Source organism: Miscanthus floridulus, chromosome 2, assembly GCF_019320115.1.
Source record: "Miscanthus floridulus cultivar M001 chromosome 2, ASM1932011v1, whole genome shotgun sequence".
NCBI classification, from domain to species: Eukaryota; Viridiplantae; Streptophyta; class Magnoliopsida; order Poales; family Poaceae; genus Miscanthus; species Miscanthus floridulus.
In genome coordinates this window covers 6283126-6355214 of record NC_089581.1, presented here as the reverse complement: position 1 = coordinate 6355214, position 72089 = coordinate 6283126, and the positions used below count along the sequence as shown (strand labels likewise).

The window sequence follows — 72089 nt, the reverse complement described above, 5'->3', positions numbered from 1 at the left end:
CGCCAAACGTTCATCGTCCTGCAGTTAGGGGGAAACATAAGTACAAGATATTGCTGTTCTTAAATACAATTGTTTGAGATAACATGGGGAAACCTTTTACCTTGTCTACTGGTCGGGCAAAGATTCTTTTGGTATCATTCACCCTTCCATCCAGGACTTTCGTTAATAGTTCGATAAATTCGCTGGCATCCTAACCTCCCTGGAGGCACTCTTCTAACCGACCACCAGTCATTGAGATATTACCAAACTTCAATATAACCTGTTTCTTACTTTTCAAATTAAAAACATACACATATCAGTATAGCAAGTTTTATTTTACAAGAATATAATCATGTTTCCAGAAACATACCAATCAATAACAAGCTGCTTGTAAAGATCTTCAAGTACTTCAAACTTAACAAACTTGCGATCTCTTTTATAAAAAATCTTATTCATCTCAGGAGGTCTTCGTTGCCTCTCGCAACCTGATTTCATCACTTTTGAGGAATCTTCCAGCTGTGACTTCTGCTGCTTCCTACCATTGTTGCCTTCAGCCTCCACATTGTTGCTAGTCTTCTCCCCCTCCACATTGCTGCCTTCAACCTTGGGAGTGTCTCCAGAGACAGCCTTGATCTGTTTTTTAGGTTGGCCTTTTTTGGTTTGCTTGGGAGCCCTTTGATTTTTTGTGCCTTTTTTGTTTTGCTTGGGAGCCCCATGATTTTTGGTGCTTTCCAGCCTCGAATCATCAGCCGGATTCTCAACATTCAGAAGCATCCTATCAGAGCCACTCAGATCATTCTGAGGTACCTCATCATCCGGGTCAAAGCCAGACAGATCACTTTCAGTTCTGTCTATGTATGGAGGTGTTGAAAACACATGCTGTCCACTTTCCTTGGGAAGAGCAGCGTTGAAAATAGAGGTGTCATATGAGAAATTGTTTTCCATGACCTTAACATCATCATCATCATTAGAAACAGATATGACCTCAGCTGCTTCGTTGAGCTCGTGGTGGAGAAGGCGTACGGAAGTTTCTATGCGGAATTTTTGCACCAAATCCTGTAATTAATTCATAATTAATTGTTGGCAAAAGCACACAGGTGATGTACTGCCAGAGGGCAAGTTTGGCTCTAGGCCTTGTATTGATTTATAGCAAAAGCCTACTTTGCATAGAAAGGTAAAGCAAATGATAACCTAAGGTAGGTAACTGCATGCATCATTAATTGTTGAATTACCTTATTAAATTCAAATATCTGCTCTGCCTGTGTATCATCGAATTCTTAGATGTATAGAACCACAATCATAGCTGAAAAAAATTAGCCACAAAAGTGAGGAAGCAGCAGCAGCAGAAGCAGCAAAGAATGTTTTGGTAAATGAGGCATACTTGTTCTTTTGTTGCTGATATTTTGGTACTTTACAGATGTAATTAGATCCAACAGTTGATTTTGCCAACTGCTGCTTCAATGTCGATAGAATACGAGAAATCACTGGCTCTCTCGACTTGGAAGAAAATGAATCTAGGATGTAAATGTTTTTGTTGCGTGCGATCACGATCAAGAACCAATGAAGTTTATGAACAATAGGTATAAATATCTACAGGGGGAAATATCCCATTGTAAAACTCAGCTATATAAAGGAACTATGTAACGGAAAGAAAATAGAAGAAAATCCATAACATACCAAATTAGCTTTCAGTTCAAGCTTATCAGTTAACAGCTCAGCAGCTAACATCTTTGTTGACTCCTCCGGTTTTAACAGTTCCAACATTGCCTTATGAGACAATATAACTTTGTCGATGGCGTTTTCTTTCCACTCTTTATTCCATAATGCACATTGCAAGAACATTATGAAAGTGTGCATATAGCCTCGTAGCTTGAAACATTCTACGTAATTCATTTCTGACACTTGATGATTCAATATGTTCAGTATAATTTTGTCTCGAGTTTTTCCAAGAACACGCTCCTGGTAGAAACGAAGAATGTCCCTGAAGAGTTTAAGAGATGTTAATAAGTGTGATGTGGGGCCGCCAGTATAGCCGCCGTCGCTGGGCACGAGGAGCCTCTTCAACAGACGCGCGTGCCCAGGAGCAAGCCCAAGAAGATTAGGCGGCTAGAGTATCTTAGCTTTAATTAAGAGAGTAGTAATGTACGTAGCCAAGTGATTAAGGCTGACAGCATGATAACAGTAGGCTAACAGTAACAGAGACCACCTCTTCTTTACCTGTCTATATCAGCACAAAAAAACTGATCATCATTCTTCTCTCATCATTGGACTCCTTACGCAATCTGGCCCTCTTCTTCACCGAACGCTTACCATCACCCTTCTTCATCGGACTCTTCTTCACTCTCCTCCTCTTAACCTGAAAGGCGGTATGGAATGTGTAACATGTATGTACTGATCCAAAAAGTACATATATGGTAAGACTTATACTTACCGCTTTCTTGTAGTTCTCAACATATGAAATCTCACTAGCTTGAACTTCTTGAATGCCGTTGTGGCCATACACTGTGTTTTTCCAATCTTTCAGCTAAAAAAGGACACGGAAGGAAATTTTATTGTTAGATGTTAATGAAATACATGAATGTATATGCATATAATTTGTACATACCTTGACGCCTTCCTTAACTGCAGCAATAATATCAGCCATCCTTCCTTCCATATAGTATTTCAGCCGTGGGATCTCCAAGGCTTCTTTGTCATTTGTGCGAGGACAGTCAAAGATTTCTATCAAAAAAAGCTACCAGCTACTGTTAGTCATACAACATTACTGTTCTAAGAAAAGAAAAGAAATGATTTCAAAGATACTTACAGAAAAGGACGCCGAGCTGTTAACCTTCCAACTTTCCTTGAAGGTTGTTAGACATTCCGTCATATGAGCAATTAACTTCTCACACCAGTCGGTTTTCACTAGCTTCTATATATCAGACATAGCTCTCAGGCTTTTAGCACTAAGATAAAGTGAAGAGCTTGTGAAGAATCCAAACTCGAAAACAGCGGCTATAAAAAGCCTGGCTTGCCGCATGTGGTCAGACTTAGCATTTTCACAAGCTTTTGCAACATCTAGCAGACTCCAGCTTTTATCCTTCCCAGAAGCAGTTTTTATAGCAGCTCTAAGAGCATCCTTCACTGTATCAGCTGTTGTAGTTTGACTCTGGAGAAGATGTTCAGGTACCACTTGATCACCCGTTGGAAGGCCAATTAAAACTGCCAGAGCATGTCTTCTCAACACAAGAGGACAGTTTTCATCAAGAACGAATACAATAGCTGCCTTATTGTTGCACTTAGCGGGCTTGCATAAAGAAGCTACCCATATGCCTAAGTTTCTATCATGAAGCTTGAACATAAAGATGTCAAGAAATGCACCAAAGCCAAGATCTTTTATCGTTGATACTGCAGTGTCTATTAGCTGATCTTTCAATTCTTGAAAATGTTCTAGTTGATACCGCGCTTGGGCGCCTCCCTTCAATCAAATAAACAACACTCGCGTCAACCCTTTTCATTTTATCACAGAGAATGCTGATTAGCAGGTAGAAAAAAATATCGTGATAAGGTTGCAGAGATGAATACCATTGAAGGGGGCATTCTGTCGGAGAACCATTTGACAGTGAACACATTAGTTCCTGTTAAATCGTAAGGGTTCCACCACATCTGTAAAATCGTAATATTCTATAAGAAAATAATATAACAAAAGCTAAATATATGTTGTTCTTACAGTACTCAGAATATATCAAATCTTACTGTTATCTGGGCTTTGGAAAAAAGGAGTCTTCACTACTGCATCTTTATACAGAGAATTGAAAAGCACAGGTATGACTGACATGGAGGTGATGAGTATATGGAAAACAAAGATTCCAATGAAAGTTTGATTTTTCCTATGGCCGATCTACTCAGACTGCATTCCCTCAGCTGAACAGCTGATCAAGAGAAACTGGTCAGGAGAAGAATTCTGTAAACTGTGTGGGAGAATTGAAATGGCTCAACATATCTTCTTTGAATGTTTTTTGGCAACTTATTGCTGGTGGTTTTTCAGGGAGGCCTTAAACTGGAATCAAACACCAACTAGCCTAACTCAATTCCTCCTTTTTAGTAGAGATAAAAGCAATTCACCAAAGCCTTTGATGATCTACATTCTTGCATGCATCTGCTGGAGCCTTTGGCTCATCTACTGGTGCTCTCATCTTCCGATGGCTATGGGTTGGGTTGCTGACAGTGACATGGAGGGAGGAAGGCAGGGAGAAAGGATAGGTAACATCGCTTGCCTACTTGTTTCTACAAGCCGCTCGTGCTCCCTAGATTATGCTAATAATTTCTCACTCTTCTCCCTAGATTATGCTAATTTTCTCAGTCTTTTAATATTTGAAACTAAATTTGCCCGTGCACTCTAATGATAAACAAGATCATGTGATAATATAATGTATAAACATAATGAAAGGAAAAATGCTTTGGCCTTTTGCTGTGGCTTGCAGGCTTGCAGCTGCAGTAGGTCTCTTCTACAGCATTGTTAAGTTCAGAAGTTGCAGCTGCAGGCAGCAGCGAACGGGCTGTTCATATACAACCCACTCGTAACACCAAAGTGATCATAAGTAATAAATAAATATCCAATTGACCATGTTAGAGTGATTTGGCCGATCATAATCAATCAATCATCCAAATATTCTGTACTATCTGAGTTGCACGCACAGTTGTTCAAATCGGTTGTATACCTAACAAATAACATCACCCAGTGATGAGAAGGAAAAACAACTTCGCACACTCATATTAGACAACATGCAGAATGAGTTCAGTATTTCCACAATTAAAAGAGTATAGAACGAAAGCATTTTTGGGTAACAACTAGGCTCACGGAAAAGCCATCGGGACATGACAATGTGGTACATCGTGCGATGATTTTCATGCAGAAATGGAGCAGCCAGGTTCTATTCGCGATGATGCTTACCTGAAGTTTCCTCTTCCGAAGTGGTCTCCTGTCCTGTCGAAGTGGACTCCTCTTCCGAAGCCATCCCCCGTCTAGGGCTTGACCCGAGTAATTCACCACATAAAAAGAGTATAGAGCGAAAGCATTTTTGAGTAGCAACTAGGCTCACAGAAAAGCCATCAGGACATGACAATGTGGTACATCATGCGATGATTTTCATGCATAAATGGAGCAGCCAGGTTCTATTCATGATGATGCGTACCTGAAGTTTCCTCTTCCGAAGTGGTCTCCTGCCCTGTCGAAGTGGACTCCTCTTCCGAAGCCATCCCTCGTCTAGGGCTTGACCCGAGCAATCCGCCGCCGCCGCCGCTGCCTCACCTGCCGCCGTCTAGGGCTTGACCGTCGGGCAAGCAATCCCCGTTGGGCAAGCTTAATCTTGAAATTTTAACCGGGCCCGTGCTTAAATCTTAACCCAGATCAAATGGTCAACACTTAACCTCACTACTTTGTAGCCGGTCCCGGGCCCAGTAGGTCTAGGTTAGGGCAACACCTCTAGGATCAGCGGTTGGCAGCCAGCCCGACTAACACCTCCACCGGTCTCGGGCCCACCGGCAGGGTCAACACTTAACCTCACTGCTTTTTAGCTGGTCCTGGGCCCACCGGCAGTTCCTGTCCTGGGCCCGTGGACTAGTAGGACCAGCTGGCCCAGCGGGTCTGGGCCAGGGCAACACCTCTAGGATCAGCGGTTGTCAGCTAGCCTGACTAACACCTCCACAGGTCTCGGGCCCACTGGCAGTTCCTGTCCTAGGCCCGTGGACTAGGACTGCTGGCCCAATGGGTTTGGGCCAGGGCTACACCTCCAGGCTCAGCGATTGGAAGCCAACCCGACTAACACCTCCAAACAAAGGCACAGCGGTTGGACCAGTAGGACCCAGGCTACTATCGACCTAGGCGGTCCTGGGCCAACCGGCAGCTCCGGTCCTGGGCCCACCGGCTCCGGTCATGGTCGTCGCTGTGTGGGCCTAGGGCCTAGCAGGCTTAAATGTTGGCAGCCGGCCCCACAGGCAGTTCCAGTCCTAGGCCCAACGTCCAGGGCCCTACTGTCGACCTAGGCCCGACCATTCGATTGACAACTGCTGGTGGGCACACTTAACATCACTACTTTGTAGCCGGTCCTGGGCCCACCGGGTCTAGGCCAGGGCAACACCTCTAGGATCAGCGGTTGGCAGCAAGCCCGACTAACACCTCCACCGGTCTCGGGCCCACCGGCAGGGTCAACACTTAACCTCACTGCTTTTTAACCTAAACCTTGTCTCCCCATTGCTGCCAACCGCTAAGCTAGGCTTTGGGCCCACATAGCGACAACCGTGGTCGACGCCGATGGGCCCAGGACCGGAACCGCTAGTGGGCCCAGGACCGGTGGGGCTGGCTGCCAACCGCTAAGGGTTTAGGGTCTACCTTAGCTACTGAAAAAGGGAAAAGTCTACCTAACCCCCCAAACTATCTAGGGTCGACTAGTCCCCCGCATGAAAACCGCCACCTCCAGATCATGAGGGTTTAGGGTTTAGTACTTTGTATACGGTTTTGGGTTTATGGTCTAGGGTTAGGACCGGTGGGTCGAGGACCAGTAGGACACGAGCCTAGCAGGCTCAACGGGTGGGTCTAGGACCGGTGGGCCTAGGACCAGTAGGACCTGAGCCTAGCAGGCTCAGCGGTTGGTAGCCAGCCCCACCGGTCCTGGGCCCACCAGCGGTTCCGGTCTTAGACCCATCGGCGTCGACCACGGTTGTCGCTATGTGGGCCCAAAGCCTAGCTTAGCAGTTGGTAGCAATGGGGAGACAAGGTTTAGGGTTTAGCGTTTAGGTTAAAAAGCAGTGAGGTTAAGTGCTTAACTGGCTAGTACTTTGTAAAAGGGGTTAGGGTTTAGCCCCATTCTTCACCAACTACCCATTCCTAGTCCTCCGCACGGAAACCGACAACTTTGGATCATCAAGGTTTAGTACTTTGTATAGGGTTTTCGATTTAGGGTTGGGTTTAGGATTTATGGTTTAGGGTCTAAGGTTTAGGGTTTAGGGCATTGCAAATAGGGTAAAAGGTACTTTGTAAAAGGGTCTATGATGACTAGGATTTAGGGTTTAGATGTTGTCGATAAATTATTTCATACCACTTAAATCCTGGTGTCGTTTCACGTTGCCAGGCTATGCAGCACGGTCGCGTCATCCTACGGCGATGACCATGGAGAATACGGTGACAGGTTAAATGGGATGGTAAACAGGGTAAACATCTAGATGCTATTCTACTGGTGGATTAGGGTTTAGGGTCTACCTTAGCTACTGAAAAAGAAAAAAGTCTACCTAACCCCCCAAACTATCTAGGGTCGACTAGTCCCCGCACGGAAACCGCCACCTCTGGATCAAGAGGGTTTAGGGTTTAGTACTTTGTATACGGTTTTGGGTTTATGGTCTAGGGTTTAGGACCGGTGGGTCGAGGACCAGTAGGACACGAGCCTAGTAGGCTCAGCGGTTGGGTCTAGGACCGGTGGGCCCAGGACCAGTAGGACCTGAGCCTAGCAGGCTCAGCGGTTGGTAGCCAGCCCCACCGGTCTCGAGCCCACCAGCGGTTCCGGTCATGGACCCATCGGCGTCGACCACGGTTGTCGCTATGTGGGCCCAAAGCCTAGCTTAGTAGTTGGCAGCAATGGGGAGACAAGGTTTAGGGTTTAGCGTTTAGGTTAAAAAGCTGTGAGGTTAAGTGCTTAACCGGCTAGTACTTTGTAAAAGGGGTTAGGGTTTAGCCCCATTCTTCACCAACTGCCCATTCCTAGTCCTCCACACGGAAACCGACAACTTTGGATCATCAAGGTTTAGTACTTTGTATAGGGTTTTCGGTTTAGGGTTGGGTTTAGGATTTATGGTTTAGGATCTAAGGTTTAGGGTTTAGGGCATTGCAAATAGGGTAAAAGGTACTTTGTAAAAGGGTCTATGATGACTAGGATTTAGGGTTTAGATGTTGTCGATAAATTATTTCATACCACTTAAATCCTGGTGTCGTTTCACGTTGCCAGGCTATGCAGCACGGTCGCGTCATCCTACGGCGATGACCATGGAGAATACGGTGACAGGTTAAATGGGATGGTAAACAGGGTAAACATCTAGATGCTATTCTACTGGTGGATTAGGGTTTAGGGTCTACCTTAGCTACTGAAAAAGAAAAAAGTCTACCTAACCCCCCAAACTATCTAGGGTCGACTAGTCCCCGCACGGAAACCGCCACCTCTGGATCAAGAGGGTTTAGGGTTTAGTACTTTGTATACGGTTTTGGGTTTATGGTCTAGGGTTTAGGACCGGTGGGTCGAGGACCAGTAGGACATGAGCCTAGCAGGCTCAGCGATTGGGTCTAGGACCGGTGGGCCTAGGACCAGTAGGACCTGAGCCTAGCAGGCTCAGCGGTTGGTAGCCAGCCCCACCGGTCCCGAGCCCACCAGCAGTTCCGGTCCTGGACCCATCGACGTCGACCACGGTTGTCGCTATGTGGGCCCAAAGCCTAGCTTAGTAGTTGGCAGCAATGGGGAGACAAGGTTTAGGGTTTAGCGTTTAGGTTAAAAAGCTGTGAGGTTAAGTGCTTAACCGGCTAGTACTTTGTAAAAGGGGTTAGGGTTTAGCCCCATTCTTCACCAACTGCCCATTCCTAGTCCTCCACACGGAAACCGACAACTTTGGATCATCAAGGTTTAGTACTTTGTATAGGGTTTTCGGTTTAGGGTTGGGTTTAGGATTTATGGTTTAGGATCTAAGGTTTAGGGTTTAGGGCATTGCAAATAGGGTAAAAGGTACTTTGTAAAAGGGTCTATGATGACTAGGATTTAGGGTTTAGATGTTGTCGATAAATTGTTTCATACCACTTGAATCCTAGTGTCGTTTCACGTTGCTAGGCTATGCACCACGGTCACGTCATACTACGGCGATGACCATGGAGAATACGGTGATAGGTTAAATGGGATGGTAAACAGGGTAAACATCTAGATGCTATTCTACTGGTGGATTAGGGTTTAGGGTCTACCTTAGCTACTAAAAAAGGGAAAAGTCTACCTAACCCCCCAAACTATCTAGGGTCGACTAGTCCCCCGCACGGAAACCGCCACCTCCGGATCATGAGGGTTTAGGGTTTAGTACTTTGTATATGGTTTTGGGTTTATGGTCTAGGGTTTAGGACCGGTGGGTCGAGGACCAGTAGGACACGAGCCTAGCAGGCTCAGCGGTTGGCAGCCAGCCCCACCGGTCCCGGGCCCACCAGCGGTTCCGGTCCTGTGCCCATCGGTGTCGACCATGGTTGTCGCTATGTGGACCCAAAGCCTAGCTTAGCGGTTGGCAGCAATGGGGAGACATGGTTTAGGTTAAAAAGCAGTGATGTTAAGTGTTGACCCTACCGGTGGGCCCGAGACCGGTGGAGGTGTTAGTCGGGCTGGCTGCCAACCGCTGATCCTAGAGGTGTTGCCCTGGCCCAAACTCGATGGGCCCAAGACCGGCTACAAAGTAGTGATGTTAAGTGTGCCCACCAGCAGTTGTCAATCAAGTGGTCGGGCCTAGGTCGACAGTAGGGCCCTGGACGTTGGGCCTAGGACTGGAACTACCTGTGGGGCCGACTGCCAACAGCTAAGCCTGCTAGGCCCTAGGCCCACACAGCGACGACCGTGACCGGAGCCGGTGGGCCCAGGACTGGAGCTGCCGGTTGGCCCAGGACCGCCTAGGTCGACAGTAGCTCGGGTCCTACTGGTCCAACCGCTGTGCCTTTGTTTGGAGGTGTTAGTCGGGTTGGCTTCCAATCGCTGAGCCTGGAGGTGTAGCCCTGGCCCAAACCCATTGGGCCAGCAGTCCTAGTCCATGGGCCTAGGACAGGAACTGCTAGTGGGCCCGAGACCTATGGAGGTGTTAGTCGGGCTAGCTGACAACCACTGATCCTAGAGGTGTTTCCCTAGCCTAGACCCGCTGGGCCAGCAGGTCCTACTAGTCCACGGGCCTAGGACAGGAACTGCCGGTGGGCCCAGGACCGGCTAAAAAGCAGTGAGGTTAAGTGTTGACCCTGCCGGTGGGCCCGAGACCGGTGGAGGTGTTAGTCGGGCTGGCTGCCAACCGCTGATCCTAGAGGTGTTGCCCTAACCTAGACCTACTGGGCCCGGGACCGGCTACAAAGTAGTGAGGTTAAGTGTTGACCATTTGATCTGGGTTAAGATTTAAGCACGGGCCCGGTTAAAATTCAAGGTTGGGTCGGGCCCGGTTAAAATTTCAAGATTAAGCTTGCCCAACGGGGATTGCTTGCCCGACGGTCAAGCCCTAGACGGCGGCAGGTGAGGCAGCGGCGGCGGCGGTGGATTGCTCGGGTCAAGCCCTAGACGAGGGATGGCTTCGGAAGAGGAGTCCACTTCGACAGGGCAGGAGACCACTTCGGAAGAGGAAACTTCAGGTACGCATCATCACGAATAGAACCTGGCTGCTCCATTTATGCATGAAAATCATCGCATGATGTACCACATTGTCATGTCCTGATGGCTTTTCTGTGAGCCTAGTTGTTACTCAAAAATGCTTTCGTTCTATACTCTTTTTATGCAGCGAATTACTCGGGTCAAGCCCTAGACGGGGGATGGCTTCGGAAGAGGAGTCCACTTCGACAGGACAGGAGACCACTTCGGAAGAGGAAACTTCAGGTAAGCATCATCGCGAATAGAACCTGGCTGCTCCATTTCTGCATGAAAATCATCGCACGATGTACCACATTGTCATGTCCCGATGGCTTTTCCGTGAGCCTAGTTGTTACCCAAAAATGCTTTCGTTCTATACTCTTTTAATTGTGGAAATACTGAACTCATTCTGCATGTTGTCTAATATGAGTGTGCGAAGTTGTTTTTCCTTCTCATCACTGGGTGATGTTATTTGTTAGGTATACAACCGATTTGAACAACTGTGCGTGCAACTCAGATAGTTCAGAATATTTGGATGATTGATTGATTATGATCGGCCAAATCACTCTAACATGGTCAATTGGATATTTATTTATTACTTATGATCACTTTGGTGTTACGAGTGGGTTGTATATGAACAGCCCGTTCGCTGCTGCCTGCAGCTGCAACTTCTGAACTTAACAATGCTGTAGAAGAGATCTACTGCAGCTGCAAGCCTGCAAGCCACAGCAAAAGGCCAAAGCATTTTCCCTTTCATTATGTTTATAGATTATATTATCACATGATCCTGTTTATCATTAGAGTGCACAGGCAAATTTAGTTTCAAATATTAAAAGACTGAGAAAATTAGCATAATCTAGGGAGAAGAGTGAGAAATTATTAGCATAATCTAGGGAGCACGAGCAGCTTGTAGAAACAAGTAGGCGAGCGATGTCACCTATCCTTTCTCCCTGCCTCCCTCCCTCCATGTCACTGTCCGCAACCCAACCCATAGCCACCGGAAGATGAGAGCACCAGCAGATGAGCCAAAGGCTCCAGCAGATGCATGCAAGAATGTAGATCATCAAAGGCTTTGGTGAATTGCTTTTATCTCTACTAAAAAGGAGGAATTGAGTTAGGCTAGTTGGTGTTTGATTCCAGTTTAAGGCCTCCCTAAAAAACCACCAGCAATAAGTTGCCAAAAAACATTCAAAGAAGATATGTTGAGCCATTTCAATTCTCCCACACAGTTTACAGAATTCTTCTCCTGACTAGTTTCTCTTGATCAGCTGTTCAGCTGAGGGAATGCAGTCTGAGTAGATCGGCCATAGGAAAAATCAAACTTTCATTGGAATCTTTGTTTTCGATATACTCATCACCTCCATGTCAGTCATACCTGTGCTTTTCAATTCTCTGTATAAAGATGCAGTAGTGAAGACTCCTTTTTTTCCAAAGCCCAGATAACAGTAAGATTTGATATATTCTGAGTACTGTAAGAACAACATATATTTAGCTTTTGTTATATTATTTTCTTATAGAATATTACGATTTTACAGATGCGGTGGAACCCTTACGATTTAACATGAACTAATGTGTTCGCTGTCAAATGGTTCTCCGACAGAATGCCCCCTTCAACGGTATTCATCTCTGCAACCTTATCACGATATTTTTTTCTACCTGCTAATCAGCATTCTCTGTGATAAAATGAAAAGGGTTGACACGAGTGTTGTTTATTTGATTGAAGGGAGGCGCCCAAGCGCGGTATCAACTAGAACATTTTCAAGATTTGAAAGATCAGCTAACAGACACTGCAGTATCAATGATAAAAGATCTTGGCTTTGGTGCATTTCTTGACATCTTTATGTTCAAGCTTCATGATAGAAACTTAGGCATATGGGTAGCTTCTTTATGCAAGCCCGCTAAGTGCAACAATAAGGCAGCTATTGTATTCGTTCTTGACGAAAACTATCCTCTTGTGTTGAGAAGACGTGCTCTGGCAGTTTTAATTGGCCTTCCAATGGGTGATCAAGTGCTACCTGAACATCTTCTCCAGAGTCAAACTACAACAGCTGATACAGTGAAGGATGCTCTTAGAGCTGCTATAAAAACTGCTTCTAGGAAGGATAAAAGCTGGAGTCTGCTAGATATTGCAAAAGCTTGTGAAAATGCTAAGTCTGACCACATGCTGCAAGCCAGGCTTTTTATAGCCGCTGTTTTCGAGTTTGGATTCTTCACAAGCTCTTCACTTTATCTTAGTGCTAAAAGCCTGAGAGCTATGTCTGATATACAGAAGCTAGTGAAAACCGACTGATGTGAGAAATTAATTGCTCATATGACGGAATGTCTAACAACCTTCGAGGAAAGTTGGAAGGTTAACAGCTCGGCGTCCTTTTCTGTAAGTATCTTTGAAATCCTTTCTTTTCTTTTCTTAGAACAGCAATGTTGTATGACTAACAGTAGCTGGTAGCTTTTTTTGATAGAAATCTTTGACTGTCCTCGCACAAATGACAAAGAAGCCTTAGAGATCCCACGGCTAAAATACTATACGGAAGGAAGGATGGCTGATATTATTGCTGCAGTTAAGGAAGGCGTCAAGGTATGTACAAATTATATGCATATACATTCATGTATTTCATTAACATCTAACAATAAAATTCCCTTCCATGTCCTTTTTTAGCTGAAAGATTGGAAAAACACAGTGTATGGCCACAACGGCATTCAAGAAGTTCAAGCTAGTGAGATTTCATATGTTGAGAACTACAAGAAAGCGGTAAGTATAAGTCTTACCATATATGTACTTTTTGGATCAGTACATACATGTTACACATTCCATACCGCCTTTCAGGTTAAGAGGAGGAGAGTGAAGAAGAGTCCGGTGAAGAAGGGTGATGGTAAGCGTTCGGTGAAGAAGAGGGCCAGATTGCGTAAGGAGTCCAATGATGAGAGAAGAATGATGATCAGTTTTTTCGTGCTGATATAGACAGGTAAAGAAGAGGTGGTCTCTGTTACTGTTAGCCTACTTTTATCATGCTGTCAGCCTTAATCACTTGGCTACGTACATTACTACTCTCCTAATTAAAGCTAAGATACTCTAGCCGCCTAATCTTCTTGGGCTTGCTCCTGGGCACGCGTGTCTGTTGAAGAGGCTCCTCGTGCTTAGCGACGGCGGCTGTACTGGCGGCCCCACATCACACTTATTAACATCTCTTAAACTCTTCAGGGACATTCTTCGTTTCTACCAGGAGCGTGTTCTTGGAAAAACTCGAGACAAAATTATACTGAACATATTGAATCATCAAGTGTCAGAAATGAATTACGTAGAATGTTTCAAGCTACGAGGCTATATGCACACTTTCATAATGTTCTTGCAATGTGCATTATGGAATAAAGAGTGGAAAGAAAACGCCATCGACAAAGTTATATTGTCTCATAAGGCAATGTTGGAACTGTTAAAACCGGAGGAGTCAACAAAGATGTTAGCTGCTGAGCTGTTAACTGATAAGCTTGAACTGAAAGCTAATTTGGTATGTTATGGATTTTCTTCTATTTTCTTTCCGTTACATAGTTCCTTTATATAGCTGAGTTTTACAATGGGATATTTCCCCCTGTAGATATTTATACCTATTGTTCATAAACTTCATTGGTTCTTGATCGTGATCGCACGCAACAAGAACATTTACATCCTAGATTCATTTTCTTCCAAGTCGAGAGAGCCAGTGATTTCTCGTATTCTATCGACATTGAAGCAGCAGTTGGCAAAATCAACTGTTGGATCTGATTACATCTGTAAAGTACCAAAATATCAGCAACAAAAGAACAAGTATGCCTCATTTACCAAAACATTCTTTGCTGCTTCTGCTGCTGCTGCTTCCTCACTTTTGTGGCTAATTTTTTTCAGCTATGATTGTGGTTCTATACATCTAAGAATTCGATGATACACAGGCAGAGCAGATATTTAAATTTAATAAGGTAATTCAACAATTAATGATGCATGCAGTTACCTACCTTAGGTTATCATTTGCTTTACCTTTCTATGCAAAGTAGGCTTTTGCTATAAATCAATACAAGGCCTAGAGCCAAACTTGCCCTCTGGCAGTACATCACCTGTGTGCTTTTGCCAACAATTAATTATGAATTAATTATAGGATTTGGTGCAAAAATTCCGCATAGAAACTTCCGTACGCCTTCTCCACCACAAGCTCAACGAAGCAGCTGAGGTCATATCTGTTTCTAATGATGATGATGATGTTAAGGTCATGGAAAACAATTTCTCATATGACACCTCTATTTTCAACGCTGCTCTTCCCAAGGAAAGTGGACAGCATGTGTTTTCAACACCTCCATACATAGACAGAACTGAAAGTGATCTGTCTGGCTTTGACCCGGATGATGAGGTACCTCAGAATGATCTGAGTGGCTCTGATAGGATGCTTCTGAATGTTGAGAATCCGGCTGATGATTCGAGGCTGGAAAGCACCAAAAATCATGGGGCTCCCAAGCAAAACAAAAAAGGCACAAAAAATCAAAGGGCTCCCAAGCAAACCAAAAAAGGCCAACCTAAAAAACAGATCAAGGCTGTCTCTGGAGACACTCCCAAGGTTGAAGGCAGCAATGTGGAGGGGGAGAAGACTAGCAACAATGTGGAGGCTGAAGGCAACAATGGTAGGAAGCAGCAGAAGTCACAGCTGGAAGATTCCTCAAAAGTGATGAAATCAGGTTGCGAGAGGCAACGAAGACCTCCTGAGATGAATAAGATTTTTTATAAAAGAGACCGCAAGTTTGTTAAGTTTGAAGTACTTGAAGATCTTTACAAACAGCTTGTTATTGATTGGTATGTTTCTGGAAACATGATTATATTCTTGTAAAATAAAACTTGCTATACTGATATGTGTATATTTTTAATTTGAAAAGTAAGAAACAGGTTATATTGAAGTTTGGTAATATCTCAATGACTGGTGGTCGGTTAGAAGAGTGCCTCCAGGGAAGTTAGGATGCCAGCGAATTTATCGAACTATTAACGAAAGTCCTGGATGGAAGGGTGAATGATACCAAAAGAATCTTTGCCCGACCAGTAGACAAGGTAAAAGGTTTCCCCATGTTATCTCAAACAATTGTACTTAAGAACAGCAATATCTTGTACTTATGTTTCCCCCTAACTGCAGGACGATGAACGTTTGGCGGAATATATTGAGGCTGTAGTCCCCTATAACACAGCTAACAGAGGCAGGACCAGCAACTCCAAGTTAGAAAAGACAATTGTAAGTTGTGCATCAATCTTGTTTTTGGAAACTGTTAATTCCCCAAAACCAAGTTACACAAGTGTTTGTTTTTACAGATTTACCTCCCTGTTTTCTTTGAGGGAGAATGGATCGTTGTGTGTTTCGACTGTCTCGAAACGTAGAACTAGATCCATCTTTATTGCCACCAGAACTCCTTCACCAAAGTTAAGAGATTCGCTATCCCTTTGGGAGAGAGAGTAAGCAAAGCTATAAAAGAACATGGATACAATGAAACAACATTTTCTAAAACCAAAGTGGCACGTATGGAATCCACCATAGAGGCCAATTACAGTGCCCTTGCATCAATGTATTTCCTTGAGAATTTTCATACTGGTCTCAGAAAAACCAATTTCAATAGGTTCAACTCGAAGTCCGATGAGGTCTGTTAAGAACTAACCTTATAATTTTGCTATGGAGTTCTGAAAACTTGTAGTTGAAGGACTAACGGGATCACATAAAGACGTATGGTGGTTCTGAAATAAACTACAACGTACATGCCAGCAGTAGTTTTGTCGTTGCGACGAGATAACATGATAGTCCCTTTTATATGTGTTCATGGTTTACCAGGTATAGGAGAATATTTTCGTAGTCTAATACAGGGCCACAGGGTTAAAATGGAACAATCTAGTGAACTATCAGAAAGAGTAGTCATACATCATGCTATATGATACTTGAAGTTGTGTTTGGGACTTGTTTCTTATATACTTTTAGTGTTTGAGTCTTTGAGAAACAAACAAAACAAAAGATGCACTTAATAGCTCAAATGTGTCTTGTTACAACGAGTAAACAGTACAAGTACAGAGCAGAGGGATGTCATAATCATTAGATTTTTATTAGGCACGAGAGTATTGTTGCAGGAATAACATGACATTGTGTTTCCTTTACTTCTGAGCTGTGCTGGCATTTTTTTGTATATTAACAATGTCATTTAATATATACTACAGATTTTGTTTCACAAATGTATTGCTTGTTTACTTTGATATTTTTTAGATTGACTAATATATGTAGCCCAACATTTTCCTGCACCCAGGAATTTGTGGGCAACTCTTCCACGTAGTCTCTGGTGACATGCATACCAATTTACCCATACTTGGCTCATACTTATGGACTGGACTATGGTTGTTGTCTCTTTGTTGGTGCAGTAACTATGCATTTCGTTCATTCATCACTTTATCTCTTATCCTAATAACTGAGAAGTTCATTAATTTATAGCTAACAAAAGATGTACAATCCTTGTCTGTGGAGTTAAAGAAGATACAGAAGAAGTTGTTATGTACAATGTCTTCATTGAATTTCGTCATGTCAAGGGCTTGCATTTTAATATAGAACATCGCACTGGATATGCTAAGGTAGATTTGATAACTTTATTCTAATACTAAAGACAAATGACACTTGTTCTATTTGTTAAATGTTACACCAGCTTCTAACACTATATTATTAATGTTAATTCCTAGCAATTTTCCATGATGCTAGACATGACATAAAAAACAAAGAATTGGTGTTAAACATGATCTAGTATGTAAACATGATGCAATGCTCTAGCAGTTACTGAATTCAATGTTGTGGTGGAAAAGATCATGGCACGTTAGAAAAGTTCAACTACTAAATGATAATTTGTAACAAGTATAGCCACTTACAGTTTATCAATAATCACTAACCTTTGAAGCACTGCTGTTCCTTCCAGCCATAAGCATTTCATGATTTGCTAAAAGAAATTAGGAACAATTGTTGGTAAATCAATTATGAGGATCGTTCAAAAGAATAGCAATGCAAAGACAGAGCTTGGAAGGAGGGCACCCTTACATGTTGATTGCTTTCCTCTCCGCTTAGGCTAAGGAGCAATATTGAGCTTCTTTATTAGACTAAATACTTCCCTTGAGCTGTCATCTTCTAATGGGGATATGAATGTATTACTATCAACCTATGTAAGAAAAGGTTGTCTCATTCAGTTATTCTCAAATTAGTTTACTGAAGTACATAAAATGAACAAAAGTTAGGCACCATTACCATGGTAAGGAAATAGCAACATTGGATAAAATAAGTAAATCCTTATACCATATCAAGCATCTATCAGGAATTGAACATGAGTATAACCATAACTATGAAACCATCAATAGTACCACAGATGAGTCGCATTCAAATATATATTTACGGAGTAGTACTTACTTCTCGCTTTGAAATGCGTTGACGAGCCAAATGCTCCTCTATTTCCTCATCATCCGAGTGCTCGTAAGTATCATTATCATCTTCGAACATCTTTGCAATCATCTGTTTTGCCTTCTCTGAATTTTGTCGCACAACATTTGTTGGAGTTAAATCTTCATTCTGTGATCCTTCCTCACAGTCTTCTACATCTTCGTCTTTGTCTTCGTCTCCATCTTCATATGCTGATGCTTTTTGCTCCTGATGACCAAACTTAAGCCTTTGCATAACATTATTTGTTTCAGCAGCATCCTGTTGCTCAAGCCACTTTTGGTGGAGTTCATTACGCTTCTCATGATCTACTTCTTTTTCTTCATAGCCAGCTGCTATTAGATCATTGAATACCTCGTTTTCATCACTTCCATCATCTTCTTCATTGTCCTTAAATCTCATCATGTCATTGTCACTATCATCCTCTTCCTCAGCTTCATCATCTAGAAAATCCTTTATGATGGCATCACCTGTGCATGAGTCTCCTCCAATGGCTCGTTGGAGGTGTTCACGAGTATGTACATCATTATTCTGAGTGCTTGGGTCCATGTTCTCTTTATCATTATCTTCTTCTTCATCTTCTGATGAACTGAGGCATAAAATGCATGACACAATGAATATTGTATGTGCATACCATACATTAGGCAGAAATGAGCTAACAAAAAATAATAATAGTACATAACTATCCTCTGGATAAGTGTGCAAGTTTGTTGAAGAATTCAAAACATAGTAAGAAGTCACTGCATGTTTTATGTATGGAGCTAACAGGGCTTCAGAACTGGTTTGTGGAGGCAAAATTAATAATATTAATATAATGGTTTGATTTATCCACTCGAATTCGATGCCCCTAACAGGGATACTGGCCCTGTTTCAGATCAATGAAAGGGGGGGGCTTTTCATCCCTCTGCTAATCATAAAAAAGTCAATGGCTAGGGGGGGATTCTGGTGCTGAAACCAAGACATATATGCAATAACTATAATGGTTGTTGTGGAAAATTGAGAATGGATGATAGAAGAAGAGTATACACACTTACGTTTCATCTGTACTCTCGGTAGGGCTTGAAGAATGGGGCAGTTGAGTTTGATCTACCGAATCGTTATGGTTATCACTTGGCTGGGTGTTCTCATGATTCTCTTGCAATCGATCAGAAATTTCCTGGTAGAATCAAATCAAACAATAAATTGTTATTTGTTAAACAAACTGTTGAATATAGATAAGTATTTCGAGCTTAATATAGTAGTTGCAGATGTAGTGTGTTTAAAAATCATTATTCTATTCAATAAGACTTCTCAATCATATAATTTATATCATCTCAGATCCCTGATTACAAATTACTGGATAGTGGTTTTGGCCATGCATGAGATAGCTTGGAGTAGTGAAATAAAGTAGAAGGCTAATGCTATAGATGAATCATCCTCCTATTATGCTCTGACAATTTATTTGCTGCAGATGGCAGCAGAATTGGATAAGGGGACAATACCTCATCTGAAGCTTTGGTACCACAATTATGGATATCCTTCTCCTTGCAACTCAAGCCATCCTGTAAGCCAGACCACTTTATCAGTAATGTACTAGAAAACCTGGGCGCAGCATTTGCCGCGCTATATTCGATAACCATGTCATTTTATTGGCCTATGGTTAAATAATAGAGTATTGAAGCTCGATAGGAAGCTCTAGGGTGTTAGATATCTTCTTTACAAAATGAAGAAGCAATACAGGATTGATGAAGACGTGAATCCATGAGCTTTAGTATGATTTATTGTATTTGTAGTAATTAAAATGTAGCTCATCTGAAATTGAGTATTTGGTGAAATTTAAGAAGATTTCTTGTCATGACCTACAGTGAATAATAAATATATGGCACGGCTGAGGTAACGATTATCAAAACTGGAACTAATTTTGCTCCCAATATGTGACAACACAAACTAAATAGATTTATAGTGTTCAATTGAATTGAGAGCCTACAACTTCGTATCTATATTTGAGTACTTATATCTATATAAAACTCTTGATGAAAATTAGTATATACCTAGGAACTTGGTGCCAATTGCCAAATCTAGCATAGAGCCTTGCATAATGTGTATCTGACAGTAGATTAGAAAAGTAAATAAGGTATCCCACAACTTCATATAGGGGGTTGCTACACTATAACAAAAATGACAGGGACCCTTGTGATTAATAAAGCGTATAAAAGATTAATAAAGCTAGCAACAATTTCGTCAAAAAATTAGCATGGATTTTCTGCATTTTTTTTAAGAATGGATTTTCTGCATTACACACGCATTTTTAGGAGCAGTGCTTCAAACCTTTATGGAAAGCATCAACTACCAAGCTTGTCCCAAACGTGATATACTATTTAAAATGGTAGGCATTTTTAATCACATGTTGACCTTGAGTGATCAAAACTGAACAAAGAAAAAAATGTTTATGATTTGAATCTTCCGAAGAGCAGCGGCAGCCTGATGAACACCAAGAGAAGGCAAGCTGCAATGGGCACGGACGCGCTCTCGTGTTGTGCTTGGCTTCGCGGAGGCGATGCCGATATGTGGCCATGCTGGGGAAGGGGTGTATTTATGAAGTATTTCGGGTTTTATTTCCAAGGGGAAAAGGGAGTATATGACATAGCCATAGTGTCATGGTGACATCATCAAGCTAGCAGCAGAGCAGAGCAGAGCACACGGCGGTCGCGGCACAGACGCGATCGACTAGCTCTCGGCCGGGCGACGGGCAGGAAGGCGACGCAGGAGCTGCACACGCGCATGGCCGGGCCCAAGACCCGGAGGGCACCGGAGCAGCCGGTGCCGAAGCGTGGCGGCACTTGGTCGGATTTAGGGCAGACCTGTAGAGCCCAAGCCGTCTCCGTTGTAGCGAGGAGGGAGGCGGCGAAGGGGAGTTGCGGAGAGGCTGCGACACACCGGAGCGAGGGTTGTGCAGACGCGCGCTACCATGTGCTGATGGCTGCGCGGGTCCGCGGGGCGGCGGACAGGCCATGGGGTATCAACGCGGGGGCTGCGCGGGGAGCAACGGACAAGCTGCGACACAGGCGCACAGCGTCGTGGTCCTCCCTCGTGAGCCTGCGAACCACCTCGCACCGTCGCCCTCCTCGAACCTCCGATCGACCCCGACGCAGGGGGGAGGCGGGGTACGGGCGCGGCGGCTCCGGCCGCAGGCAGCGCGCGGAGGCGACAGCGTTTTGGGCCTCCCGCTGCGCCGCCACGTCGGGAAAGAGGGATAGAGAGGAAGGGGCGCGAGGGCGGCAACGGCGGCGGGGGAAGGCGGCGCGAGGTCGTGGCGAGCTCGGGGCGAGGACGTTGGATTTGGGCCGGAGGAAGGGACGGTGCCGGAGGAGGAGAGGCTGCGCCGCTGCGGGAGAAGGTTCGTAAGCTGAGAGGAGGACTGGATCGAGGGTTGATTTCGGTAAAGTTCAAGGGTTTTTTTAAAAAAAACCCTGAGAGGATGTCTGGACTGTGGGTTGATTCGACTAAAGCTCGAGGTTTTTTTTGCAAAAAGACCGCGGCTCGCCCGATCTGGGCCGTCCGCGCGCCCGATCGAACGGCTTCGAAAAGCACGCGACGTGGCACGCTGCCTGGCCAGCTTTTGGAGGTAGGATTCATATAAGAAGATTGTATGCGCACCACATTGTACACTAATCAAGAGAAAGCAATGCCCACCTCATCCTCTTGAACACTATCACACTGATCAAGGCCATGGCTGTTTGTTCCAAGCTCCTTTTCAGCGCCATCCTGCAATTACAGCACCAGTTTAAACTCCATGGGCACTACATAACATAATCAAGTCAAACATCCTTAATGAAGACTCACAATCCTCAAATATCTATCAAGTGTCACTTCTTTAGACTGAGGCACATCCAAATGCACAGCAGAATCGATCACTGGCTCTGGAGCAGCATCATTGTCATCACTGTCTTCAATAGACGTTTGTGATCTGAAATCCGGAGTAAAGAAAAGCAAACATTGTTTAAGATTCGCAGTTGTGTGTGGGGAAGGGGATTAGGATTGAATTATGGAAATCTCAAAGAAACAATGTAGTACTTACTTCTTCAGAACCTCCATCTTACGCAGGCGGATCTTCTCCAGGACAGATGAGATGGGCTTGTGAACTGGCTGCACAATTGGCTTGAACGAGGCCCTCCTCGTCTCTACAATGAACAAAAATGAAAACAAAGATAAAATTTCAACATCTAAATCCTACCCCCATGTGCAGTTAACGTGCATGTATACCTCGCAGCAGCCTCTGTGACTCAGCATGGATCGAATCAAGCTGCGCCCTCCTCTCCTACACACACGAACCCACAGCACCACACATCAGCAAAAACCTACCAGCAATTCAACTAACCAACGGCATGATCCAGAACGCAGGAGAGAACGGCCGGTTACCTTCTCAGACCGCTTCTTCTCCCGGACCGACTCCTTGGGCGGCGGCGCCTCCTTCCTCTTCCTCTTGCTCCTCTTACCCTTGCCTTCCGCCGCCGCCCCGGAAGCCACCTCCCCGTCAGCTTCGTCCATGTCGAGCCGCTTCTTCGCCGACATCTGCTCCCTCCGCAGCTCCTCGATGAGGCCGCCGCCTCCCAGCCCCAAGTCGTCGTCGTCCTCACCGTCCCCTTCGGCCGGCGCGCCCAGCGGGTCCCACACCCCGGCGACGACGGTCTCCGAGAACAGCGGGTCGAGCCCGTCGTCCTCGTACTCGTCGCTGTCGTCGTCGGGGGTGTCGGTCGGCGGCAGCGGCGAGGACACGGGGGCGGGAGAGGAATGCGGTAGCGGGGTCGGGGCGTCCGCATCTGGCGGCGTCGGCGGGCGCGGGGGCGGGTCGCGGGGAGGGGACGGGCTCGGCGCTAGGGTTTCCTGGCCCGGTGTCGCCTCCGCCTGCGGCGGCGGCGACAGAGGCGGAGGCGGGGAGCCGGCAGGAAGGCTGGTGGTAGTGGCAGTTGTAGTGGCGACGGTGGTTTGGGAGGAGAATTTCTTGAGGCGCTTAAGGCAGCGAGGCGGGGACGCGACGGGGGACGCTGGGAGCACCAGGAGCTCCGCCTCGTCGAAGGGCTGGGTGTCCATGGCGCCGCCCGCGTCCTCTCCTCCCGTGATCGGCGAGTCGGGGTCGGGGGAGCGGCGAGGCGAACGGGAACGGGAAGGGGAAAGGAGAGGGGGCCTGGAACTGGACTGGATGCTGGAACAGTAGACTTGATTTTGAGATGGGGACTGGGGAGGGGCCCGAGCGAAGGCGCGGGAGCAGGTTCGAGTTTCGCGCGAGTTTTTCGGCTTTCCTGGTTGGGGCGCGTTTACTTGGCTCCAAAGTTGGCGCCGCCTGAAATATGGAGACTGTAGCGCACTGGTTTGTATTTAGTAATAATTATTCAATCGTTGATTAATTAGGCTCAAAACGTTCGTCTCGTAAAGTATAACAAAACTGTGCAATTAGTTTTTATTTCGTTGACCTTTAGGCCCCGTTTGGCACGGCTCGCGGCGGCTCCGGTTTTTCTGACGAAAACACTGTAGCAAAAGCCGGTTTTCTCTCTCCTCCCCTCCCCCTCTCACTGACGCCGTCACTGTTCATCAAAGCCGCACAAGGTAATTTTCCTGGCTTCTCCCCGCGCGCTACAGTGTTTTTGCTACAGTGAGAGAGAAGAGTAGGAGAGAGAAAACCGGCTTTTTGGTACAGTGTTGCTACAGTGTTTTCCAGATAAGCCGAAGCCGGTTGAAGCTATCCCAAACGGGGCCTTAGTACTCCATATATGTACCATAAATTTGATGTGACGAAAAATTTTCTTTTTCATAATGTCAAAGTTTAGATTTTGGGTAACTAAACAAGGGCCCCGCCACCGTCCGTGCTGAGTCTGACCGCCGAGGTTTTTTTTTTAGAAAGAGTCTGACCGCCGAGACTCGACAAGACGAGGAGTGAGAATGTGAAACCGAAATGGAAATGGGTGCTCCTCCACGGACACGGACCACGGTGCACCGTGCACGCGCCGTGCGCTGCGTTACCATTTCTGTTTTCGCGCGATCCGGCCGGCGGCTTCCTGGTCCTCTGCCGTCTGATGCGTTGGGTGTCGACGTGTCATATGCTGAGCAGACGCGGATTAGAATTTTGGCCGTGTTCGTTTCGCTGTCATAGCTAAAAATACTGTTCACTGATTTATTAAAAGAGAAAAACAATATTTGTTTATTAAAATAATACGGCTCATAAGACAAATAAACATGACAAAAACACTGTTTCCATATGGCCGGCCCGGGATGGACTATTTCTCGTCCAGTGATCACGTATAGCACCATGCTACTAATTAATCTTACTAGATACGTGTATATGATATGTTTAGATCGCAATAGACTAACATAAACTAATTGTTTTTTTTTGGAAACTAACATAAACTGATTGTTAGTCCAACTAAAAGTTAGACGAAATTTTGATTCAAAAAATAATTAGGTGAAAATCTAGATGATTAAAGTTTGGATGACTAAAATTTAATCACATGTTTTTGAGAGAGATATAAAAACTACAGAGAGAAGCTATCGACTAGTTCGGCATTTAGGCTACACTAAGGAGGTGTTTGGGACTGCTCTACTCCTATTTTTTCAGTTCCGCGGTGCCAAACACCTCCAACTTCAGGAACCCCGCTCCAAGAAAAACGAGGAGTTGATGGCCAATTCCACCTTTTTTATGAAGTACCTCAAGGGGTACTCTAATTTTTAGAGTTTTGTATCCCCCACATGGAGTTGGGGATAATTACCCACATTGCCATCCATTACTCACCTTCCCATCTACCGATTCGACTCCTCGGACTCCCGTACGCGTGCACAGCGTCGGTCTTTCTTCCAAAGTTGCCGCCCCTTCCCTCCCCTGCCACTCCTCTTCCAGGTCCATCGCCGTCGCCCCTTCATCCCTCCCCTGCTGCTCCTCTTCCAGAGCTCCAGCGTCGGCGCCATGGATGCCTTGGAGCCACAAGATGATGGCCATATTTCGGATGAGGTCGTGTTTGGGCAGCACATGTTCCCCAACGCCGCACGTCCTACACCGGCGCCCAGAGTCGGGTTCTCTCGTCCTCCACCAGCCATGGTAGCGACAGCCCCTACGGCTCGCCCTCGGCTCCGCCCCCCTTCGGCGCGCCCCTAGGTCCGGCGTCCTACGACGCGCCCCCGCCTTTGGTCTCCTATGGTGCGGCCCCGCCGCCGATGTCCTACGGCGCGCCCACAGGCCCCTGCAGTGGCGTGCAACCCATTAGCGGACAGGGCAATGGAGGCCAGGGCGCTGCAGCGATCCGCCCAAGCGCCACGGTGGGCACTGGAAGGAAGCGGGCAGCACCAGCAAAGAAGGACGAGCATGTATTGATTTGCTTGTGTTAATTTTTTGTGTTGATTGTTGATTGTACAATCCTTGCATATGCTCAGAAATTAGAAATTGTGTCACACTAGATTGTCTGCAATGCTTGAACGTATTATTGTAACATATGGTCAGTGTCAGGTATCGATATTAGGGATGCCTAAAGCAAGAAAGTTAGCACTCACGCTGACTTCCCCAGATGGCTCGAGACGTATTAAAAGGTCTCGCCCAACCCTAGGGCCGCGGGCTCCGTCTCGCCTGACCCCTTAGGTGCAAGTTCCGTCTCGTCCGACCCTAAGGATGCGGGTTCCATCTCGTCCAAGGCTGTGGGCTCCGTCTCGTCCGACCTCAAGGTTGCGGGCTCCGTCGCGCCCGACCTTGAGGACACGTGTTCCGTCTCATTCGACAAGGACCCATACCGCCGCCAACTACTCCAGGTCCAAGCATATAAGCCTGGGTCAAAACTTTGACGCCAGGGAAGAGGTTGGCATGCCTTATTATAACCCATGACCATGACGGGCCATGCCTGAGGATTCACATCAAGAGCAGTGTCAAGCGTGTCAGTGCTGTTCTGCTTGATCCTTGTATGGACGCTGATAGACGCGTCAGTTCACCACGATGTCCGTAGGGACAGAGTGGAATGCCATGATCGACAGATGACGCCTGCGCATGGCGCTAGTGATGAATAGGGTCATGATATGGAGCCGTCCCTGATTGACATCTACAGGATCGGTGGCACCCGCATGAAGGAGAAGAAGGACCCAGCAACCATGGAAGCCTTCTTCTCTCTGGTTCTTCTTATTTTCCTCCTCTGTAACCCGTGCTTTACTTTTGCCCATAAAAGGGAAAGCAGGGCGCCCCATGGAGGGGGAGATCAAGACAGAAGAGCATGACATGAGCACATGGCTGAGTGGCAAGCAAGCTCTCAGCACCCGTTCACTCCTTCCACCAGAGACTTGGGATCCTCTCCCTCTCTCGCTTGTTTGTAACCACTATTGCAAACCAAGTGCCGGTAACACGAGCAGTAGTGAACTGAACGTAGGGACATTCCGCCTGAACCGGTATAAACCCTTGTGTCCTCTGAGCACACCAATTGAGCTAGATACGCAAATACAAATTTACTCGTCGGTGGTCCAAAAACACCGACAGTTGGCATACTAGGTAGGTGCTTTTTGCATGTCTCGACGTCCACATCAGGCCTCGGATGGCTAGTCATGGCGTCAGCTGGGTCCCGGGTGCGCACGTACGCTTTGAGAACCTGAACTTCATCGTTACAACGGAGGGAGAGTTGGCGCAGGTTCCCACCACCGTCCAACCTCTCTACTCCACCGGCCTTAACACGATCGCCGAGGCGCTTGAGGAGCTACAGCTGCACGCATCGAAAGCCCACACCCCCGGGAGTGACTAGCTCCTTGGCTTCGATTACGGGAGGCTAGTAATAGGGACGGGGATCCTGATCTTCCGTCAGGTGATGGTAACTATCGTTGTGGCAGAGAATGACACACCGATCCAGCTTCAGATCAAAAGATCGAACCCTGCAATCTTAGCACCACAGCTCCTCTGGTTATCAATCAAGTCACGGACCAGGTTGACCTCGCCAAGAAGGCTAATCCCTGCCTATGCAACAAAGAACACAAGCAAGAACAAGAAAGAAAGCAACCAAATTGCAGATGAATGATTAATCTCACGAGTTGGGGTCTCACAAACCGAAGAACGGCGAAACTGTTTCTTGACAGAATAATCTAAGTAAAACCCAAACCCTAATGGAGGCAGCGGCTGTTTATGAAGACTCTAGGGTCGTGCAAGACCCCTGGACGCGCCCCTAATGGGCCCAAACTCGATACATGGTCCAACGGATCAAAAGACGGTGTCGCAGCACCCTGGCAGATTCTGGACGCTAACTTGTTTTAATGATTTATGTTGATTCCGAAAATCTTTTGACGTGAAACCACTTGGATTGGCTTCCTTATCAAATTAGCTTTCCATCCATATGTGGATCATCGAAAATGGAGTCCGGATGCGTCCTGGACGACCAGTTTAAGGCAGACTGGTCCTGGAGGCCGAGGCAGACTCGAATTCATGTTGGACTGGGCCTCCGGCTTGTGTTGGACGTCCTTGCTGGTCATCATCACCTCCTCCACATCCTCTTAGTCCCTCTTGACCCTCTCCAATGTTCCTAAGAAAGATAACATCATTAGGTAGTAGTCTATTCTCAAAAGTATGAAAAGGATCGCTTAAGAACGAGCTCACCTGTAAATTGAGTTGACGCATTTGAGCCCGGGTCATTGGACCTTGCATGACGGTTGGAGGATCAGCTGGTACATCTAAAGGAGTGATATCCTCATCATCCTCCCCCTCTTGAATTGGAGTCGTCCTCGACTCAAGCTCATCTTCTTCTCCCAAATAAGGTTTCAAATCTGCAATGTTAAATGTGGGACTAACCCTGAACTCGGGTGGCAACTCGAGTTTGTATGCATTATCATTTATTTTCTCAATAATCTTATAAGGACTAGCTGCTCTTGGCATTAATTTAGACTTACATAGCTCAGGAAATCTATCTTTTCTTAAATGTAACCAAACCAAATCACCCGGTTCAAGTTTAATCTCTTTTCTACCTTTACTACCAGCAATTCTATACTTTTCATTCATGCTTTTAATATTTGCTTTAGTTGTTTCATGCAACTTACGAATAAAATCAGCACGCTCTCTAGCATCACTATGTATTCTCTCAGTGGTAGGTAAAGGCAAAAGATCAATAGGAGCACGGGGGTTAAAACCATACACTGCCTGAAAAGGACTTACCTTGGTGGTGGAATGTTCCGCCCTGTTATATGCAAACTCCACATGCAGCAAACATTCTTTTCACATCTTTAAATTGCACTTCAAAATGGCTCTCAACATGGTGGACAATGTTTGATTCACAACCTCAGTTTGCCCATCAGTTTGGGGATAATATGTTGTAGAAAATAGCAGCTTGGTCTCCAATTTATTCCACAACGTGCGCCAAAAATGACTCAAGAATTTTGCATCACGATCTGAAACAATAGTAGAAGGCATACCATACAAGCGAACAATTTCTTGAAAGAAAAGGTCAGCAATATGAACAGCATCGTCGCTCTTATGACAAGGAATAAAATGTGTCATCTTAGAAAAACGATCAACCACCATAAAAATACTATCCCTCCCCCTCTTAGTCCTTGGCAATCCCAACATAAAATCCATAGATATATCTGCCCAAGGAGTAGAAGGAACAGGAAGAGGCATATACAAACCATGTGGGTTCAATCGTGACTTAGCTTTTTGATATGTGGCACACCAAGCCACGTACCGCTCCACATCACGCCTCATCCTAGGCCAAAAGAAGTGTGTGGACAGCACCTCCTCCGTCTTCTTGGCATCAAAATGTCCCATCAATCCGCCTCTATGTGCCTCCTGCAACAACAAAAGACGAACGGAACCAACTGGAATGCATAGGCGGTTAGCTCTAAACAAAAACCCATCGCTGATCATAAACTTATTCCATGTGCGTCCCTCTCTACAATTAAGCAACACATCCTTAAAATCAGGATCAAGCGCATATTGTTCTTTAATGGATTGAAGACCAAAAATCCAGCAATCAAGTTGAGACAGCAATGTATATCTTCTAGACAAAGCATCAGCAATCACATTATCCTTCCCTTTCTTGTGTTTGATAATATAAGGAAAAGACTCAATAAATTCAACCCATTTAGCATGCCTACGATTCAGATTATTTTGAGAGCGAAGATACTTAAGCGATTCATGATCAGAATGAATAACAAATTCTTTAGGCCACAAATAATGACGCCACGTCTCTAAAGAACGGATAAGTGCATACAATTCTTTATCATGCGTGGAATAATTAAGAATAGGACTATGTAATTTTTCACTAAAGTAAGCAACGGGTTTACCATCTTGCATCAAAATACCACCAATGCCAAGTCCACTAGCATCACATTCTAGCTCAAAAGTCTTACCAAAATTTGGAAGTTGCAGCAATGGTGTGTGTGTAAGCTTATCCTTCAAAGTGTCAAAGGACTCCTCATGTGCCTCTCCCCAATGAAACACCACTCCTTTCTTCGTCAACTCATGCAATGGGGCAGCAATGGTGCTGAAATCTTTGACGAAGCGGCGGTAGAATCCTGCAAGACCAAGAAAACTCCTCACCTGTGTGATGGTTTGGGGAACCGGCCAGCTCTTTATGGCTTCAATTTTCATCTCGTCCACCTCAATCCCCTGTGGAGTTACAACATAGCCAAGAAAAGAAACTCGATCCATGCAAAAGATGCACTTCTCAAGGTTACCAAATAAATGTGCATCACGTAAGGCATTAAAAACAGCACATAAGTGATCCATATGTTCATCAAAAGACTTGCTGTAAATCAATATATTATTAAAGTAAACTACCACAAAATGACCAATAAAAACTCTTAAAATCTCATTCATTAAGCGCATAAAAGTGCTAGGTGCATTTGTCAAACCAAAAGGCATAACTAACCACTCATACAACCCGAATTTGATTTTAAATGCAGTTTTCCATTCATCTCCAAGTTTCATTCTAATCTGGTGATAGCCACTTTGCAAGTCAATCTTAGTGAAAATTATAGAACCACACAACTCATCAAGCATGTCGTCTAGCCTAGGAATAGGATGACGATACCGAATAGTAATATTATTGATGACTCTACAATCAACACACATACGCCAACTGTCATCTTTCTTAGGAACCAAAAGTACAGGAACGACACAAGGACTAAGGCTTTCACATACATACCCACGGTCCAAAAGGTCTTGGACTTGCCGCTGAATTTCCTTAGTCTCCTCAGGATTGGTTCGATATGCAGCTCGGTTGGGCAAGGTCGCTCCTGGAATCAAATCGATTTGATGCTCTATCCCTCTCATAGGTGGCAGCCCTAGGGGTATCTCAGCTGGAAAAATATCATCATACTCCTGCAAAAGGTTAGTGATAGTAGGAGGTACCGAGCTAACAATATCGTCAAGTGAAAACATAGCTCGTTTGCATACCAAAGCATAGCAAATATCATCATGAGAAATTTCAGCAAAGTCACATTTTGTTGCAAGCATAACACCACCCTTCAATTTAATCCCCTCAGCCTTAGAAATAGATGTAGACTTATCCTTTTTAGGTGGAAAATTAGAATTAGCAACTTGCTGATTTTCAGATTGAACATCATTCAAACTAGCAGCGCGTTCTCTATCAGCTTGTACAATTTGAGCAGGGGTCAAAGGTACCAAAGTAATTTTCTTTCCTTTATGCACAAAAGCGTATTTATTACTTCTACCATGGTGTGTAGCATCATTATCATGTTCCCAAGGACGACCCAATAAGAGTGAACAAGCTTGCATAGGTACCACATCACAATCAACAGAATCAGTATAAGAACCAATGGAAAATAAAACTCTGCAAGTTTGTGTTACCTTTGCTTTACCAGAATCATTTAGCCACTGAATATGATATGGACGTGGGTGTGGGCGTGTGGTCAAGCCAAGCTTCTTGACCAAATTAGAACTCACCAAATTGTTGCAGCTACCTCCTTCAATAATGACACGTGCTCGACGGTCGCTGATGACGAAGAAAATCTGGAACAAGTTATGGCGTTGTAGCTTCTCAGGTTGCTGGACTTGTGAGCTGAGCACCCGCTGTACAATAATGCTCCTATAGGACACCATGGCCTCGTCACCAAGGACTTCGCCATCCTCCTCATCTACATCTTGGTCTTCTTCATCCTCAATGTCAGAGGTGCTGATGTAACCATCTTCTGTATCAATATATGCCCGCTGACTTGGGTAGTCCTTCTGCACATGGCCAATGCCATGGTAGCGGTGGCACTGAATACCCGAAGTGCGTCCCGTCGATGCAACGGATGAGGAACTCTTGGTAGGCACCTGCAAAGAATTTTTACCTGAATCTAAAGGTCGTGCGGGAGGTGTCTTAGGTGTAGCAGAAACTCCAGAGGCTGTTGGTCGCTTGCTCGCTGGTGGAGGCGTCCGAAAAGTGGTTGGCTTGGTCAGCCCCGAAGATGGTGCCGAGCGTGGCGTGTATGTGCTAGTGCTGACCTTGCTCTTGCCCTGCTGTTCACGCCCCTGCAATTCCTTTTCTGCAAGCATAGCAAACTGAAACAACTGGTTGACAGTGTTAAATTCTTTATAATCAACAATGTCCTGAATGTCACGCCTCAAACCAGAATAAAAACGACAAATGGCATCTTCGTTTCCCTCTACAACACTACAGCGCATCAATCCCTTTTGGAGCTCACCATAATAATCCTGTACAGATTTATCTCCTTGTTCTAAACGCATCAATTTCTTACGCAAGTCTCTATGATAAGAAGGAGGAACAAAACGATCACGTATAGCTACCTTAAGTTCTTCCCATGTACCAGGTAAAGCATCCTGTGCAGCTAGCCCATTCCACCGAATAATAGCAAAATCCTTAAACTCACTAGTAGCTTGTCTAACTCTATGCTGCTCAGGTACAAGGTGGGCACTAAACTTTTGTTCTACCGTCATCTCCCAATCAAGATATCCCTTAGCATCATAATGACCCGAAAAAATGGTATTGTGAACTTAATCTTAGCATAAGGATCATCGGGCACACGGTGATTATTACCTTGACGGTGGTGGTGGTGGACACCACCCATACTTATCGTGTTGCGGCGAAGACGTTGCCGTAGTCTCTCTTGTCGGATAGCTGCTCGACCTATGTTTCCAGCGGCATCATGCACCGTGTCTTGACCATCGGTGTTGCTGCCAGAAACGTCGTTGTTGCCCGCCACAAAGGTTTCCAACTCAGTAACCTTGTTGGTTAGCGTGGAAATTCGCTTGTCCAATCTCTCCATGCTATTGCCAATGTTGAGTTCAATGAGTGTGTCAGTGACGGCCTTCCTGACGGCCTCATTCATCTTTTTTTGGGCATCCTCTACAACAGCTTGTAGTTGCTCTTGGCTGACACACTCGCTGAAACCCTTAGGATTGTTATCTGTAGTCTGTTCACCTCCTATAATTGAAAACACAAAAACAGGAACAAACAGGTAAAAGTTATCCCTACCAAATGACTATGTGGTTGTAGTGATGTCACTATTCACAGCAAGTAAAAGCATCTTATCAAGCTCTTACCAAGTTCTTACCAACGCAAGCAGTGGGCGGTACAACCGGCGGTTGGTTCATGATATCTGTGAGGTAGTGGTACCGAGATTGCAAGGCCCTTTGTCTATACTGATCTGAAGAATTTGTGGAGCTTGGAAGGCAAACAAAGAGTAATATGTATATCTGGCACACAAGTCAGTAACAGAAAGTAATGCTAAATTATAGTCCAAAGTACTTGTTCTTGTTGCTGGTCTAAAGTGTTGCAAGTACCAGGTTGTGACAAAAGTATGGTGGATAGCAAGGTGATAGGTATGAGAAAAACAAGTATAGTGGATGGAAACAGCAACACAAACAAGGAACCAGACAGTACACGTAAACACAGCTCACTTTGGGCTTCTCTATGTGCTCCTCTAGATATTATTTCTCTTTTGCCCCTCTTTTTTTCTATTTTTTTGGCTGTCGTTGTTTTTTTGGGAAATTTTGACTTTTTTATTTTATTTTTTTGATATTTTCCTTTACTTAGGAGCACAAAAGCAGTAACCACAGAAAATATGAGCTCAAACAAGTGTAAGACGTGGCCTGTGGAATTTTCAGAAAACTGGATGAAAATCGACAAAAATCTTGTGACCACGAAACGAGGATCTTGTGACCACTTTTTGGCCAATCTAAAAATTCTGAACCCCAATAAAGCGAGGGATGGACGGATTCGATTTTTTTTTCTGATCAATTTGCATATATGGAACGTCGAAAACAGAGTTCGTATGCGAAAACTGAACCAGTTTTAAGAATTGGCTCTGAATTAGAGGACAAAACAGGAACAATGTGTGCAAAATTGGTCACAACAGCCAAGATTTGATGGAAACGATGGGTGAAAACACACGAACTGGACTCTAACACGACCTAACCAGCAACAAGACCTCGACTAGGACACAAACTCAACACGACGGACTCTGAAACTGAAATATGCAAAGGCTATTGCGCGGAAGGTTCTAGGATAGGAAAAACGAGTATGGCACTGGACTATGGGACGAATACGAAACACTCAAACTAGGGAATAAAAAGTGAACCTGACGGTATACCTTAGCTCTGATTACCACTTAATGGGGATGGGGATCCCGATCTTCCGTCAGGTGATGGTAACTATCGTTGTGGCAGAGAATGACACACCGATCTGGCTTCAGATCGAAAGATCGAACCCTGCAATCTTAGCACCACAGCTCCTCTAGTTATCAACCAAGTCACGGACCAGGTTGACCTCGCCAAGAAGGCTAATCCCTGCCTATGCAACGAAGAACACAAGCAAGAACAAAAAAGAAAGCAACCAAATTGCAGATGAATGATTAATCTCACGAGTTGGGGTCTCACAAACCGAAGAACGACGAAACTATTTCTTGACAGAATAATCTAAGCAAAACCCAAACCCTAATGGAGGGGTGGCGTCTATTTATGAAGACTCTAGGGTCATGCAAGACCCCTGGACGCGCCCCTAATGGGCCCAAACTCGATACATGGTCCAACAGACCAAAAGACGGTGTCACAGCACCCTAGCAGATTCTGGACGCTGACTTGTTTCGACGATTCCTGTTGATTCCGAATAGCTTTTGATGTGAAACCACTTGGATTGGCTTGCTTATCAAATTAGCTTTCTATCCATATGTGGATCATCGAAAACGGAGTCCGGATGCGTCCTAGGCGACCAGTTTAAGGCAGACTGGTCCTGGAGGCCGAGACAGACTCGAATTCATGTTGGACTGGGCCTCCGGCTTGTGTTGGACGTCCTTGCTGGTCATCATTGCCTCCTCCACATCCTCTTAGTCCCTCTTGACCCTCTCCAATGTTCCTAAGAAAGATAACACCATTAGGTAGTAGTCTATTCTCAAAAGTATGAAAAGGATCGCTTAAGAACGAGCTCACCTGTAAATTGAGTTGACGCATTCGAGCCCGGGTCATTGGACCTTGCATGACGGTTGGAGGATCAGCTGATACATCTAAAGGAGTGATGTCCTCATCAGCTAGAGCGCCAGCTCAGTGCCTTCCTAGGACCCCAACCATCCTAGGAGGACCTACACTGCCTCGCCTTCTCGTTCGCTAATGTCATGACGTAGCTTGCCGAAGGAGAGCCGCTCTCCTCGGAATACCTCATCTAGAGTGCCCCGACAGCGCTCCCATTCGGTTTGTGCAACACCATAGAGACTGCTGGCCACCTTGTGGTGCAGCATATGCCCCCATCCCCTACGAATAATGAGTTTGTGGGGATAACCGAATACGTCGTGGAATCCTTCCATGACCTTCTCGTGGGAGAATCAGAGTCGCCCTCCGACTTTGACTCCAGTAGGGGGAGTCATTACCCCTTGCGAGAATGTTTCGTGACAGGTACCCTCGAGGGATACATCAAAAGCATCCATGAGGAAGGGCTACCTCGATAGACGACCTCGACAATGAGGTCGAGGGGGATGCAGGGCCCCCACCTCACCTGTAGGTAGAGCAGCTAAGGGCGTGGCACCAAGAGCTCGAAGAAGCATGACTCCAGCTCGAGCAGGAACGCACGTGAGCGAGAGAACTGTAAGGAAAATGGACCTTAGGCCCATTTACTTTGGATTTTGATGTTTGATAACCAACACAACCAAATTAGACTAATGAATTTGCAAGCAATTGTTTTGTAGTTTAATAGGATGCAAAATATGACTTGGACGAAGGCGACATGATGATTCGATGATCAACACCTTAAGAAAGACATGTGAAGATGCATAGAAGATATACAAGGTCAAGCAAAGTCCAAGCACGAAGATTAGAATAAAGTCGGACACAAGATCGTGAAGAAATGAGCCCGATAGAGGTGACCGGACGTGGACCTATGAGTGACCGAACGCTCCGATCAAGTGTCAGGCAATAGTAGGCGTCGACAGCTTTGATCGGACGCTGAGCAGCAATGACCGGATGCTGAGTAAAGCAGTGACCGGACACACCGGTGCCACTATTCATCATCATGGCAATGTTTTCAGCGTGACTGGACACAACAGACTGGATGACCGGACGCACGAAGTGCAGCGTCCGATCAAGTCCAGAGATGTTTTAGAGCGACGCCAGCATGATTGGATGCGTCCGATCGATGATGACCGAACTCTGAGCTGAGTCCGATCAACGTGCGTGCTCCAACGATCGAGACAACCAGATGCGTTCAGTCAGGATGTGATCAACGTCCGGTCAGTAGCAGAAAAGTGGGTATCGTCCCCAACGTCTACTTTCTTAGTGTGGCTTATAAATAGACCCCCTAACCGGCCATTTGAGTAGAGTGGAGTTGAGTAAACATACCAAGGGTGTTGATACACCATTTTAGTGATCTCCACTTGCATAGTGCTTAGTGATTCATTAGGTGATTAGCGTAGGTGCTTTGCGAAGTGCTTAGGTTGATTAGACCACCGCTTATGCGCTTGCTCTAGGTTTAGGCCTAGTGTTTAGTGAGATTTGCATACCTCTTACCACTCGATGCTTGCGCGTACCATTGTTGCACATTGAAGGGGCTTGTAGTCTTGCGAGATCACACCAACCATGTTTGTGGTGTGGCCGCCACTATGTACCGAAGGGAATAAGGCCCATAGCGGTTCGGCTGGAAGCTTGGTAGTGCAGACGGTGGAGAGTGGTCTGTAACACCCCTGGTGTTACGATCTTGTTTAGCGCCGAGATTTAGGCCTAAGAATTTTTCTGAAATGATTTTCTCATATTTTAAAATTTAACTTATGTTTAAAAGTGTCATTTTGACGAATTATATTAAACAACAGGTTAATTAGTTCCTAGATGTTTTGTTTCTACGAGTCAATATGACGTATGGACTAGCGCTTAAAATGTCTGATAGTAATTAAAAGGGCGAATGGCTTGTTTATTTGATTAAGTATGAAAAACAAATTTTATAAACAAAAATACGATACGACGGGTATATATAGTACTTAAGTAAAATTCGGAGCATGATTTTTGTTGCATTTAAAATATCGAGTAACAAACTTTAATGCTTTAACCGTGTTTGAAAATATATATAGTCGGCTTGGAAAAGGAATATTTGAGAGATAAAATGATATATAATGTGGGTAGAAAAATCATATCATCAGTAGGATATGAACATCATGAATATGTTGGCAAGCTTGTTCGAGTGTCAATGTGATGTTTGTTAGTTTAAAAATAATAACAAAAGTACCACTAGCCATTTAGCTCGCCTACCTCGTCGGTACAACATGCGCGTTATGTGATTGGACTGAGCTTGCTAGCCGGGCGCTGCTGCTTGCTCACTGCCGTCGCATCCCGCCAGGTTCGAGTCGTCCTGTCTATGCGCTAGTGTGACGACAGTAGTGCGTACCTCCTGCTCTGAATCAATCATTTGATTTATTGCGTCGCGTCGTGTTGCCCCTACCGACCACGTTGTGCCAGGCCGCCCTGCCCCCACGCCGTGTTTATGTGGTTGGTGGCGTATCGCACGGCTTCTCATTTCCCTCTCGTGCCTGCTCTGCACTGCCTCTGTCCAACTACTAGTGTCGTCGCATCACTCTGCTGCCTCTGTCTGCCTCTGCTTGTCTCGGCTCCCTTTTTTCCTTCTACCAGACAAGCAACACAGAGTCTTTACCACAGAGCAAAGCAACGTAGCTCATCTTGTCACGTACATCGTGGCCCGCTGCCGCCGTGGCGCTCCAAGCCGGCTGAGTCTCGTGCTGCTTCTCTTCCTCCTTTTCTTCTCTGCTGCTGAAGGGAGGTGTCCCAACTCCTGCTCGCCCTCCCAGCTCGCTCTCCCCGCTCTTCCCTACCATGTCTTCTTGACTTGCCACCGAGCCGTGCACCCGTGGTGGCAGCGCCCATCACCGTCGGCTGTCGTGTGCGCGGCGCACGTGAGTTCCCGTGGCTCGCACTGGACCACTCCACCTCTAGCTCGCCCTCCCCACAGCGCTCGCCAGGGCCACGCCATGCTGGTGTCGTGCCGCAGCGTTGTTCCTCTGCTTGTCTCATGATGGCATCGCATTCTTTGTCTCCACCAGCCACACCACACTCGGTGCCACTGGTAGATACCTCGGCCTCTTCAAATCCTCAGACTCCACCGTAGCTTAGAATAGGTCTGCGTCCACCGCCATCGTCACCGCCGGGTTCGACACTATATCAAACCTAGAGTTCGTCGAACCCTAGCGACAACCACGTCGGCCTAGACCTCAGTTTGTCGTTGTCCATTGCCATGGTCAACCTCGCCGCACCTAGATAGACCTCAAGAGCGGCAACCTCACCACGGCGTGGATCGACTACCGTAGCGGGGACCGCCGCTTGGAGGTGTTTCTGAGCTACGCCACGCATGCCAAGCCATAGTGGTCGATCCTCTCCATCATCGTGGACCTCTCGCCGTACCTAGGAGGCCAAGTACATCGGCTTCTCGGTGTCCACGGAGGGGAGCACGTAGCAGCCATCGCTGTGTGTTTTCGGGGTACTTAGCTGGGGGCATTGATTCACAAATCGCCAAGCAATCCGGTACGGCTTGTTTTGTGTCTAGCACCATAGTAAGAACTGAAAGATGAAAGATGCAATGGAAAAGGAAGTCTGATTGATTGCCACCTGCTTAAAAGTAGTACATGTGCTTATATAGAATGGTTAGTTAATGAACTAATGTGGCTTCCTAATAAGAATCAAATATAAGGACGTACGCTTAGTAATGCTTCATGAAGATGAAATAAACCCACAAGCCAGATAGCCTTGCATATCCTTGGAGTATTTTCTTTCCTCCTATCGGGTAAGTCTTGCTGAGTACAATTGAGTACTTAGGGTTTTATTCCCCCTGTTGCAGGTGACAGGTGGATGCTAAAGCTGACTCTTGTGTGTGGATTTCTCCTGGTGAGCTTAGAGAGGATTTTCTTTACGCTGTAATCATAATTTTTATGTATAACTCTCACTAAATGTTTTTATGAATGAAAGTATTATAATATGTTGTTATAGTATATATATCAATGCTTCATCATTTCATGAATAGATATTTATTTCCGCTGTAATTCTGATCACATGTTTATATTCCACTATTAAATTAAATTATTCGTAACTCTGATAATATGATTACATTCTGCTGTTATAATAATAAATATTATACTCTAATGTTGTATTAAAAGTGATGTAGGAAATGGTTAAGAATGATGTAAGCTTTATTCTCTCATTTGTGATCCGGATGACAAAAATATGGATTTTTGGGTTCTCCCCTAGGGTGTGCTCGATGGAACCAAGTAATTTAGTGTTCTTCCCTGAGTGCTTAGTGTCTAATGGAAGACAAGCACTCCTAGGAGGTATTTGATTAGGTGGTTCTGCCACAAGTGGTATCAGAGCATAAATCAGGAAATATAGCTTCGAAAACCTTTTTCTAAACTAAAATTTGACAAAAAATTCTTTTCAAAAAGCTAGGGCGTTCAACTGCGAAGTTATATAAGTAGCCCTATTACTATGGTTATGTATCCAGGATAGATGGCACTCTGCTGACTTAGGTAGGCTTAATCAAGTTTTCTACATGTACACTAACCCCAAGCATAGTCCGATAGTATCGACTAGCTACAGGGAGAGAATGTTGTGCCAAAAATTTGAGAACGGTTGTCCTATATGTTGGCAACAGTAGAAGGGCATATAGGACGTGCATTCATGCATATCCTGTTTGTGCATTGTAGTGTCGGATTGCTTGTCGATACGCCATCCATAGGTGCCACGTGTATCGTATTGTGCACGACTGACTCGTTCCTATCCTAGAGTTAGGTCTGCACTATGGCTTTGTGCTCCGTGTTCATCCATAGTTCACACCAGTCATGACCCATGTCTCCCTGTACCTCTTTTCTATGCTCTTTTCGGACCATTGCCCTGCAGTCATACTAGTCAGTAATGGCATCGCACGTTGCTCGTCTCAAACGCACGAAATTTGGTCGATTCGCCATAGTGATCCCACACGGGAACCCTGGTGGGCCATTCTAGGACCACTGAACACTCTGCCTTTATAAGCAGAGCCTAACTTAGCACTTGGTACCACCATTCGGCATGCTTTAGCTTGCTTAGCTTTTTTCTTTTAGCAAGCTTTTCGCTCAGCCTTCCTCACCATCATCGCCAGAAATAGCAGGAGCCTATGTTAGTAGTTATTGCCTGAACGTTGCAGGTTTTCCTAGAATCCTGCATGCCACCCTACAAAAGCTCAGAGTCAAAGATCATCCCGAGTATGAGGGCCATGAGTATGAGGAGCATGGCACCAAGCGGTGTGAGGTTACCATCTACATCGGGAAGAGTGAAGAGATCCTCGACCTCATGGAAGCCTTGAGTGTGATCGCAACCGGGTTTAGCTTCATCGACACTTACCAGGTTGTGGCCCGTAAAGCCTTGCGGTACCTTTGCTAGATCTATGAAGAGCCCATTGTCCGTACCCCCATGAGGTTCTTTCCACCTTTGGATAGGAATCGGTGGGCATGGAGGGCTCGCATGGAGGCCTTGCATGGGCGAGATGCGCAAGAAGATAGTCCTACCATGGTGCACTTGACCATATACCTACTTGCTCTGGATGAGCAGTATGACCGGCAAGCCTTAGAACTGAGGATCTACCTCTGTCGAGCCAAGGAAGCCAAGATCTTCACCCAGATGCTCTAGGTGTAGCTCGCGAAAGCGCATGCTAGTGTTGTAGCTACTGAGAGCCGTGAGACTACCATGTCGAAAGCTCTGAAGGAGGCTGAAGATTATCATGTCCATCAGTTGTGGGAGGCCTATCTTGTCACTAGGGCTAAGCAGAGAATGCTGGCTGCTGAAGGCAGGATGCCTCGATCTTGGAAGGGATCACTATCCACCTGCCAGAAAAGAAGAAGAACCGGTGTGGCAGTGCCGCCAGCACCTCCACCTTCGAAAGTGTCAAAAGTAGAGCCCTTGATTCCTCTCACTCAGCCATCGCCAAGAGAAGATGTAGATCCATAGCTAGGGTGGTAGAAGAATCCGCCGAGCCCACGAATGAAGATGCGTGTTCTAGGGTAGATTAGTTGCCTTAGGATGTTATACCCGTAGTAGTAGTGTTGTTCGTTGATGTCCTCTGGTATTGTACTCTTGCCGTTATTGTTGTCCGTAGTTGTTGAGATCGTCCGACCATAGGTGAATGCCGTGTCATGAATGGGAGACTAAATGCTTGTACGTTGTATCCGTATAAGACCGTTGGAATATGCATTTCATTTATTTCGCTGTGTTTATTGCGTTCATCTACCTTAAGTTTTGTTAGACACTTAGATGTGCTTAAAGTTTTCAAGGGCAATGTTAGGTGGATTACAAGAGAAGTTACCATTAGATATTAGCAAACCTGTTGTGATTGGATAGAATAGGACACTGTATCGACTAATTGTGGATGTCCAAACACTTGAATCTTTTTAAATCAAATCCGTCATTGGATTTGAATTCCTTGTCCCTTGTTGTTCGAATTTTCTCTTGCAATACTCCCCTTATTCTATGGTCTATGACCCCACCGCCTTCATGGCGTGTAAGTTGGTAATAGTTGCCTGGTTAATAGCTTATGGTGCCACGATGAAACCGAGGCTGCCACATGGTGACGCTGCTCGGCACGTGCTAGTATCGAGGGTGTTAACCAAGTACCTTTGCCAAGTTACACCGCCATACCGCTTTTGCTACAAAATATTCTCCTTGTAAATGTTCAGGTGTTCAAACAAAAAATCCACAATGGGTTGATGAGATAATGTTCTTGCAAGGTAAGCGAGAGAACATCGTTGGAGGAAGAATGTATGACATGGACTTAGTCTGCATGAAAGATGGATGTGGACAAGGAAGGGAAAGAAAAAGAAGAGTAGTAAGGAAGGTAGCCTCAGGTAGTCAGAAGTGATTGTAAAAGTCTGAGGGGATGTCATGTCCCAAGCCCTATGTTTAGTTGACCACGCTATGCATGCTGGGTCATTTTGCTATGTGCCCTGTGAACACTATCTATATCGGGCCTTTAGCTCCCCGCTCTCGTGTGGGTGTAGTCTCGTGCTGCATTCCATCTTCTATGCACTGTGTGCTTTTTCCTCTTTCCCAGCATCCACTCACTTGTGCAAGGAGCGCACCATGGCCGTGTTATCCCCACTGCATGAACCGTTTGTGTATCTCATCCATGTCGTCTCCACTTCTGGTGTGTTGCACCCCACCTCCCTTTGTCTCTATAAGATACCCTTGGTCCTTGCTCTTCTTCTCCATCCCCATTCCCCACACATTCAGAGCAGAGCTACGAGATCTAGTTGTCATCCGAGGAACTAGGTTCATCAGTCTGAGGTGATGGTGTAATCTGAGAAGAAGAAAGGATCCAGTTTGTCAAAGAAGTTCAAGTTTCCTTTGGGTAGTCGATCTTAGGGTTCACGATGTTTGACTTTTCAGTCGACTGTTTTTGGATCTATTGGACCTACACCATGATTTGGATAATCATCTTCCTATTGTTTCTCCATTGTCCTCATCTATCTCAACTTCTGGATTAAGTCTTGGTTGTATTAGGGTGCTCTTATCCATGTATCCCTAATCTCTGTGTGGTTTAGCATTCGAAGTCATGTAATCTTTTGTGTAATCTCCGATCTACGAAATTTAATATCGAAGTCTTGGTTGCACTAGGGGGAAGCTTGTACACTTCTCAATACCTCGATAAAAATATTAGAGTCATGGACGGGAGTTTGCATATATCTACCTTACTCTTTAGCTTCCGCATTTACATTGTTTACGTAACTCTTTTTGCGGTAGAGATAACAACGCACTAGGAAAACCATAGTTGTATATTTAGATGGTTTATCTTCTTGTATAGGTTTTGCTAAGGTTAGAAAAAGAGCCCATAGTTTAGAGTTAGAATTTTAAGTTGCCTAATTCACCGTCCTCTTAGGCGTCACGGTCCCCTTTCAAGATCGAGCGCCATAGAGACGGTGGGCGTGCACGCTCCGTGGCCCATGACGTGAATTGGAGGATCATCAAGGACGACGAAGCTCTCCCACACTTCACCCAGGTAGGCTAGAACATCGCTACCATGGTGGCCTTGCTCTGAGGGCTTCCGGAGCCCGCGACACCCGAGGATCGTCGGGCCCATCGTGAGATTCGCATGCTACTCGAGCATGCGGCGACACAGCAGGCCTAGAGCGTGCTGTCCCGACAACATGAGCTCACATCCCATGTACTTCATTAGCGAGGTCTTGTCCGATTCCAAGACTCGCTACCCCCAAATCTAGAAACTCTTGTATGATGTCCTTATCGCCAAGAGGAAGTTGCGTCAATACTTTGAGTCGCATTCGGTGACGGTCGTGACGTCCTTCCCTCTCGGCGAAGTCGTCCAAAACCGGGATGCCACAAGAAGAATCGTGAAGTAGGCACTCGAGCTGATGGGTTAAGGCATTTCATATGCCCCTCGAACGGCCATCAAGTCCCAAGTGCTGGCTGATTTTGTTATAGAGTGGACCGAGATCCAAATACCCCTAGCAGTCGTCGACCAAGAGTATTGGACGATGTACTTCGATGGATCGCCGATAAAAAAAGGCATCGGCGTGGGGCTGGTCTTTGTTTCACCCCTCAGGGTATGCATGAGGTACATGGTTCGCATCCATTTCCCCTCCTCCAACAATGTGGTCGAGTATGAGGCACTCATCAATGGCCCGCACATCACCATCGAGTTAGGTAACCAACGACTTGACGTTCAGGGTGACTCCCAGCTGGTCACCAACCAAGTCATGAAGGAATCAAGCTGCCACAACACCAAGATGGCTATGTATTGCCAAGAAGTCCACCAGCTAGAGGACAAGTTCGATGGTCTTGAGCTCAATCACATCCCGAGGCGTCTCAACGAGGGGAGCGACACGCTAGCAAAAACAACATCCGACCAAGAGCCGATGCCGACGGGCGTCTTCGCTAGTGATCAGTACAAGCCCTCGGTCCACTATGAGGAGCTAGAATAGACCGGTGATGGGCTGCCTGCCCTAGGCTCAGGGGCTAACTAGCCAGCGGTTCCATCTAACCCCGAAGTCATGGAGCTTGATGAGGATCTAGTGATAGAGCCTGATCCTCTAGCCGACTGGAGGACGCCTTACCTCAACTACCACCTCCATGAGGCACAACCAACGGACAAAATGGAGGCATAGTCCTTTGTTGTTATTGAGGGCGAGCTCTATAGGCGAAGCCACACCGAGATCCTGCAGCGCTACATCCCCACCGAACAAGGGAAGTAGATACTGAGTGATATCCACGGTGGGGTCTTGCGAGCACCATGCCGCACCTAGGACCCTAGATGGAAATGCATTCTAACAAGGCTTCTACTGGCCGACCGTCGTAGCCGACGCTGAACAAATTGTGCGTACCTATGAATGAAGTCAATACTACGCTCGACAGACCCATCTACCAGCCTAAGCACTCCAAATGATCCCCATCACATGGTCATTCGTGGTCTAGGGGCTTGATTTGGTCGGACCTCTTAAGAGGGCGCCTAGGGGCTATACGCACTTGCTTGTCGCCGTAGATAAGTTTACAAAGTGGATATAGGCTCAACTGATCTCCACAATCAAGTCCGAGCAAGCCATGCTATTCTTCCTTGACATCATCCATTGCTTTGGAGTCCTGAACTCCATTATCATAGACAACGACACATAGTTCACCGAGAAAAAGTTCCTCCTATTCTACGATGAATACCACATCCTTATCGATTGGGCCGCCGTGGCGCACCCACACACAAACGGGTAGGTTGAGAGCATGAATGGCATGGTCCTACAAGGCCTCAAGCCTAGGATCTTCAATCTGTTGAACAAGTTTGGTAGACAATGGGTTGTGGAGCTTCCCACATTGCTCTAGAGCCTAAGGACGACCCCTAGCTGGGCCACCGGCTACACGCCATTCTTCTCCTTGTTGTCCTTCTTCTTCTTCCTTTGTTCATCCATGGCATGGTTCACCGCCCTCATGGCCACATGCTCTGGCAGTAGCGTGATAGAGTCCTAGAAGACTAACCCCGCCAGCAGCTCGATGAAGCCCACGTCTGGCCGTATCACGGGATGCCTCGGGATCAGGAACACAGCGTCGAGCTCCCCCATGGCCTCCTTGATGCGCTACGTGACCTCGCTATCATGGAGCAACCCCTAGGAGAGCGTCGTCCCGATGAGCTATGCGCCGAGCATCATCTCATACAACGAGAGGATGCGCGCCATCAGCGATGCCACCCTCCTCGCGTGATACCCCCCCGATGACGTCGGCCCCGCGGAGGTCGCGGGTCTTTAGGAATGCGATGGCCTCAAAGAGGTCGTGCATCCTCTTCTTCTCCTTTATGGGTGGCCCCCACAGCCATGACAACGATACCTCTTCGACCAGGCGCCCGGAGAAGACCGGCAAGGGAGCGGCAGGGTCGTTCTTCTGGTAGAACCAATGCGAGTGCCACCCCTTGTTGGATCTAGAGAGCTGGCAGGGCATGTACTCGGTCGCCCACTGCCCCCGGAGATGGATGCCCGCGCAGCCCATCGGCACCGGGGTCTCCTGGCCTCTCTCCTTCTTGATCAAGGAGATGGAGAAGAAATATCTCCATAGCTCGAAGTGGAGCTCGATCCCCAAGTACCCCTCGCACATCGCGATGAAGGTCGTGATATGCTAGATCCTGTTGGGGTTCAAGTGCTGTAGCTCGATCTGATAGTGGTGCAACAGACCCCGAAAGAACGGGTGGGGAGGAAGCATGAGTCCGCACTCATGGAAGGACGTGAAGGAGACGATGTAGCTGTCGGGCAGCGCCGACGCATCCTCATGGCCGGGCACAAGCCACTCCGTCGCATCGGTCCTCCCATGGAGAATACCACGCTTGACGAGGCCCTCCATTCGTGCATGGGTAACATTAGAGTGGTACCACAAATCCATAGAGGATGGAGGCGGCTATGGAGAAGCAAAGGCGGTGGTGGAGAAGTGGAAGCTACAGATCTAGGGCTCCGGCGGCGGATTAGCAAGCATGACAGATCCGAACGGTGGCGGTGGAGAAATGGAGAAGATAAGGCTATGGTTTTGGTGTACAGAAACATAAAGGGGGAGTCCGCTATTTATAAGATGGAGTGGGGGCGAGAAGGCGAACCGTCTGCCTAGGTTCACGCGCCTGTTGTGCCATGTTACGTCACCTTCCTCCGAAGATCGTGTGCATGCTATCTCTGACCGCGCCATCAAAGAACACACTGGATGATGGTTCGCCCGGTCGATGGGCTAAGAACCGTCGTAGGTAAGGAGGGATACAGAGCTAAAAATGCTCCTACGGCTCATTCGGGACTAGGAGTTCGAAGGCTGGCCCGCCGACGAGTTCACAGCCGCTCTGGGTCACCCTTAGAGCGAGGGGTGGAAACGGATGGGCCCACTAGCGGCCAGCACCCGAGCGCATGAGCACCGTAGGCATTCTAGCCCATGTTCGAGTCTTGGTTAGTTCCCAGTCTTTGGTTTTTCCTCGAAGAAAGGCAACGAGCCCTTGGGACCGACCAAACGGACCCAAGAACTATATGGATTGGTCGCTAAGAGTCTGGAGTTGGTCACCAGCTGACCCATGCCAGACCACCGCAAATGGAAAGCTAGGGCCCCACTCGGACTAGCCCGTTAACAGCTCACCGAGCACCATGTCTTGTCCATCGAGGAAAAACGTGGCATGGCTCAGCCCCTCTGTTTTATCAAAAAAAATGCTTGAGGGATGACGATCACAAAGATAAGCCGACCCTCGACCGGACCCCTGATACATGCGGAGGCTCGAGGGAAGTTGGACTCACAAGGAGACTGAACGCGCGGTCGCAGTACGATGGTGGACCGATCGAATCCTTGGGGACCAGAATCAAGAAAAATCTTTCCGACCTCCCAAATCCTACGGTTACATGCCCCCAAGAAGACCGATCATGACAAAAATCTTCCCGAATCTTGATGGTTTTTTTCTTGATAAAACAATTGTGATGGTTTTAAGCCACGAGCTTGATCTGTTTGGTTGGAGATCTAGATGATTTGCCTTGTGAAAAATGTCGCCAGAGAGCTACCTAAAATTTTAATGAAACCAGGCAGGTGGTGGTGAGATGATATGTTTGGTTGGAAGCACGTGCCTAAGAAGTTTAATAAAGGGAGAAATTATATTTTCTTATATACTATAAAACTTCAACATCAATCGAGTAATATATATTGTTATAATAAAAGCTTTAATAACTTATTAAAATATAAAATACAAATAATTTTAATAATTTGTTTTCCTAACAATGCATACATATAATTAAGGAATTAATAGAATAAAAAATACTAAAGTTTGTTTTGACATGCCTGGGCGAGCGTCATGTAGACCGTAGTGTAGGTTGTGAATTGTGATAAATGGTGATTAAACAGTGGTGGAAGGAAGTGTAGTAGGTTAGCAGCATGATGATCATCAAGTGTTTTTTTTTCTGCGTGTTTGTTAAAGTGCGTGTACGCGACATAAATTGCCAAAAAGTAGGTTCTAAAGCGAAAAAAAACTACAAAATAATAGGAGATAAACAAAAACTAGTTAGCATGAGAATTAATAAATAATCAACACAGCACTAACGACCAAGGGCCCAGAATATACAAGGGCCTCAATAAGATGAAGCAATGGACTGGCAAGGACCATAGTTTAATTTTTTTAGTAAATTGCACGGCCAGTCTTTAAAGTATTGAGCTGATTTCATCCGAGTCCCTAAACTATGAAATCACACTCTTAACTTCCCAACATACTTATTTCGGTCCATGTAGGTCCTAAACAGCCTAGACGGTGTCAAGCAGTCGACGTGACTGTCCACGTACGCAAGGGAGGCACATGAGCTACACGTGCCCCTAGGCAGCTACTGGCTTTTTAGCAAAAAAAAAAAAAAAAAGCCCCCGCACGATCTCATCTTATCCACCTCACTCCTTTCCTTTCTCCTGGCAGCTACTGTGTACGATCCCCTCTCCCGTGACCAGCGCTGTCTTGGCCCAAACGCACGCACAAGCACCGCGCCAGGACGTCGTGTTCGCTCCGCGTTGAGCTGTTGTCAGAGATATTTTCACCGAACCGACCTTCCATGTCGTCTTCCCGGTCGATCTCATCCATTCCGAAACTCCCGTCGACAGCTCACCCGAGCACGTGAAACATGCCCGAAGATATTTGCCGACGAACCGACCTTCTCCGGCTATAAAAGGCCGGTCATGCCTGCCGTCGGTGAGCACCTCACCGAACTCCACCGCGCCCTCCTGCTCTTTCCTTCTCCCTCTGTTTCCTCTCCACCGGAGCCCGCCGCCGCCGGCCGAGCTCCCTCTCTCACCTTTGCCCCTCGCCACCGCTCTGCTTGCTCGCTCTCCTCCGCCCTCGTCGAAGCCGCCATCGTTTGCCGCGCCCTCGCCTTGCTCCGCCGCGCCACAGCAAGCACTGCCGCCGCCCCTACCCTCCCTCTCCCCTGCTTCCCCTCCGCCTTGCTCCATCTCCCCTGTTCTCGCTCTCTATCTTTCTCGCTTCGCTTTTGACCGAGCAGAGGATGAGGACGACCGCACGGAAGTTAAAGACTGCGCCGGCCTAATCCAGACCGAGGCGATCCGAAGCCCAATAGGAGGCACCACCTCACCCCATGGACCCCGCACGTCATTGACTCCACTCTTCCCCTCTCACTTCCATGAACCCAGTGCACATGAACCAGCGTACAGAGCAGTATTGGTCCGAGAGAAGAGAAGCTGAACAATTTTGTTAGATTTGGCGGGGGCCGAGATTAGAGAAGCTGAACAATTTTGTTAGATTTGGCGGGGGCCGCGCGAACGCGTACCCCCTCTACCACAAATTATGACGTCCACTCTCCCACTTGGGGAGATGGTAAGCCAGCGCGCCCTCCAAGTGCAATGAGGGCCACTGACCTAGACCACGGGCCTTCATGATCGCCCGTCGATCCCGTCCAGGTAAGTATGGAACAACGTCGCACGGGGCGCTCCTCTTATAGCGAGAGCTCGCGGCGCGTTTGCCTTCGCCTGGCGAGGTGGTGCTAAACGCTCAAACCGAACGAGCGCTCGTCTCCGCTCTGCCGCTGAGTTCTCGTGGGCTACCGAGACATGGAAAAGTATATGGGCCTTCAAGTCCGGCCGTGATCCGTTTCGTAGAGAAGAGGTCCGGGCCGAGACGAAACAGCCAGACTGCGGGCTGCAATGGATCGGTTAGGCTTGCAATTAGCTTTCGAGCCATAGAAGCTTTGGTTTTTCTTTCTTGCAGCTACATCCTCTCGTTGTATATAGAGAAAAGAACTCCTAAGAAAAGAGGCAAAGCAATTGCAGATGCTGGCACACTCTACTTTCAGAATCATCTGCAACTGCAAGAGAATGGTTTAACACCAGCCTGAAGCGAAGAGGTCCATGATTATTTATTCATTCTTAGCATAAATGCGTAACGGAGAGATGATATGGCCTTCAGCCTTCTCAGCAAAATTTCCGAGTCTCGCAGGCAACCACTGAACAGCAGCAAAGCTTCTCCTCGGCAAGCATAGATGATCGCATTCGCGTGCATAAATTAACTGCAACCTGCTGTTGCTATTCATTTATATGTACACAAATGGCTAGAGGCATCATCATCCACGAATAACAACACCGATTTGCAGAACTAACTGACGAATCATCAGGGTAGCACATCGAGAAGCGAGAAAGATTTTTGCTCCAAAATTCGACCCATACATTCTGGAACAAATTAGCCAGAAAAGAAAAAGAAACATGAAGAGCACTTCAATGCAATGGATTTCTCTAACATGCTTAATTTATAATAAACAGTGGTGGAAGAAAGTGTATAGTAGCATGATCGAGTGTTTTTTCTGAGTGTGTGTTTTTTAAAACTGCATTTTGAGAGTGTAGTAACTGTGCCAATAACGTTTTGCTGTTTTTCAACAGCTTCAAATCCAAAGGTCTGCCCTTAGGTTTTTTTTTAATTCAATAAGTTCCCCAGTTGTTATGTTCCATGTATCAGAAGTTGAACACAGTGAACTAGTAATCGGGGCCAGCCAAAATTGCAGCATGGTACAAGGGAACAAGGACACCTGTGGCAAAAATCGCAGATCACTACATCTCATCACAGTCCGTGTCGTTACATACGAAATACAAGTAGTGCTCCTCAAGAGACCGATCATGAGGCAGCGCATCTTGCTCTCTTGTCAGATGGGAACTGGACTCCCTAAACCTCTGAACGCGCAGTTTGTTGTACGCTTCCATGTTGAGATTTGAAACCAGGAAGAGCTCCACCTCGGTGACAAATCGCTCTGTTCGGCCAAGGAGGAATGGCCTAGCAGCATCAGAGACCAAACTCCTGAACTCTTCCCTCCTCTTCTCTGGTGAAATCGTCCTTGACTTGTGCTCCATTTCAAGCCTCTTCATGAAGGATCCAATGACACCGTGAATGTGGTAGACTATGGCCTCAACGTTCTCATCCTGCAAAAACTCAAACATTGCTATGCATCAGTCCGTCAGTGGCAATCAACATGGGAAAAAATCCTATATGCATCGCAATCAAGCAACACCATGGCTATTCACCTTTATTAAAAGAAGAAAAAAGGACACTATCCTCTATCACCATATAACAACTTCAACATTACATAATTATTGAAGAATACAACATGTATCATGCTCCACTACTTCTCTGCTGTGATTTTGGCAACAAAAGAAGTACTACCATCCGAGTGTCTCCTACTATCTCTTTTGACCATGATCCACGAGTCATTAACAGTGAAATAAAAGCCTAACTGCATGATATTTTTTAGGAGTCCAAATTGGTATCCAAATATGCAATTGTCAATCTGATACCACTTCACAACCTAGTATATACAAGGAATATTTAACAAGAGTAAAACAAGAGAAATCCAGATATCCTTGCATAAACACAGATCCCAATGGATGCTTATAAACTATATATATCCTTACAAAAAGCTAGGTCGCCTACCCCAGTAGCTAAAAGCGCTCAGGATTCTTGTAACCTATGGAATAACTGTATTGCTAATAGGAAACAACAGCTTACCCGAGTAAGGGCCTGAATTTCCCGTCTTAGCCAGATTTCAAGCCAATTTTTCTTCCGGAGATATCTTTGTTGCTCCCAGTATTGCTGCACACCGGCAATGTTGTTTGTGCTCTCTGCTTAATTCAGCAAGCATAAGTCTTACTTAACAAGTGAGGCACATAAAATTCTGATGTAGAATACCAAAGCGTGAAAGGGGATAGCAAAAACAGATTGACATAATACCTTTCATGTTATAGAATTGTGACACCAACTCATGTGCATCTGAAAGACGCCTGTACCATGAGGAAAGGGGGATTAGTATACTTCTTCACATATGAGAGAATAAGTTATAGTTTACAGTCAGATGAATAACATGTAGATAGCCTCCATTCAGCAACCAAATAAATGGTTGCTTGTGAATATGGGCTACAGAGTACAGACAGAGTCACTGGAAGCAACTGATTCTCTCTACTCTGCTTTTTGGCTGGTATACCAAAGTTAGGCAGGAACTTCTGCTATTTCCCGGTGAAGATTTTCTATTTATTTAATGAGTACAGGAGACCTATGGTAGATAACCTTTTTAGTTAAAGTTCATGTCAATTCTTTCTTTTTCTAGAAGAATAGAGTCACTCTATTTGCAGGCTACTGGTTAGGAAGGGTAGCCTTTGCCTTATTATTCATTTATTGAACACTCACAATCATGCACAACTTGAGGGAGAAAAAAAACAAGAGAGGACAGATACCTCTTCCTAGGTTCCTGATTTATGTACCACCGCTCAAATGATTCACCATCAAAAGCATGTATCACAGATAGGTTCTCAGTCTGCAAAACGCGACAAGGTTACATCTGGTCAGGACTTCAGCACTAAGCCTGAGGCAAAAATTGATGGTCAAATCACTTCACTCCACCAACTACCAATAAAGAATTAAGGGTACCTAGACTTAAGCAACAAATGACAAAGGTGAAACTAACACATCCCAAATTTGTAGATATCACAACTCAAAATGTTTGTTGTCAGTTTCTCCATTCTAATAAAACAACACCAGATTTTTCAGGGGGTACTGAACCAAATTGTGCATTTCAACACACTTTTAATAATTGAACCACTTACATAGAGACCCACACTGTTTACCTAAGCATGCACTTCGAGAAGACAATAAAATTGCTCGAGTGAATATATTGTTACAGCAGATGTGCCACTCATAAGCAGGATTGGGCTCACCTTACAAAGTGGGCATCTAACCGAAGACAAAGGTTCTGCGTGCTTGCTCGCTACTATCCTTACCCACTGACATATACACTTGTAGCAAAAAGAATCTGCAGAAGCAGCTAGGAGTTTCAGAAAGGAACTTAAACAAGCACTATACTGAATCTGAACTAGTACAGCAAATTATAGTTTCTACAATTCACTTTGAGCAAGAGACCAATAATCGCAACAAAATTTCATTCCATATCAAAATCCTAGAGCCCATGCTCAGTTCGTAGGCGCGTATCGAGCAGAAACAACCTTAATACCGGAAATCGGTGAAAAATTCGAGAGAGACGAGGGGGCACGACTTACGGAAACAAGTGTCGAGGTAAGCCTCGTCTTTGAAGGCTTCGAGGCATACGGGGCAAGGGCACGCAGCAGTCCTCGCCGCCGCCGTCGCCGCCTCTGCCGCGGGAGGGTCGCCGGCACCTCTACCGGGGGAGGCGGCGGCTGCGGCAGCGGATGAGGCGGCCGCCATGGAGAAAGAATCGAGAAGGTTCTGAAGTTTCGTGCGTGTTTAGTTAAAAAAAAAAAGTGCTAAGTGGTCATCACATCGAATCTTGCGATACGTGCATGGAGCATTAAATGTAGATAAAAAAAAACTAATTACACAGTTTGGTTGGAAATTACGAGACGAACGTTCTAAGCCTAATTAGTCCTATGATTAAATAATAATTACTAAATAAAAACGAAAGTGCTACAGTAGCCTAAATTCCCAAAATTCGTGAACTAAACACCGCCTTTATTTTGATTTGGATCGGGGAAAAGACACTTGTCGGCTCTCAAATAACACCTCAGCTATCCGTCCCCAATTCGACGACGACGCTGGTATTTTTTGAAATTAATAGAATTTAAAGAGGGTCTTTATGCAAATATAGCTAAACTAATCACGTTTAGCTTGTAGTACTAGTAATCACCGCCATTACAAGAGACCCCTCACGTTGCCGGGATATTTAACTTTTTACCATCATAACGGCATCCTTCAGATAGTAGCTTTAGGTTTGGTGCTACATTTTTAGCGGTAGAGGAAAAAAAACGATACACATTTACCACTTGTGTTCGTGTGGCACGCCAATTCCGCTGTCCAGCTCGGATTCGAGTCAATAGGCTTAGATAAAAAGAGCTCCCCTACTCCTGGTGTCTTTATCCCCTCACTAACACGTGGGCCCCAAGTCAGATTCTCCTTTGTCCTCTAGCCGGAGCATTCGCACGCACCCCCAACAAGCAGACCACCACCGCCGGCATCATGGTCGCGCCGCTGCTCCGACAATGGCGCCGCCTCGCCGTGCTCGGCGCCCTCCTCGTGCTCCACCTCGCCGCCGTCGTGGCGCAGTCACCGCCAACTTGCACCCACAACCCCTGCCGCACCCACGACCCCGACGACGTCGGCGCCCACTTCCACCCCGACAACGCCAGTGCCCACCGTCACCCCTATTGCACCAGCAAAGCCGCCGCCGGTCACGCCGGCCAAACCCCCGCCGATGACACCGCAACCGGTCACACCACCTCCCACGACGTCGCCCGCGGTGCTCCCACCCGTCGTGCTGCCGCCCGTCGTGGCGCCTCCGTCGACGGAGACACCGCCCCCAGGCGAGGCGCCCGCATCGTTGCCTCCCGCGACGACGCCCCCACGCAGCCCGTGGAGATACCGCCTACCGAGACGCTATCCAAGGGGAAGAACAAAGCACAAGAGGAAGAAGAAGCAACACGACGCAGACGTGACCCCGGCTCCAGCGGACGTGACCCTCACTCCAGCGAGCGCTGCCCGTCCCTGGCTCCGACGAGCGCGGTCGGCTTCGTGTGGCGTGACCCTAGCTCCGGCAGTGGACACGGCCTCATCGGAGTCACTAACGTCTCGGGTGGAGACGGGCGGTGTCACCATGGACTGCACGAGCTCCTCCCCTTCCTCAGTGTGTGGTGATGGCCGAAGGTTAAAGAAGAATCTGACTTGTGGGGCCCATGTGTCAATAATGGGGGAGGGAGAAGCTAGGGGCAGGGGCGGTCATTTTATCTAAGGATGTTGAGTCAGATCCAAGCTGGAAAGCGGAGCTGGCATGCCACGCGAGCAAAAGTGATAAATATGTATCGTTTCTCTCTGCTGCTAAAAACGTAGCGACAAACTAAAGCTACTAGTATAATGCCCGTGCTAACGCAACGGATTTATCTTGGAGACGCACACGAAAACAACCAATATTTTTTTTATAGTCCAACTTTTACTATAATATCTTTGAGCATGTATACAATCCGGGAAACTAAGAAGTCATAGTAAAGTTTTTCTCATATAACCATTTAAGTTATATTCTGTCTAAGTCCTTAATCATGAATTGGAGATCTTCAGAAAAGTTGTCAAAACTATTCGTTTGCATGGCTCTTAAGAATGTCCCCCAAAAATTCCATCCTCAGTGAATTTGATAGTTGTGCATGGTAGATATAATAAGTTAAGTTATTAATTTTATATATAGTGTACGAAATATAGTTAGAGAATATATGCTTACAGTGTTGATCGGTGGCAATCTTACACCATCCCATGACTTCATGAAATTGTATACAAGTGAAAGCTCTAGTTTAGTTTTGATTAATTGATGAAACCCTAAGTGCTAACCTAGTTTATCAAAGTAATTATGAGATAGGTAGTACTACTCTAAGTGATGAAGCAATGACGAAGATCATGACGATGGTGATAGTATGGTGATGATCAAATGCTTGAACTTGAAAAGAAGAAAGAGAAAAACAAAAGGCTCAAGGCAAAGGTATAAATAGTAGGAGCCATTTTGTTTTAATGATCAAGACACTTAGCGAGTGTGATCACATTTAGGTTAGATAGCTGTAATATTAAGAGGGGTGAAACTCATATTGAAATGCAGTTATCAAAGTGCCACTAGATGCTCTAACTCATTACATATACATTTAGGATCTAGTGGAGTGCTAACACCCTTTGAAAGTATTTGTGAAAATATGCTAACACATGTACACAAAGTGATACACTTGGTGGTTGGCATATTTGAGCAAGGGTTAGGAATTTCACCGACGGAGTATCCGCCCGTAGAGTGCAGATAGTCCGATGGTGCCACTGACGTCCTATACAGAAAAGACAGAGGTTCACAGAGTGACCGGACGCTGGTGGTGCAGTGACCGGACGCTGGGTTCAGAGTCCGGTCAATGACAGCAGTAAGCACACGGTCTCGGTCTTGTGACCGGACAATGGCGTGTAAACTGACCGGACGCTCATGGTCTGAGTCCGGTCAGTACTGACGTACGCTGACGTGAGGCGCACAGAGGAAACATTGAGTGGACCGGACGCCGAGGTGAGTCCGGTCGAGCATGACCGGATACGTTCGGTCAGTGAAATTTCATGTTTGGAACCTTACTAGAAATGACCGGACGCTGGGGTCCTACGTCCGGTCACTTTCTAACTGACGCGTCCGGTCATCACTTGACCGTTGAGATCGGGCGATCGACGTTTGAAAGCCGATGACACGTGGCAAGCATCGGGCGACCGGACGCTGGGGTCCTGCGTTCGATCGAACTGACTGGAGCGTCTGGTCACCCCGTGTTGTGCCCAGTGAAGGGGTACAATGTCTCTATTTCATGGAGGCTTCTATTTAAGCCCCATGGCCGGCTCAAGCTCACTCTCTTGGCCATTTTGCATTGACATAGCAACCTTGTGAGCTTAGCAAAAGCCCTCCCACTCATCTTCATCATTGTTTCATCATTATTGTGAGATTGAGGAGAGAATCCAAGTGCATTGCTAGAGTGATTGCATCTAGAGGCACTTGGTGTTCGTGTTTTGCTACAGGGATTGAATTGTTGCTCTTAGGTGGTTGCCACCACCTAGACGGCTTGGTGCAGTGGAGGAGGATTGGACACGAGTCGGTGATTGTTCGTGGCCATCTTCGGTGATTGTGAGGGGATTTGTACCTTTCTCAGTAGGAGCGCCGAAAGGTAACTCTAGTGGATTGCTCGTGTCATTGAGTTACCTCACTTGTGGGTAGGTTCTTGCGGTGTTCAAATTGTATGGACGAGGTTTATGCAATACCTCTTAGCCGCCGAACCACCAAGTGTTGGTCGACACAATGGGGACGTAGCGTGTGAAAGGTTCCTAGTATGGCTAGAGGAGGGTGAATAGCCTATTTAAAAATCTACAAATCAACTAGAGCAATTTGATTAGTATGACAAAAGGTGAAAATGTAAACTTGCTCTAGATCTACAAGGGTTGCAAGCCACCTATCCAATAATTCTAGTTGCAATGATTACTAGACAGACAACTTGCTATGATACTACTCACTAAGAGCTCCCAATCTTGCTACACTAAAGAGCTCCACTAGATGAACTTAAATAACAAATCAAGCTCTCAATTCTAGTTACACTAAAGAGCTTGCCACAACTAGTTTATAAGAATATAAAAGAGTGAGTAAGATAATTATATCGCCATGTAGAGGGATGAACCAATCACAAGATAAAGATTAAGCCAATCACCGGGAGAATACAAATAACAAGAGACAATAGATTTTTCTCATGAGGTTCACGTGCTTGCCAACACGTTAGTCCCCGTTGTGTCGACCAACACTTGGTGGTTTAGCGGGTAAGAGGTGTTTCACAAACCTCGTCCACGCGATTGGACACTGCAAGAACCTACCCACAAGTGAGGTAACTCATTGACACGAGCAATTTACCAGAGTTATCTTTTGGCACTCCGCCGAGGAAGGTACAACTCCCCTTACAATCACCGAAGACGGCCACGAACAATCACCAACTCGTGCCGATCCTCCACCGCTGCACCGAGCCGTCTAGGTGGTGGCAACCACCAAGAGTAACAAGCGAAATCCACAGTGCAACACGAATACTAAGTGCCTCTAGATGCAATCACTCAAGCAATGCACTTGGATCCTCTCCCAATCTCATAAAGATGACGAATCAATGATGGAGATGAGTGGGAGGGCTTTGACTAAGCTCACAAGGTTGCTATGTCAATGAAAATGTGCAAGAGAGTGAGCTTGAGCCGGCCATGGGGCTTAAATAGAAACACCCATGAAATAGAGCCGTTGTACCCCTTCACTGGGCACAAGTCGTGGTGACCGGATGCTCCGGTCATACTGACCGGACGCAGCACCAGACGCACCGGTCATAAATACCGGATGAAACGACCCCGATTTCCGCGAAGGGAAAAATCCACAGCGTCGAAGTGTAATAAGACAGTTGTAGATCATATTATCCAAATTCCAGTCGAATATTACATCCATACAACGATAATATTAGAGTACAAATAGTGCGGAATTACATAAATTATTACATCGCCGCATTGGCAGAATCAAAAGTAGCATTCATTCAGAACAGCTTGAAGATAAGATCGCCAAACTCGAGCGTAGGAACGAACCCCTCAACCGCCAAACTCTTCAGAGCTATACTCCTCAGCAGAACCTGTATGCCAAAATTTATCAGTATGATTTGTACTGGCCACTCCTAACCCTATGAGCATTGCTTTGTGAAATTGGTTGCATGTTGGATATAGTCAAAAAGGAACCTATAAGGCTAGGGTTTCCTATGCAATAGCATATCAAGTAAAATAATAATAGTTGGTCAAGTTTTAACACCATTCCCACACACGATCCCCCCATTCCCTTTCTCGAGCTAGGTTTTGATCCTGGGATCGATATACCACCATCACCACACCATCACCATAACCATACCATCGCTCAGTCGACAGGCCAACTCCCTCTCGGCACTGTCTCAAGGCCTGTAGCCCCTGGCTATGACTGACACTCTCTCACAGGGGAAGAAAGAGAAGAACTCGTCTCACTATCTAGTTTAAGCGAAACCCAGGAAAGGTCCATAGCCGACAAGTCGGCACATGTATCGATCGATCAACCATACACTCTATAGAGGTTTTACATAACCACAAGATCCGCCTTCCTCGCTGACCGTCGTCAATTGGGCTGATTCTGGCCGCTTGCTAGCCTAGGATAATGTCACTCTACCATTCAGCCCTGGTACACCCCAAGTCTAGTCTGGGGTGGCTGAAACTGTGAGTCATGAGCCTAGGTCCACAAGGTCTCCATGAAGTCTCAGAAGGGTGTGGGGGGAAATTCCTCCGTGCCCCGTACCTCCTTACACTGTCCGCTATCAACCTAGCAGTAGTGGCAATATCCTACCAAGTAGTCCGGCCAGTCCCGCACCATATAGGGCGAGTGGTACATAAGGCTTCTCGGATGAATCTGAGTACTAGTAAGTCCTTAGGGATGACCAAGCCAGAATGTCTTCATCAAGGTTTCTATTTATCGTGCCACCACAGCACCTCCATCCCGGGCTCCTCCCATCATAGGTTCACACCCAGGACCACCTCATATACGTTTTACCCACCACACGTATCCATTCTAGGGGTGCCCAGGTAGCACCACATGGCATGACTAGCCCCAGGCTCGTTGTATACTCCAACTTGGTCGACACAACCCTCACCCTCCACACACCCAAGTCACACACGCAGCACTCTCCCCATAGTCCAGATAACACCAGTTTCCACCATGCATTAATATAGTATAAGCGTAGTAGAAGTAATAAGTAATATAGCAGCAAGCGTGTGTCTAGCCTAATAGCAGGGTGAGCAGGGGTAAGGTTGCATCAAGGTAAAGGCCATCAAGAAAGCATACTATCATGTAGGTCCTATCACTGTGTGATTACAACTATAAAGTAAAGCGATAGCAGTTCTATATTAGCCATGCGTAATAGGTGCTACGAGATTGGGTGGGATGTGGCACCTTTAGTGTAGTTGTCTCCGTACTCCTCACGGTACTCACGATCCTCATCTGTCTGGTTCTCCTCTGAGTCTGCAAATGATCGCATTATAGTCGCGTTAGCGACGTCTATAGAATAGCATAAAGAAGCAATGAAAATTCAAAAGAGCCAAATGCACTCAAACATGGGTTCATTGCGTAGAGCTTAATTTTAGATGAATTTTGGTCCTGGTTTCGTATTTTTCTGAGGTCATATGAATTAGTTATGAATTTCCAAAGTTTAAATCATTTCTGAAAATTGAAAAAGGCTGAATTAATCCTGGGCTGACACGTGTCACGTAGTGATTGGTCCATGTGGCATGCTGACGTCAGCATGATGTCATCGTCTCGGTTCTGAGCTGACAGGTGGGGTCCAGCTGACGCCAGCATGACGTCAGCAACGTCATTGGTTCTGATAGGTGGGTCCAGGGACTCTTGGGTCACTGACATGTGGGTTCCGATCAAAGTCAACGTCAGTCAACAGGCGAGTCAATGGTCAACGGTCAGAGTCACTGACATGTGGGGCCTGGGCTGCTCACGTCAGCAGCTGATGTCATCGTGACATCAACATGACGTCACCCTGGCTGTGTCGGCTTCTGACGTGTGGGTCCCGTGTGACATCAGCATGACGTCAGCATCTGACATGTGGGTCCAGAGTGTCCATGCCACTGACATGTGGGGCCAGGTCAACGATCAATGTTGACCGGTCAACGGTCAGCATGGGCCGGGTCTCAAACGGGCTCTGGCGGACTCGGGTTGGGTCGTCTGGGCCAGGCCGGGCCAGACACGTGGCAAGTTGTGGCGCTGCCACGTCGTAGCCGTGGGCCTCTACTGGGCTGTGGTCTACGGCTGTGGGCATGAGCGTGGCTCATGGTGGACCAAGAGACGCTGGTCCATGGACCATAGACAGGTCTACGGTGGACTGAGTCCACCCTTCTTCTCTCAGTCGCGGTCCATGTGCACCGGGTGCACACGCGGGTTGCCGGCGAGGGGAGTTTCCCCTGCTTCTCCCGCGGCTACGCTCTTGCCGGCGGCGAGCTCGCTGGTGAGCCTCCGTGGCGGTGCTGATGTCCAATTGGGGAAGGGAAAAGCTTCCCCAGGCCACGGCGATCATGATGCTGGGGTCTAAGTGGTGGCTGGGGCCTTCCAGGGCGTTGGCCATGGCGGCTGGTGGCTCGGCGGTGCTCGCCGGTGGCGAGGTCGCGCATGCAGGCTCTCCAGTGGCTCGGTTGGGCAAATAGGGGCTTCTGCGGATCCGTGGGTGCATAGCGAAGGCGTCCAGGGCTCAAGGCGGGGCTTTGGGCTTCCAGGTGGCCGTTAGGGGCTCCCCGGTGGCCACGACGACATGGTGACGACGGCGAGGCGCGCGGGTGAACTACGGGCTCCAACGGGGTGGTCACGGTGTGGTCGCGAGTGTGCGCGTGGGTGCGTGTGTTCCCAGAGGCCGGAGACGGCCCTGGCCTACGCGCTCCCGGTGTGGAGCGCCATGGCCGGCACGGTGCAGTCCGGTGGCGAGCAGGGGAATGACTGGGGGCTCACCGTTGGTGTCATGGAGGATTGGGTGGTGACGTAGTGGCGAGTTCGAGGCCATGTAGCTCCGGAAGCCGTGTAGTGCCGTGCAGCGTCGTGGCGTCGTCCTTGCTCCGATGGCTTCGGAGGTGCTTTGTCGGCGCCTCCTTGTTCTTTCTCCCTCTCCCTTCCTTCTTCCTCTCTTGGCTCTCTCTCTTGGCTCAGGTGTGCAGAGGGTGGCCACAAAGTGGCGGTGGGGCGTTGGGAGCTCAGGGCGCTAGGGCAACCGAGGCTGGGCTTTTATAGTCGAGCTCCTAGCTTCCATGGCGGACGGTGATCGATCGGTGGAGAGGTGTGCGATGCATCCTACGGTGGCGTGAGGTTGCGTGGGCGCGGCGCTAAGGAGACAGGGCCATGCCCTAGGCGTGACCCCCTGGCCCGCCCCTACCAGTGCTGTCGGGGCCTGGTCGGAGAGGGGAATCGGCGTGAGCGGTCGAGGGGGTGGCGTGGAGAAGATGAACAGGAGGGCTGACATGCGGGGCCCGTGTGGCAGCGGCTGCAAGCGATGGCGGGGAGGCGCGTGGGTGGGTGCGGCGTGCGGGCTGGCTGCTGGGCCTACGTGAGCTCGTGGCCGGCCTGCGCTGCGCGCTGGTAGGGGCTAGCCTGATTGCTGGCTGGTCCAGTGAAGCCGAGCAGGCCTCGGGCCACAGCGAGGCTTCCTCCCTTTTCTTCTTTTTATGTTTTTCTTTTCTTCTCCTTTGTTTGAATTTCAAATTTGGTTTTGGAATTTGAATTCAAAATTGGTGCACCAAATTCATTGGAGTTTTAGATATGAGGCCCACATCATTATTATATAAATATTAGGAATTTGATTTAGCTATTTTGTATAACAAAAATAGGTGTGGTTTTGTTATACAAAAATAGAATTAGTTTTTCTCTTTAAACCTTTATTCTTTGGTTTGAGTATTAATTATTTTATGGTTTATTACTTTATTGGAGTTGTTAAACATATCATAACTTAAATGGAAATCCAAATCACATTTTGAATTAACAATGTATGCAATACTTTATTTGTTAGAATTTAAATAACACAATTAACTAATGTCATGCCATGCTTATGTGTTGACTTGGGTTAGGGTTAGACCTAATGCATCTCTTAGGTTGTGTTACTATACATGACACTCATCATCACATGGGAGTTTTAAGAAAAAATTTGTAGTTGTGATTTTTGGGTTGTTACACCGGATGTGTCTGGTCGCCATACCAGACGCGTCTAGTAGTTACCAGACCGCCACGTGTCCCACTGTTGCCTCAAACGGCTCTCTGATATGTCCGACCGAATGCACAGTTCGAAGTGACCGGACACAGAGCCTGCTGCGTTCGGTCGAGTCCAGTAAGCCTCTAGAGCCGATCAGACGCGACAGTTAGAAACTGACCGGACGCTGAGCCTCAGCGTCCGGTCGAGTACAGTAAGCACCCACGCTCGACCAGACGCATCCGGTCACACCGGACCGGACGCTTCCAGCGTCTGATCAACTGTTCTACCAAACACAGCATTTGCTGATTCACACCGGACGTGTCTAGTGTGGCGACCAGACGCGTTCGGTCGCTGAGTTCGTCACCAAATACCGGACGCGTCCGGTCACTCTGTAACCAACGCGATTAGCTCCTTTTCAACTCTATCTTCTTCACCCTTACTCAAATATGCCAACCACCAAGTGTATCACCTTGTGCACATGTGTTAGCATATTTTTACAAACATTTTCAAGGGTGTTAGCACTCCACTAGATCCTAAATGCATATGCAATGAGTTAGAGCATCTAGTGACACTTTGATAACCGCATTTCGATATGAGTTTTACTCCTCTTAATAGTACGGTTATCTAACCTAAATGTGATCACACTCACTAAGTGTCTTGATCACTAAAACAAAATAGCTCCTACATTTTATACCTTTGCCTTGAGCCTTTTGTTTTTCTCTTTCTTCTTTTCCAAGTTCAAGCCTTTGATCATAACCATGCCATTACCATTGTCATGATCTTCGTCATTGCTTCGACACTTAGAATAGTGCTACCTATCTCGTAATCACTTTGATAAACTAGGTTAGCACTTAGGGTTTCATCAATTAACCAAAACCAAACTAGAGCTTTCAACGTGTTGGCAAGCACGTGAACCTCGGGAGAAAATTGGTTGTCTCTTGCCATTTGGTATTCTCTCAGTGATTGATTTAATATTCACCTTATGATTGGTTCACTCCTCTATACGACGGTATAATCATTCTACTCAATCATTTATATTTTTGTAAACTAGTTGTAGCAAGCTCTTTAGTATAATTATAATTGAGAGCTTGTTTTGTTATTTTAAGTTCATCTAGTAGAGCTCTTTAGAGTAGCAAGATTGAGAGCTCTTAGTGAGTAGTAATATTGCAAGTTGTATGTCTAGTAATCATTGCAACTAGAATTATTGGATAGATAGCTTGCAACCCTTATAGAGCTAGAGCAAGTTTGTATTTCGCTATTTGTCATACTAATCAAATTGCTCTAGTTGATTTATAGATTTTTAAATAGGCTATTCACCCCCCTCTAACCATATTAGGACCTTTCAACAAGGAAGCCTCCTAATTTTCTAGAGATGAGCATTTGTTTGATTTATTATACATAAATCAAATAACTATTTTGTGATAATAAGAAAGATAAAACATATTATAGGTGATTACCAGGCTTTATGTTTTGGAACTTTTGTAACACATGCAGGGAATATTCGCTTTAAGTAATAAATATTGTCGTCCCACTTAGAATTTATTAGTTTCATAACGAGACTGAACCTTTTAGCAATAGTGTGAAATGTAGCTATATATGGCATGATTTGATCATAACCCTTGTAACATACATCATCTGAGAGTGGATCCATAATGTGCACAATTTTCTTTTGTATGTCCATTATGAATAAAGTATATAGTCTATCTCGATAATATGGCAGTAGAATCTAATAACATAGACATAGAATATAAGTGTTTAAAAAAATATAATACATATAAATAAAATATAAAGGAGTACACTGAACATATCTTACATTGCTACAATCTTTAATTTTGTATTCCATGTTAGGCCAGCACTAGAGCACTTTTGCTAGTTTATTGTGGTCTAGTTTGTCACAACATCGCGGATCTCGTCCAAAATGGGTTATGGACTGTTGATTTTGCAAAATTTATAAGTATTTGATTAATTATAGAATTAAGAATTAAATGAACTTACAGCAAACTAGAGATCCATAAAGTGATATTTTTGTTTTTGGTTCTTCATCAACAAGCATGTGTTCTGCCGCAGCCATCCGAATTGCTATATTGAAGCAATCATGATCCATCTCTTTGTTCTCATCTAAAATATCTCTAATGTTTCTCACACTTAAAGAAATTGGATATGGTCGTGTGCTTCAGATCCATTCTTTGCTAAAAAAACAAGGACAAACAACAAATTACTTATTCTAGCAATTCTTTCACGGGCAATGGAAATATCCAAATTAGAACAAAATAAATTTCTTTAGAATGACTTACTCTAAAGGTTCACATCGTCCTTATCATCGAACATTACGACAGCATCATCCAGATTATGGTTGGTCTCACTATCTTGCATATCATCCTTTTTCCCTATCGCTATGTTTAATGGATAGTTATACAAGATCGCAGGTAGCTTGAACCTAAAGTTACTTATTTCATCCTAAAAATATGAGTAAGTCCTGATATATTAACAAGTCCAAAAAATGACTATTTTTAGAAATATTCCTATAAATTACCTAGGGTCACATGGTCAGATAAAGAAGCTTCAATCCAATACTCCATGAAATTAATCATCCATAAACCACAACTTACATTGTGCAATATTAAAAATTTTAAATATGAGTGATAAAGATACCGTTGCTGGTACGAAAATATCATATACATAACAAGTTAGATGATCCTTTACCCATCTGTCTGCATTTTTTTCGATGATCTTATGTATTTTTGGCCCAGATGCCACTCCGATACCCTTTTCCCATTTGTTTTGGTTCAGCTGACTATGCTTTGTTGCATGCTTTATTAATCTTTCCATTCCTATTAACTGCTATGATCGGAACACTAAGTTTTAGAAAAGGATTTTAACAAATTTTTAAAAAATATTATGTATTTGTATACAATCAATCATTAAGTCACTATCGTGTAGTCGAGATCTTGCCATTGTAATATATTTTCTCCGAAAGAATCCAAAACATGTATCTATCCTTCCGAAGCATTGATAACTGCTAGGTACCAGTGATACTTCTCAATATTAATTGGAAGAAACACCTACAGTAATAGAGATTTTTTCTAATTTTTTCCCATATGTTTCAATCAACAGAAAATAGCATATATCAGATCTTGTGGTCAAACTTACCATATCAGCGTCTAAATAGTTTTGGACCCACGTTTGAATCATGTCATCTCTACTATAGCTCAATGTCGTTGCATCAGCCTTTCCGTCGTGACGGAGCAATTGAGTAATAAATGTAGTCTCCTATATAAATATCTCCACCTTCTCTATGAAGTAGGTGCTCTTCATGCCGCATCAAATGGATATACGCACTTATGACCTGCAATTTATTAATTTGTCAAATAAAAAATTACCATATTTTCCACATGGACATCAGCTAATTAATTTAAAAGCAGTGTTAAACATGCTTACACCACCATTGACGTGTTCAGTGATCATGGAAAAGGCAATTCATATCATCTCTATTTACCCAAGCATCATTGATTTGGACGAGTAAATCATCCATATGTTTTCGTTTCATGTATTCAATTACATGAACATCTTCTTGTGTACACTCATAATCTGCAGAGAAAATATTTATATTATAATTAATTAATTCCCAAATATAAAAGAAATAAGATATAATTGAGAACGTCTCACCTTCTGGCAGGACATTTGCATTGTTTGTCCTTCTTATGTTTATTATATTGAGGGATTGCCATAACCTCCTCGTCAGCACGCTTAATGTCTTCGTCTTTTTCTACATCAACTCTTTTTATGGCATTGTCTTGGATCTGCACTTCGTCTTCATCCATAATACTGATCTGCATATGCAATATTATTAGTTAGAATATCAGTGACCCTGTTATATAGATATTCATGTGTGAGGATATGTGAGCTGATTGAGAGATTGTTACTGTACGACATCCTCAGTGAGCACGCTTCCGCTTCTTGTCCTCATCTCGTTCTGGTTGAAATATTATTTTGGCATCGTCTGTGATCTGCAATTTTTCTTCACCCCTTGTATCCATTTTTGGGGTTCCATTGTTGCCTCAATCTCTATATCTGTTTCCTTTTCTTCTGTATCCAGATAAACAAAGCATAAATAATAAATAATTTTGGAGACCAAATTTATGTATCTGCGATGATGGTTGATAATCAAACATAGCTTAATTGACTAAAAGTAGTAATCAAACTTAGCTTAAATTTACTGAAACTAATAAACATGTATAGCATTGAACCTACGGATCCCAAGATTAAAAGGAATTCAACTGAGTGAAGGATACCTTTTTCTTCTGGTAGTATCTCTTGCACCTCTTGCACCTCCATAGGTGGGTCAACTAAGGCACGTTCATGATCCATTTTCTTGCGCTGACTCCAAAAGACTCGACAGAGAAGGGTCCAACGAAGACTATGCGCTGCCTCCGTGGAGGCCGTCCGCTCGTCGCCCACGGCGTCCGCTCCCGACCGCTGGCGGCGATCTCTACCGCGCCATCTCCGTCGATGCCGCCCGCTCGCCACCGACGTCTTCCGCTACCGGACGCTTGAAGGCAACGTCTCCCGCTCCCGGCCGTTCGCCGGCAACTTCCTGCGAGGGTTTAGGGTTCATGCGTTGAGAGGGTCCACGAGCGTCACACACGGAGTCATGGCACGGAGTCAGCGTGGTCGCGGACAATGACGAAGGCTGAGGGCCATTAAGATCGATTTATTAAGGCAGCGCGTGCAGAGAAGTAGCTAGCTAGGGCACTACGTACCTGGCGTCTGCGTGCTCGGCGTCTGGAACTGCCGAACAGGGATGACCGTATGAAGGATCAGTGGATCATGTGAGAGCCCAGATGTGGCATATCTACAGTATATATACTGATCCACGTGATCCACTGATCCTTTTATATATATATATATATATATATATAGACACACACGGCTTATACCTGGGCCGGGCCTGTAGGTACGACTTGATCGAGTAGTAGGGAAAGCTTTTCTTAAATCAAAAAGTGTGTGTTTTTTCCTTATAAATTTTTTGTTCTTTTAGCTACTACTCTACCTGAAGGTAATACATATATATACATAGATCGCCACAGTCATCGCTTGAACAGAGAACGCAACTTATATTGTACGTGCAAGACGGAGAGACCGGCTGGGGGCATGGCCCGACGCTATGTCGTTGCCTTATATCATATTGAGTACGTCTACGTGTCTTTATTATTTTAAAGAAAAATTGTATACAATAGAAAGGACCAAGATATTATTGTGTTTGGTTTCCTGGACTAAATTTTAGTCCATGTCACATCGGACATTCGGATACTATTTAAGAGAACTAAATATGAGTTAATTATAAAACTAATTACACAGATGGAGGCTAATTTACGAGACGAATTTATTAAGCCTAATTAATCCGCCATTAGCACATATTTACTGTAGCACAACATTGTCAAATCATGGACTAATTAGGCTTAAAAAATTCGTCTCGCAAATTAGCCACAATCTGTGCAATTAGTTATTTTTTCGTCTATATTTAATACTTCATGCATGTGTTCAAACATCCGATGGGACAGGGACTAAAATTTTCCTGTAGTAACCAAACACCCCCTTAAACATGGAATTAAGAAGTCGTCTAAATCTGTTCTTCGTCAGTCGTGCCACTGGATCAGCATAAGAATGCATCTCGAGATAATATAAAGCCTTGACTTGATCTCTGCTTCCAGAGGGCTTTGCCGAAGCAGTCTCTCCGTCTTAGTAGTTCAGTTTACGCTGATGGATGCAAACCAGTACATAAATATATCACTGGGGAAAAAATGTTTGGTCAACGAATCCATGGTCAACGTTTCAGCTGTACGGTTGCCCTCGTCGTAACAGCTTCTGACACCTGTCATTCATAAATCGTACCCATTAGTAAAACTCGCAAAGAGCAAGTATTGGCAGCGACTATCCTGGTGCTGCAGGCCGGGCAGCATCCAGCAGGCGCCCGCCTCCACCATAAATCAAGAAGTGTAGCCCTAAAAAATACGGACCAGTCTAAAAATCATTTTTCAGTAGTGTATAATGATTATATTATTATTAGCAGTTGTTTATAGCTAAACTCTAAGACATGAAAGTCATCACAGATTAGAAAACTCACATAACCAAGAGGGATGGCGGCTGTGAAAGGACATCAGAAATTGAGACCTCCAACTTATTGTGTGATAAATCCCTGAAAATATATCAGAATCCAGAAACACAAATTTATCTTCACTGACTAAAATTCAGTACAGAGGCTGTGTTTAGTTCCATGAATTTGGATTTTGGGGCTACTGTAGCACCTTCGTTTTTATTTGACAAATAGTGTTCAAACATGGACTAATTAGGCTCAAAACGTTCGTCTCGCAATTTCCCACCAAACTGTGCAATTAGTTTTTCTTTTCGTCTATATTTAATGCTCCATGCACGGGCCGTAAACATTCGATGTGACAGGTACTGTAGAAACTTTTTGGAAGTTAGGGTGAAACTAAACAAGGGCAGAATTAACATGACTGAAACACATGTACTTACAAATACCCACTGTCAATCACCAATTTAGGATGTCCTTATAAACAATATTCTTGGTGCTTTTCCCTGTAGGATCCAATTCCTCTTTTGGTTTAGCTAAAATTCTTGTTGTTGATCTTGACACCCCCTTGATAAACCAACATAGAGCTGTCCATGTGAGAACACGGGTTCTGGAAATTAGATCCCAACATTAAGAATGGTTTGTCCCTGCAATTTATTTACCGTCATGGCAAAACTTAACCGTACTGGGAATTGTTTTATCTTGAACTTGAAAGAAAGAGAAATATCATCCAAGGGAGACAATGGGAGCCTTGGTATGAAAACCCTTTTCTACGCATGCTGTCCACCAACGATCTCGGCATCAATTGTATTGTCTTGCAATGCTCTGATCATAAGCCTTGTTCCATTGCACAATCCGGTGTTAGGATCTAGGTTGCGGAGAAGAATCACATGACAAATCGTTTTTCAGTAGTGTATAATGATTATATTATTATTAGCAGTTGTTTATAGCTAAACTCTAAGACATGAAAGTCATCACGGATCAGAAAACTCACATAACCAAAAGTGATGGCAGCTATGAAAGGACATTAGCAATTGAGACCTCCAACTTATTATGTGATAAATCCCTGAAAATATATCAGAATCCAGAAACACAAATTTATCTTCACCGACTAAAATTCACTACAGAAAGTATTTTGGGTGTACCAAGCAATTCTGGGTGTACCAAGCCTTATTTTGAAGTAGCCCCCTTTTTTGGAACTCGATAACATGAACATATGCTGCAACATCACCAAAATACTTTCTCTTGATCAGAAGATCTTTTAGATCTCTCAACTTTACCCTGTACACTCTTGCAACCAGTTGTGGCCTATCTTGTGGTTTCTGTCCAGGTTCGAGATTGCTTGTTATCTCTTCCCAGTAGGGATCGCATGCCATGGTGATGAAGTAATTAGGCCTTCCAAAACGTTGCACAATAGCCATAGCATTAAGGAACCTTTGCTGCATGTCTCGATCGCATCCTGGGAATGATCTTGGCAGCACAATTCTCTTGCCAACCTTAGAACCCCTGGTCTCTCCAGCAGATATAACATCAACCAGTCCCTAAAATACAATTAAGTACGCACGACATTAGAAAAAGACAGTAATAGGGTTGCAAAATTCATAAACAAATAAACAAAATAATTTAAGTGGTTACCTGATATAGCTCTGCCCGTATAAGCTTTTGGTTCTCGGGATTAGAGTACCAATCTAGCCTCATGGACTCAATCTTTATATACATGTCTACAGCCCATTGCTGAAAATGACGTCCTCCAAATAATAAAATGTTAAAAAGTCCCCGTCTAACTTGCATCTTGAAGCAATAGTATTCTCGTGCAGTCACATATCTTGAAGATTGTGCTGCATCAGCAACTCTACTTAGCCAGTCACCTTCTTGTAGGTCATTGTCGCCTTCTTCTGCCTGATTTTTGTTATAATTATCAGCTGCAACATATATTAAAAATGACAGATCTCTATTTTAATATATACTTACACCATAGTAGAAATATTATAGCAGAAATTATTCTACAATATAATTATTCCATAGGAGTATTATAGCACAAATAATACCTTGATAAGCACCAGTAGTTCCCTCATCCCTGTAATTAACATTAGTAGAAGCCAGGGTTACAGATGGTTGAGTGACTGGATCAGCACTGTACGGCATAAACTTGTTTCATCCTGTTTTCCCTCGTGGGTTGTATAGAGGATAAGCTAATGGGTCATAACAACCATGGTATGCTCGGATATATTGCGGACGACAATCCGTCCTTCCATATACAACCACACTCCTATCAAAATATCTATGTGGATCGTTCCCCTCCATCCAGATAGCAACAACTTGGGCTGTCGTTGGGGGCATTGTACCTTCTCGGGTCAGGCGTGACATTTGTATCGAGTTCAATCCAGTAGTCATCCAAGTTTGGAAAATTACCATTTCTCCTAAAAGTATGAACATATGGGTTATCCTGCAAAATTGTAAGGATATTTCGGATGAGGTTGATATCAAGATCAGGGGACCTTTTGACTCTGTGTGACAAGGCCTCATCTTCTGTATCATAAAAGTAGAGCTGTAGATGCCGAGGGCCGTGGCCACCTGGCACCAGGTGATCTAGACGATGGTACAACCCGCCATGAACTCGAAATGTATAAATACCGGTCCCTATTGGAGTGTTATATCTGCGGTCAAGGGTAACCCCTAGGCTTGCGAATGCAAAATGCGAGTTGAGATATCATATATGTTGCCTAAAATATTTTGCATCATCATGCACTTGACTTGTAAACAACCTTTTTAGCTCTGCAGGAACCACCGGTATATGTATTTTTATTTTTCCTTTTCTACAACAAAACTCGGATGGCTCATACTGAAACCTCATCGTACCACAGTAATGGCAGTCAGGGATATTTCTCAACCTATGTCTTTGTGGTAGGTTCTGGTAGATGAATTCATATGGATCATCCGTCACACTATGTGCAGCCGCACCCTCTACAAGCACGCGATATGACTCATAATTAGGACCTTCATGGGAAACATTATATTATTCATATTAGTTGCGTTGGAAACATTATATGTGATGATGTAAATATTATATAAAGACGTATATAAGCTGGTTTTTTTGACATGACGTATATATTATGAAGTCGTAGTACCTCTCGGATGTAGCTGAATTATTCCATCATCATGAGCATATAAGTTTTCGTTGTGCAATCCTTGGGCGGCGTTCATGTCATCTTCTTCACCGTCTTCAATAAAATTTGTAGGTTCGAATAATTCACGGTCAAATTCATCTTCATTGGTTTCACCTTGTACATGGTTGGGGCGTGGCCCAGGCAAATTATCATCTGCAAATTAAAATAACACCTTATTATATGCAAACTATAGTAGCTATCGAAATGTGTTACATTTCAAAGAAATTGTGTGGTTCTCGTGCTGACCTGTCATTGCTCTATGCATCTTGTAGTTCCGATTCCGTTGTAGCAAGTCCTCCTTTTTTTGTGCATCCATATTGTTATATCTTTCCCTATTTCTTAGCAGCTTATCCCTGCTAGATGAACCACCTGAAGGCCACGGTATAATTTATTTAATCTGTGTACTTTCCATTTTAAAGTATTAAACAAACTTATAGTGAGGTTGGAAACAAAACTAATGTGTTGCACCTTGAGATGCTCTGGCTGAGGCTCCTTTTGTGCATATAGCTGGTACCGAACGAAATGTATCTGCGCTGCCACTCCGACATTCATAATTATCATTTCTATGTAGCCATTCTGTGGGCTCATCTAGATGGACATTTTCATCATTCTCTATGCTCGGTGCTTGCACAATGGCAGAGAAAGCAGTTCCAAATGGTGTGTGCTCAGTTAGGGTTGATGTCGCACCTTCACATGTGAACAGAGTTTAGTCAGAGTGAATGATAGCTGAAGGTGTAAATATTAGCATCGTCGAGAATACGCACCTACTATGGGTGACGATGTTAGCTATGTTGGAGACACAACACAGGAAGTGGTAATATTTTGGGTTGCGGCCTTTTTCCGTGCTCGGTACTCTCGTTGTTTTCTATTAATCTCTTCCCTTTGTTCAATGGACATCTCAACTCGACGTTTTTGTTGCGCCGCGTTCCTTTCCTCCCTTTTACGCTTGGCATTGGCATTGTCTAGAGTAGCCACATACATATAGGAAATCAGCAACATATTGAATGAAGTATTTGATTGCACTGTTGTATACATGTCAAAAATCTAAAGCATACCTATGACGTGATTGTTGGTGATATCGCCTAGCGCAGTGCGTGTATCTTTTGGTGTAGACATTGTCAACTACCTGTGACGGCATTTATCATTTTTGCTGAATGTTTTTTTATGAAACAAAGATTAATGACACTGCTAATGCTACGGGCCACATCAAGTCCAAAGTTAATTGGGCATGTAACTAACAAATTAATCAATTAATAATACTAAAGCATTTGTAACAAAGAAAGCTTTGCTCTGTATACAGCTTTGGTCTCTATATAAATAAATTTCCTCTCCTGTTTGTCAACAGACAAAAAATAAGAACAAATCACCTGACAAATAAAGTGGCAAATGCTAAGCGGTATGTTGCTAACCTGCAGTGATGTGTTATATGTGTATTGTTTTAGCTACTGGATCATATGTCATATCATATTCTTTCAAGCTAAATATTGGGATTCCAAGCACAACCATTACTGCTTGACATGTGTGTTACCATTCCCGTGCTTAAAATAAAGATGCTTTGCTTGCAGCTGTCAGATGCTACCTGGGATTGACTCATTCCCAGATAAAATAAAGATGGTATGCACATTGACTCAATAGTTTTGGGCCAATCAGAAAGCACAAAAGCATGCTAACCTGCAAGTCTTCTAACAGGCGTGGCCTCCTCCGCGGCGCTTCCTCCGTCGTAGGCAATATATACTGGACTGGTGACCTGAAGCAACTTGCATGTATGTCATCCTCAGATAACCAAATTCAAAGTTTCCAATCCATGTGTGGGCATGGCTAGAAATCAAAAGCTAGAAAGTC

At 45.3% G+C, this 72089-nt stretch overlaps 2 protein-coding genes and 1 non-coding gene across 3 annotated transcripts; all 3 read right to left on the bottom strand.

The window, feature by feature from the left end:
• Positions 1-17407: 17407 nt before the first annotated feature.
• Positions 17408-22969, bottom strand: LOC136537765 (nucleolin 1-like). The gene is made up of 9 exons (XM_066529722.1): positions 22196-22969; positions 22040-22094; positions 21855-21957; positions 21620-21743; positions 21470-21541; positions 19279-19338; positions 18832-18953; positions 17771-18386; positions 17408-17525 (listed from the first exon to the last, which is right to left on the bottom strand). Exons 1-9 carry the CDS (start codon positions 22865-22867, stop codon positions 17436-17438), a joined length of 1914 nt encoding a protein of 637 aa, XP_066385819.1. The 5' UTR covers positions 22868-22969; the 3' UTR covers positions 17408-17435.
• A 25011-nt stretch (positions 22970-47980) lies between these two features.
• LOC136515913 (uncharacterized) lies at positions 47981-51957 on the bottom strand. Its single transcript, XM_066509369.1, has 6 exons — positions 51768-51957; positions 51429-51523; positions 50949-51028; positions 50449-50498; positions 50227-50339; positions 47981-49643 (listed from the first exon to the last, which is right to left on the bottom strand). Exons 1-6 carry the CDS (start codon positions 51931-51933, stop codon positions 49278-49280), a joined length of 870 nt encoding a protein of 289 aa, XP_066365466.1. The 5' UTR covers positions 51934-51957; the 3' UTR covers positions 47981-49277.
• Positions 47985-48145, bottom strand: LOC136540935 (U1 spliceosomal RNA). Its single transcript, XR_010780052.1, has one exon. It is a non-coding gene; the product is annotated as a U1 spliceosomal RNA (small nuclear RNA).
• Positions 51958-72089: the final 20132 nt, after the last annotated feature.

Coding starts and splice junctions, on each gene's coding strand:
- LOC136537765 (XM_066529722.1), bottom strand. CDS start 22,867: ATGGACACCCAGCCCTTCGACGAGGCGGAGCTCCTGGTGCTCCCAGCG. Junction 21,542..21,619: donor TTGATAGATATTTGAGGATT/GTGAGTCTTCAT, acceptor CTGTAATTGCAG/GATGGCGCTGAAAAGGAGCT. Junction 17,526..17,770: donor AACGCATTTCAAAGCGAGAA/GTAAGTACTACT, acceptor TTTCTTACATAG/GTTGATAGTAATACATTCAT.
- LOC136515913 (XM_066509369.1), bottom strand. CDS start 51,933: ATGGCGGCCGCCTCATCCGCTGCCGCAGCCGCCGCCTCCCCCGGTAGA. Junction 51,524..51,767: donor TTACCTCGACACTTGTTTCC/GTAAGTCGTGCC, acceptor CTGCTTCTGCAG/ATTCTTTTTGCTACAAGTGT. Junction 49,644..50,226: donor AAATTCAGGCCCTTACTCGG/GTAAGCTGTTGT, acceptor GAGTTTTTGCAG/GATGAGAACGTTGAGGCCAT.